Source organism: Plectropomus leopardus, chromosome 4 (assembly GCF_026936395.1).
Source record: "Plectropomus leopardus strain MGB_pleo_1.0 chromosome 4, ASM2693639v1, whole genome shotgun sequence".
In the NCBI taxonomy this organism is placed as follows: domain Eukaryota; kingdom Metazoa; phylum Chordata; class Actinopteri; order Perciformes; family Serranidae; genus Plectropomus; species Plectropomus leopardus.
The window spans coordinates 18,038,970-18,100,465 of record NC_142179.1 but is presented as its reverse complement, the minus strand read 5'-3'; the positions used below and the strand labels follow the sequence as shown (position 1 = coordinate 18,100,465).

The window sequence follows — 61,496 nt, the reverse complement described above, 5'->3', positions numbered from 1 at the left end:
AAGATACTCTGGGAGACTCACTGGGTAGACTGGTCGAGCTGTGTATAAAGTTCTCCAGGAACGGGTCCTAAAACCTGGAAATCAATTAGCATGTTAGCACCTCCAGTTCCCTCATCTTAAAGTCAAAGATTTTTTTGAATGGGTTTTTGGTTTGGACGCCTGAAATAAGGTCTGTGGTTGACAGACTTTCACATTTTATTCTATGACATAAAATATGTCAGCAAATACCCCACTTGCGAACTTTGAAGCTTTTATGTGTCTTAAAAAGGCGGTTGCTAACAAGTGGCTAAATTAGACTACCGTGTTATACTGACAATGTTGAATCATTGAGCGTATGCAGTGTAGTCTGTTTATAGCCTAACATTAGCTTTTCCAGTGATTGCATTCACGCTTTTTAAAGTGGTATTCATTTGTCAAGATTATCTTGCTGAACAAAATGTGTAAGTATCATAAACGTTTGATAGCCACAGGGCTTATTTTCTGTAATAATCCAAAATCAAGTGGGAAAATAGGCTTTTTAATGAGGAGAAAAATGTCATTACTTTGGCACTCCATGAATAATAAAAACCTACAAAGGTTCAATTAAAAACTACTTTCAAAAGCCTTTATGTTGCTCCACAATTTGTCTTCTGTTCTGTTAATGTTGTGCATTTACTGGACATCTCAGTTTTGTTTCCTGAGGTGAGATTAACTTGTATATCACTGTATTGTATTTTCTCTCTTTCCTCAGCACCATACTGCAATTGTGACCTTTTTATGTTTTGTTTCCTGCATCTAATGAGTCATTGTAATCCATCATCCACTAAATCAAAGTTTCATGAACTTCCCTCTAAACCTCTGTCTTTGCTCTTTTATCTGAAAAGGATATACAGCACTGTGCGAGCATGTTTGGCCCAAAAGATCATAAATCTGCTGAATATATCATGCAGGTTGACTTCAACTGACCATATAACATACACACAGATAAAAACACACAAATACAAACACATAAGTATTGCATCCTTATCATCCGACACACCACATCCGTGCTTTAAAGTCATGCCAAGTGGACACTACGAAAAAACTGCAGCATGCCAAAAACTGACATACCCATGTGTATACATAAATCTACAGCTCATCAGGGCTCTGTAATAATACAGGCTTCCCAACCACGTGAGCAAGCATTCCTCTGTGATAGCTGCAGCATTGCACAAGTGTTTCCTCATCTTTGTCCTTTTCATGAAAACAAAAAGAATGAGGATTGTTTTAAGTAAGAAAACGGATTTTCACCTCAATGAAATCTAAATATTTGAGTTTCACTGATTATGGCCATGTTCATATTGTTCTTGCTTAACTCTGTCGTATGCAGAGTAGAGAAACAGGAGAGATGAGAAGAAGAGGAGGTTTTCTCAGTGACATGTTCACAAAGAGCATGAGCCACATTCAGACTCGCAACATTACACATTCAGATCAGCCCACTGATCCACAAGCATGCTAGAAACTGGAAAGGAGACTGAAGAAATGCATAGATGTGACGGAAAAACACATCAGATATTCATGTAAAACAAGTTAACAGCTTAGCGGGACACAATGGAACAAGAATTTGGGGGGAAAACAAGATTGCCACCAAATGTTTTAGTTATTAGCTCCTGATCAAACCCAAACATAAGCATGTAAGATGCCCAAAATACCTACAAAAGTATTTACAAGCCTCTGATCCTCTAAAGACATCTGTTTCCCCCCTGAGGTGAATGGACCCTGAAATGGATCCTACTAAGTCAGAAAATGACTCACAGAGCAAAAACAGGGAGCAAACAGTTCAAACCTCTGAGTCACAGCCCCTTTATAACCCCGCTATAACCTCTCATCGTCTAAAATGACCTTCTTATGACCTGTCGTAGTGCCTTAATAACCCCCATCCAGGACTGAGTGAGCAGAGACAGAGCTGATGGAAATTTGATATCTCATGCTCAGTTGCCCTATAATTCACTCACACATCATCTCACTCTCACAAAAATCCAGAGCTAGTTAATTGCAAGCATACAGACACATAACACGGATAAAACATGCACGTATGAACACACACAGACACAGCGACTGATGTCAAACTGTGTAAAGGCTACTCTTTACTGTGATCTAACAAAAAAAAATGGAAAGCAGATAATAATAAGGCATGTTCATATGCCCCTGTAATTCAGGTAAATTATGCCATATGGTGGAAAGCACCCTATGCCACCGTGTAGTGGACATATTTCTAACAGAGATTACCACAACAGGAAATAAAACAATGACCTCTGTAATGTCTCTGTCATGCTCTAACCTGTGAGGTACACAGCACAACAGTAATGGCTTTAAAAAAACAACTCTTCCTCACTCTGGATGGAAAAACTAAAATCCTACCACGGGCTGGTTTAGGCCAGAGAAATAATAACTTAAATACATGCCCCCATTTTTTCATCCTGTTTTAATTTCTGTTGTTTAATTTCGTAGGACTTTTTTTTTGAGCAGCAAACTGACTCTACATTAACAATGAATAAGAGAGCTGAAGGCTTTAGAATAGATACTGATATGTTTTAGCATTTTATTATGTTTTATGGATCTTACGTTTAAGCCTGTGTGTATTGTATGTGACTCCCACACACTGTCTAACTTGCAAAGGTTTTCCTGATGAAGGCCTAGTACCGAAACGTCGCAAATAAAAGTGATAATGCGAGTTAGACAGTGTGCGGGAGTGTCTCATCTGATAGATGTGCGAGGTATTCTTTTGTTCATGTGTCACAGGGCTGCAAAATAAATTTCTATTAAGGGATAACAAAGTTGAAGAAGTTGAAGACACATGGCTCCGCAGTAATTTGTCGCTATTTTTTAAAATGAGCAGCATGATCAGGATAAACCACAGAATGTACTCTAACCCCTACAAGAGCACGATGTGTAATGTCCAAGTAGTTTTCCAGCTGTTTTTTTCTTCCTTTTTTTTTCTTTTTAATAGAGCTCTACGTGACTGCGGCACCATTACTTAACACACTTCCTGTCTTGTTTTCTGGCTAAATCTGAGTTGGATCTTCTATACTGTGGATTTTGTGGATATATTGTCCTGACACAAAAGAATAACATTTGACAATCTGTTATGTTTCATGCCTTAGCTGAATTATGAGCAAGCTGAAACGGAAAAACCCGCTGTGTGCAAAGCGGTCACTCACTGAATCTATTATTCAACAAAAGATACTCTGATTACAGCACTTCACACTGAGGCTGAACACACAGGAAACTGTCAACGTGCGCTGTAGTCACACAGGAGGCTGCCATAATGTCAACACAGCTCACTGTCATCAAAGGAATCAAAACAAGGAGGAACCACCGGCCTCACACATGCAGCAGTGGTGGAAGAGCCCACGCAAAACGCTGTCGCGCACATACGCGTGATGACAGAAGTAGACACTTTGCGTTACTTTATTCTGCAGCTGGACTTCAGTGACAGGCTGCCCACTCTGTGCGGTTGATTCGGGAGCTTTTATGTGACATTGGCACTGTTTTGTCAGTGTCATTCATTGAAATGACTTTTTGTTATTGCTGCAGAGCAAGCTGAGCTGTTTTAATACTATATTTTTCAAAGGGGTTCTCCAGCTATTAAGTATTACCCTTTAATTCATTTGGGAGACACATAAGACAGTTTAAAATAAACAATAATTAAAATTGAAGCCGCAGAGAGTAAGATGTCCTGACTTTAAGTAGGGGTCAACTTCCAAAAACACTGGATCCTAGAGTTCCCATAATGCATTCTGATTGATCAATCTTTTCATTACATCCAGATTGTCTATAAAAAAATACTTAGCCTCTAAGCCCAAACTGTGATAAACCTGATCACACAACTTTGACATCATCTGGGTCATGTTCTCAGATTTGACAAAGCTCCTCCAGAGAAACACAGGAACCATGCAATGTTTTCATGGGCTAAGTAGCACTGAGCAATAACATGATAAACTGACTGACTGCAACCAAGTCACCAGACCAAGACCAGACCAAACCACAAATATGTTACCTTTGTATGTCACTATGTAGCGTACTTGTTGAAACTTTGTTTCATTTCACCAATGCTGTGGTTAGCTTGTGGTTAAATTTAAGCTCAAAAATAACAAGTTTGAGCTTAAAAACTGGTTTTGGTGACACAATCCTGGCTGGAAACACCATGATGTCTTGTTTAAAAAAACAATTGTGGCATGTTTCATGGCATTACCCACAGTGGAAAAACAGCTAAAAAAAAAAAGGTTGGTGGCTAAAAAGACAAACACAAAATCAGCTCATAAGCCAAGTCATTTTAGAAAAATTGATATATGTATGAAATGTGCAAATGCCCACATTTCCCTGCGGTGACTGGGCTGGCTGATCTTCATGAAAAATCTGCGGAGTTTCCCTGCACTGGATGAATGAGCAGTTGTGTAGTCAGAACAGTTTGGATCTCAAAAGAGAGACTTTATTGCATCACCGCTTGTGGTTTGTTGGTAAGAAAGTCCTGAATTCAGTAGCATGTGGATGTGGGCAGACTGAAATCAGCTGGTTTTATAACAGCTCAGTGGGCCTGATTGTGTCAGAAGCTCAGCTACTGTATAGTCCAACAAGAAGAGCATGCCCATGTTAGAGAAAATGGGAAGCACTGAGTCTCACTGGCCCTCCAAATTTCATGTCCAGTCAATGCCAAAACAGTGAGCTAACCTTTAAAACTTTTAGACTTTTTACTCTTAATTTTAATTTATGAGAAAGACATGAGGATAACAAGCATATACAGCATACAACACAAAATAATCTGTGAAAAGCAAAAATTCTAACAAATTTTGTAATTGCCTTGGTGCACAGTCAAAGATTTCAAAAACTGGATTAGACTTGACATCAAGACCAGAGTGGAGAAACCAATTGTGGTGAAAAGGCTGCCTGTCAGCCAGCTGCAAGTCACTTCACAATACAATCATATGATTGGTATGTAAAAGAGAAACTATTTCCTTCAATATGCAGACACTCACATTCCACAAACACTGCGAGCCATCAAGATTTTGACAAAGTAAAGTTGCATATCTGATGTAGCTTGCATTACAGATTTGCATATCTTGCATAGAAAGCTGTCTAATCTACAACATTTCTATGTCTGTCTGTGGGAAATCATCTTTAATTCATGTAGACAAGCAGACGTTGCCTGTTCTCCAGCACACAAAGAATAAACTAACCTTAACCACGACTCTGCTGCTGGAAAACCTGCACAGAATATTCTTCAACATCAGCAACGCATTACACATCCGCTCAAACAAGCAATTTGCAAAAAAGCAAATGCTGAACTCAGTACACCATGGATTTGACAGCCACAATAGGATGCATGATTATTTCTGTAATGGTTTTGTTATTGTTATTAATGACTGCGCTGAAGTCGAGATGTCAACAATCGTCTGACAGTGACTTTTTTCAAATCTGAATCTTGTTGCAACAGCTGCGTCATTTCTGTGCGTGTTTGTGCCACAGTTATAGCAGAAGTTGATTTGTCTTCTAAATCTGGAGACAATTAGTTGCTGGAAGAGAAATCAAAATGCCAGAGCTAGTCATAATGTAGGTCTAAGGAAGACAGATTTCAGCTACACAATGGTGTTTTGACAGGGAGCTGCGAGACAGAAAATAGTAGAGAGCATAAAATTATAAGACAGAGCTCGTGCTTTCTCCTTATCTTCCCCTTTCTCTCTGCCCCCGTGTCCCACATCTGTAGAACAGATTATTGTGGTGGCGGATGGGTGAGATTAACCCCTAATAAAACTCTACATTAACACCTCGCCACTCTACTGTGTCTGGCTGTCTCTGATATGACAGATTAGCTGCTGAAAGCCTCGTGGTACACGGTAAAGGTACAACACACACCCTCTATAGGTCACAGAGCAGGGAGGAAGATAACCTTTGAATTTTTGCTTTGTTTTTACATCTTGAATCTCTGTCTCATGTGCACACCATCACATACCCTCCTCCTTACATCCTACTTCTATTAGAGGCCCCGTGAGATGTACACACACACTACCCTTGAAGAGCTTTTGCCCTCAGCTGGGTCATATTGACTTCCCCTGTGTGAGAGCAGGGACATATAGTGTTTAAAGAATTTGTGGCGCATGTCTTTGAATGCAATGATCCATGATAAAATAGGTTCACACAGGTTGAGGGCCAAAGGCAAAACAGGGCAACACACTTAAAACACACAACATGAAAAGAAGCAACAGGCAAGCAGGCAAAAACACAAATACAAACACAGGTCTACGCCGAAATAAGCACACAAATTCCTGCACGAAAAGTAGCACGCATACACATTCAGGCCGCCATGTACATGCCTCTGGGGGTCCAAAGATACACAAATCATGACATTCATTTTCCCACACATGCAAAGACACGTACACACACTCGTAAGTCTTGTAAAATGGCATTTATGGTCGCCACCTGTCCACATGGGATCTAATAAACACACGAAGACTGTCCTGTTTAGTTGATTAAAGTCTCTGTAGCTGTTAACACGCGGCACCAGCCTCTCTCCTTTTCCTTTGACTTCCTGCTCTCCCCCTCCTTTCCTCTCCGACGCCCCATCCAACACACACACACACACACACACACACACACACACACACACACACACACACACACACACACACACACACACACACACACACACACACACACACACACAGTGGTTGCCTCTGATAGTGGTGGAAGTTATCCATCACATCTTTCATTCGCTCTCTCCATGGAGCCTCTCACAATCACCTCATCTCTCCTCATCACATCTGCCAAAACATTTCTCTCACGCTCGCAGCACTGTCGCGTTTCAAACATTGTAAAAATGTCTTCTACTTTACTGTCTTGACACGAGGTGGAGTATAAGCAGTCGGGCCAACACCCCAAATCCCAGGATGACACAGAAAATACTCCATTGACAGATAACAAAAGTCTGTTCTGTTGAGTTATTTTGCAGAAAATATTTCAGGTTTGCTCATCATCATTAATATGCTGATTGTTTTTGAAAATAATTGAGGGGTCAAAGAATGTCAAAAAAATGTTTGCTACAGTTTCTCAGCACCCATGGTGAGATCTTGAAAACATCCAACCAACAGTCAAAAACACAAAGAATTTTAGTTTACGCTGAGTTTGAACAGAAAAAAGCAGTCAGTTCTCACTTTTGAAAGCTTGGACAAGTAAATGTTGTGGATTGATTATCATCAACAATTTTGTCAGCTGACTTATCAGTTAACTGACTTTTTTTTCAGCTCTAAACTGTTGTATTGTACTGTCACATTGTTTAAACACGCCATTTTTCTAATTAACTTGTTTCTAATTTGGGGAGTAATTTCTTGCCATATATCCATCAGTGCTTTTCAACAGGTGAATGAGCAGGTGGTGACAAAAACAAAAAATCACTAGCCAGGAAAAGCTAAAGTTGCAATTCAGCGAAACTCTTGGCTTTAAATTTAGATGTTTAGAACAGGCGAGAAGTTTGCTGAAGGTCTGACTTGAACATGCTGTTGCAATAAAACTATCTCTGCTTGCAATGTAGAAATTCATGCACACTCTTTCATTTTAAATAGGAACTAGAATAAACTGAAAACTGGAAAGTTTTATGGAGCCCCAAAAGTACTGAAAGGTGAAATTTGTTTTTTGGGACTTTAGGGGATTCTCCCTTTAAATGAGTATATTGGAGAGACACAACAATTTGGATCAGGGCCGATATTATAGGATACAAAACGGAAACATTTTCTTTGAAAACTTTAAGTAAAGCCAAATTGTGGTTTGAATTGTGAACAGATTGCCACAGGATATCTGGATTGAATCGCTGGACTGGATATAGATGTAAAAAAGTACTAATACTGCAGGCCAAGCACACAGCGTTCATTGGAAACAGGTACAGTGATGTTGACAGTGACATGGACGAAGCATTGTACAGAGATGTGGCCCAATCCCTGTTTGCGTCCTCACTGCCAACTTTGCCCTGGCCACAAATATTTGCAATAAATGTTCCTGCCAGAAGTACAGAAAACTCTTAAAATATTTTTCCTAATTTACTAATGAGCTAGTCAGTTTTATGGGTTTTGGCTGTTATGTGAAACTTGATAACTTCTCTAACGTGTTCAGTAAAAACAGGATGTGTGAGACTGGCACAAATGGAATTTATGTCGGCCATTTCATTGGTAACCATTGCCTGCCTGAACAAATATGCAACTGAAGTCGAATGTATAATTTCACAGATTCTGGGGTTTGTACAACACAAATACTACTAAATAAGAGCAGTCACAGTGTCTGAGACATTTTTCTTTGCATGTGTTATCCAGTCTGGATCAACAGTATTTAAGAATGGAGTTTCTGACAAAACTTAAGTCAATATCACTTAAATTCAAGCTCAAATTTACAGATTTGTAGTCATCTAAGTTTAAAGTTGGATTAAACATGGCCTGATGGATGGCAGTGCTGCAGAAATGAATTATTGATTCCAGATGCAGAGTTAGATAGTACTTGCTTTTCTTTTACTCATCACTAAAAAACAAATGGTTGTATTGGCTGCTGTAAACTCCCAATCAAGAGATTCAGCCTACAAAAACTAAACACTGCTGAATTTGGAGCTCTGAAGAGGGTTGTTACAAAGCTTTCGTTAATGTTGGACTACTTTAATAAACCAAGTAGCTTTGTACAAAACTGCAGCATTCAGATGTTTGGAAATAAGTCCCCAGAGGAAAATGTAAACAGATTAGCAACTCCAGGTGTTTTGCTGCCGTCCAGTGGCGTCAGTACAACACAGCTACTCGATAAGGTGCAGGAAGGCCAAAGTGAGGAGGGACTGATGCTGTTTCTTACAAAGCAACCACAAACAAGGAAGGGGTCGTAACTAAAACTTTAAACATGTTTTCTTTTTTTTTTTTGGTTAGTATAACAAAAAGCGTTCAGCTTTTCAATCTGCAACTTGATGGCGCATTTTTAACTGTTTTATAAAAACAGAAATTGGATGGCTTTCAAGTATTCTTTTTTGAACTTACATATGAACGTTTATTTAAGACATGGAAAAACACTGATATAGAATGACACAAAACAGACACATAAAGATCCAGAGTCTGTAAATACCAGATAACTAACAGAACAGGCATTAAGACTTCAAAACCTCCATCGCGATGCAAACACTTTGTATTTACAATTTATCTGTGACAGCAAAAACACACTTTTGTTGTAATCAAAACAAAAATAAGTTATCAAAAAGAAAATTGACAGTGACCAAGGATGTTTTTTTTTCTATTTTGTTGTTCTTAAGATACAAGTCATATGATACATTTCCAGAACTTGAAAGAAAGAATTAAATTGTTAAAGTTTCTTTTTTTCCTAGATGATAATCTAAAAACTCAAACGACTGGAAAATCCCCACACTTCCATAGTCGCTGAATTTATCTCACCCTGCTGACTTCAGGTCCTCTGTCCTCCCACTTCACAGGGACCGCACAAACATAGCTACATGAGCAGCTGGACATTTGCTAGCTGAGGAGCAATTTAAGGCTTCCTAACGAGATTCAGATTTAAACTAATATAGATACACCCCTGTTTAATGTTAAATTCTACTTTAATATTTTCAAAAGTCAGCTTGTTGTTTGTGCTCAATTATTTGACAAAAAAACATTGGGAAAAAAAAGAAAAACAAACAGCTAGTAAAGCGGTGTATGTATCTGTTTGTACTCCTGTATATGAATATGTGTGCAATAAAGAAAGTGGGAAAAAAAACCTGCTGCCTCACTTTACGAACTGTTTGCTTTGAACACGAAGCTCCTTAAAGTTTCCCTCAGCTTCTGTACAGCAGCTTCATCCTCTTCTACAGCCTTAGAGCAGACACGCTGCACTCTGCCGTGCAAATCCTCCAGGCACTTCTGTTATACAACAACACACACAATAATGTAAACACAGCTACAGGTAAAACATGAATAATACTACTACTAGGCAGCTTAGGGAATCAGCAAGAACAATATCTTTAATTTGTTTAAAATAAGGCAGTTATTCTAGTGCTGATTTTCCTCTTATTTTTACAACAGGGCTGTTTTGCCATCATTTTTAGTGTTTTTGATTCAGTCAGATATTTTCTGCATGGATTTTAACAAGTCGCATCTAAACTACAGTGAAATACTGACAATGTTCTTGTATGGTCATGTGGTGGAAAAAAGCCAGATCTACTTAATCTGATGAATTAGTTTGTTTGAGTGCTAAAACAAATTGGAGTATGCCTGATACAGACTCTTCTTTGCAGTATGGGGGACAGAAGTAGAGTTTTGAGAACGTTACCTCTGTGACTGCCAAGTGGTCGGTAGCTGTGGTAAATACAGACGCAAGGTTGTTGGCGACTGTTCGTCTCTCCTCATTGGTCTCCTGCAGCACCAGGTGGTACCTGAAATTAGAGACAACAGTGTTATTTTAGACTAACAAAAACAGAGACCTCGAGGATGTTAAAGTTCACACATTGAGGCTCATTTAGAAAAATAAGAATGAATGAAACATGTATCGAGATGAAACAGTATTTCCAGAGACATTTGGCAATGTTTAGTTTTGTAATTGCCTTAGCCTTCAGATGAAGTAACCCTTAAGCCATATATAATGTTGATTTAAGTAATATCACACAGTAGGGAGTATTGCACTGTTTCAAATGTGGCCTTGTGCCGAAGACACTGCGATTAGATAGTCACAGATACTGCTTTTATACAATGTTTCTACAAGCATTAGTTAGCAATAAAAAGCAGCAACAGATTATCATTTGTTTGTTTAATAATGATTAATTTCGCTCTGTCGGCACAAATAACTCTGTAAACTGATCTAGGAGTGTACTGTTGCCAAGCAACACACACATTTTGGCACACTAACTTGCTACTTTGCGTGGGTCTACACTTTATGTTACATGCGTTTATCTGTGTTTCCATTTATTTTGCGACCAGTGAAATAAGTTTGTTGACAGCAGCTTAATAGGTGTGTTGCAGCGTCTTCTGATGTCACATGAGCTTACCTGGAGGTCTGCAGTGAAGTATCCAGGCTTCTTCTTTTTTCTTCCTTCTTTTTCTGATCATCATTCATTATTTAACTCAAATGTTACTAATGGAAATAAGTTCCTTTTTGCGGTGAAAGTTTGTTAATGCAGCCTAATTAAAGGTTAACATAATTAACAGCTCAGAACATCCTAGAAAGTGGGGTGATGCGGCATAGTTAAAAGTCCCAGTGCTGTTACACTCTATATCAGCACTCTTGAAACGTCTCCTTTCCAGTCAAATTGTTGGATTGGATCTTACTTGTATGAAGTTTTAAGAATCACTCACTGTTGCTGCGCTGCCTTCAGTTGTTGTACAGCTTCGTCATAACCATAATTTATCTTCTTCTCAAGAAGTTTACGATGGTTCTCCACTGACTCCTTCTCTGCGGCCCATTCCTTTTCCTCCTGAGCCAGCTCCTATACAGACACAGACACACAGGAAACTGTCTTTAGTACATGTATGTTTTCTTTATGTCACCAACATGTTAAAATGTTCACTTTTTCTTGTCTTTTAGCTTAGAGGACAAATAGCTCTGTGATGAAGGCGCAATGACGAATGACAAATGCCATCCTGTCTTAATTTGTTAGGCCTGCTCGATTTGAGCTATTTGGTAGTGAATACAGTATGGCATTTCAGCCAACATAAAGCAGACTGAACTATGTAGACTTTACCTGCATGTCAGCGTCCAACCGCTCGTCCAGCTTGCAAATCTCCTCTCTCAGCTGCTTCAGGTCATTGGACTTGTCCAGAAGGTTAGAGTTCACCTTAAAGAAACACATTTAAAAATTAAAAATGTGATTTTTTTAAAGATGCACTTTGGTAATATTGTGTGCCATATCGGGAAAAAGTTAATAGTGCAAAATCAGGATTTTGATACCTGTTCACAAGACTCCTCCAGACTGAGCTTCATGTTGGCTAATCGAGTGTTCTCCTCCTCCACGTCACTGACCAGCTTTCTCAGGAGCATCTACAACACGCAGCATAAATCAGAACAAGTCCACAAAATACCAAAATCTACCTACATTTAAGTATAGTATTCTAGATTTAGGTATAGTAGAAAAGATATATGCAATGGTAAATAATCTAAGCATTGAGGTAGTAAGCTGGCCTTGTTTACAGTGAAATTAAATCTATGAAAAATATCGTCTGCTCTCATGGTGATTCTAATGTTTGTGTAGACAGGATCATTAGCTGGAAGTACCTGTCTCTGTGTTTTATGCTGAACCATGCTGCCGGGCCCATATTCAAACAGCCTGATCTCAAAATCATGACCACCGGAGTTCTCTGCAGACAGCGGCATCAGCTTCAGTTTACGTGCCAGCTTGTGGTACTCTGCTACCTTCAGCTCCACCTGGGATTAAGAGAAAGAACAAAATAAGACAGGCACACGAGGGACGAGGACACAAATTAAATCACTGGTCAAAACGTGTGCCACCTGACAGAAAACATCTGCTTCTTTTCTATACCGACTACAACCTGAACACAAAAAACACTGACATTAAATATCAAAGTTTAATACAAACTAATAAGATGAAACCGAGTCACAAACACCATCTCAATGAAAACTGGTTCTATTCCTGCTCCTCCAAACATACATACTGGATGCACATACATCACCTTCTCATTCACTTTGGCCAGTGCGATCTCCTCATTCCACTTGTGCTGTTCAGCATCTTCGAGAGACTTGCTGAGACTGGAGATGGTCTGTTGGAGTTCTCTCTTCTCCCTGTTGATCCTCTCGACATCAGCTGGAGTAAACTTCTGGTTCCGCAGCAGGTGTTGCAGTTCATTTTGCTCATGTTTTAGAGACTCCAGATGACTGCCTTCACAGCCACAGAGAAAAAACGCATTTGTTTTTTTTTTTGTAAGATTATTTTTTCAGGGCATTTTCCCTTTATTCATAGGCCAATTGAAGAGAGACAGGGAAGGTGGGAGAAAGGAGGGGGCACAACATGCAGCAAAGGGCCGCAGGCTGGACTCTAATCCAGGCAGCATCAGAAGCCTCAGGCATGTGGGACGCCCACTCTACCTGGTGAGCTAGAGGCCGCCCCGAATATTAAAATTTTTATAAAATTGGATCCAATCCTCAACTCTGATGTCATTGTAAAAAAACCCAAAACGCCCACTTACAACCATACAACAGATTATTGAAACACCCAAATAACTATGTGCTAAGTTAAACCTGAATTCTGTATAGTTGCAACAAAAGTGTGTTGCTCAGTAGTCAGTCAAAAGAACTGAAATGTTTGCTAAAGGCTAAATATTTGCATTCTACACTGTTAGCAGTTTTAAAAACACTGTAAATGATCTCCGGGGGCTAATTATTTAAAAGCAGGAATGTTATGTTTTTTAACAACATCTCAAACTGAGAAAGAATCTCAGCCAGGACATAAGTCCAATTTACCCATAAGTGGAATCCTTATATTATCTATAAAGAACTTGGAAAGTTTAAATTCCAACTTAATGCATAAAAATAATTAGCACAGACATCTTGTGATTCTTGGGATCATGAGATGTCCACAGGATCCCGTGCATCCTATCAGAGAACTGGTTAACTGACATGGTTATATTTACCAGTGGACTCCAGCTCATCACTCAGCTCTGAAGCTTTGTGCTCCAGGTTGGCTTTAAACGACTCCAGACTGCTTCGATAGCTCTGGAGCTTCTTGAGGTCTGCCTGCAGCTTCACCCTTTCCATCCTCTTGGTCATCAGACGGTCCTGTCAAGGTGAAGGAGAAAATTATATGTCTGATTTTTTTATTGCTCACACTAAATTTGTTTCATATTACCGATGGACCTGACTGGAAACTGATTATTTTGGCCACAGCTTTAAAAATTTCCTTTCCTTTTGTCTGTTCTTTGTTAACAATGCTCAAGTTTGCCATCTTTCTGCTTAGTATAAACCAGTACAACTGCCCTAACTATATATATGAAATGTTTATAGAAATATCATGATTATATCATAATATTAAAATTCTAATCTAATCTGTGCACATTGGGATTTGTCATAAGGGTTTTCTGACCGTTTGGCTCTCCTTCTCCAGTCGTTCCACCTCATCGCTGAGTATTCTGTGCTTCTCCTCCATCGTGGCCAGCAGGGCTTCGTCAACATTGTAAAGTTTCTCTATGAAGACACACACACTCCTTGTTGATTTTCTGATAACATTTTTAATGGGACTGAAAACTGAATGTAAGGACAAACATTCTTCATTCTTCAACTCATGTAACAGATGGACCGTGTGCTTACTTAGTTTATTGAGGTATGATTCATCCACATCCTCAAATGTGTCTTCACCCTGCATGAACTTAGAGTATGCCTCAGCTGTGTAGTCCAGAAGGAGCTGCACAGTAAAACAGAAGATAAAACAATAATGAAACTCACAAATGTTTTGGATTTAGACAGACAAAATAAAAGCAACTCTATAGAATACAGTTCTGTTGAGGATGTTGACTGTGCTTAAAAATACAGAGAAATAACATCTGAAATGCTTTATAAGATACTACATCTGAGAGAAAGCTCAAACTGTTATCAACAATTTAACAATGAGGTCTTGTGTTTGAATCTAGTAACAGATATAGAGTACATCCTCGTGTCTTTGTAGTAGTAGAGAGTTTGTGCCTTTTGGTGCAGCTTAAAGAGGACAGTACCTTGTTATACTCGGCTCCTTCCTCGATATCGTCACTGTCTTCACAGAAGTCACTGAGAAGCAGGTTCTGCTTACTCAAACTCCAGTTGATCTGAAACACAGAATAAGAATAACACTGGTTCTAACAGGTTTCACTGAACAACATTATATAAGTTTAGTTTACTCTGCATGCTGTGCAGATGAAACTGGTTTTAGATTAAGTATTAAGTTTTAGTGCGCTGTAATTGCTACTAAGAAGTGTTTTATTTCTCACCTTGACTTGATCAATTAGCCACATGAGAGCACCAAGGGCCTGAGGCCAGGTGTGGGGAGCTCCTACAGAATACATTGAAGACTTGGAGAGAACAAACGGATACCTTAAACCAGAGACAGGAAAAGGAGTAAAGACAGACGGTCAGTAATGTTTCTTAAATTACAAAGGAAGAGACAATTCAAGGCTCACAACAAATGGTAAGGGATTTGCATGTACATATTTTTGTAGAATGATTTTTGTTAAGTGCTGTAGCTTTTTTATTTTTAACAGATATTTCTCTCCATTATTCCTTTTTAAAAAAAAAAAAATCTAGCCATTTCAGTGGCAGGAATAGAAATAACAAGGCCACCAAGTTCTTCATATGATCAAAATTTTCACTCAAGACTGTAGGGGTACTATATAAACCAAAGAAATACTAAAACATACAATACCTATTAATGCAGAAAGACAGCATCTTACCTCAGCGCTTTTAGCATAGCTGGAACCTCCTCTTCAACTTTTACATTTGGCATCTCAAAGGTTGGGTCTAGCTGACGGTAGATGAATTCAAAGACCTTCACAAACTCCTTTGTGGAGGGGGACTGGAGTGTTTTGGCTGATAAGGTGCCAGGGTAACCCTGGTCTGTCAAGAACTAGAAAGGAAAAACAAAAGAAAACATCCAGTTAGAACTACAGTTTTACAGGATTTCCACTCATATTGACCAACACCTGTACTTTTTTTGTAGGTACAAAAAAAAGGTTAAGCTAAAATTAGATTCCACACTCAGAATCACAGAATTTGTCTGTCAGGCGTGTTGTGGTAACTCTTAGCAGTTCAGTGAAATGACATGAGGTGACTGTTGATGTCCTCTATAGTGAATTTTTGCATACAACCACTAAGGGGCACCAAAGTTTTTCATTTTCATATCCTACACACTGAATGTAGTGTATTAAGAGTAAGGCAATGTTAAACAAACCTATTTGTGTGTGTATACATTATATAGACTGAAAAATAGAGTTCTTTACCTCATGCAGCTGTCTGATACACTGCTGAACGAAGGATTTATCATGCAGAGGTCTGCTGTCTTTGATCTTCTCAGTTCCTCCAAACCCTGACATGGTGCTGTTGCGAGGCATACCAGCTCCACTGGTCCTGCAGACAAAATGTTAACATACATTTCACAGGTGAAAACAAGTTTCATTTAATTTGCATCTCAATAATGAGAAAGAAAAACACTGATGATAGATGATAGTTGTGTTTCCATTGCAGGAAGTGTAAAACCATATATATATACACACACACACACACACACACACACACACACACACACACACACACACACACACACACGTAATGTATATTCTCAGTTGTTTATATTTTTTACTGATTTATGAAGTATTCTCTAATGCAACTGTGTAAATTTCTGATATTACTCACATACCGGGAACTAAAGAAGCTGGTCCGTCTTTCAGAGTTCACAGACTGTGGTTTAGGTATGTTGAGCTTTCCAAAGGAAGGCTGTTTACTGTAAAGAAACAAAATTGTGAGAAAATGCACGTGTTCCCCTTTGCTGACTCACATTTGAACAAGCTGCTTCAAATATGTTCCTCGGCTTTCTGTCCCTAAGCCCCTAAAGTCCCTAAAGTCCCTAAACCTGCGGTCCCTGGGAGAAATCTGGCCCATGATAGGGTGCCAGGAGGCCCTCTATCCATTTTCCAATTCACATATAAAATAAATTAATTCACATTGGGATATTTTGTTGTCCTTTGAATGTAATAAGGTGCCTGAGTGCATAGAAAATATCATACTTGTGCTTTTTGTCATTAATAAAAAGGGCTGAGGGAGGTTCCCTGACAGAGGTCCAAATCCTCAAATCTTAGAAATGACTTCATATATGGGGCTGGTATGACTGTATTTGCCTCTGAGCAAAGATGACTGAACCCCAACATTTGACTGGCCTCCAGTCCCCTTTAATTTGCAAAAGCGCCCCCCTGGGTAAAGGAAGTTGAGTATGCCTGCTCTAATTAGATAATGCTCCAGCGTTTGTGTCCCAGTTTGTTATTACCCATATAAGAAGTAGCATGAAACTATACCCAACATCTTATCCTGCCTGAATGTAACATTAGTCCAAACTAAACTACCCAGGCTTCATACAGACATTAACAGATTATTGCATTCATGTATGTATATATGTATAATATAAAGATATGTCACATATTGCCAATGCATATTTTTTTCTGTTCTTTTTTTCATTTTATTTTATTGATATCATCTTGTTTTATTGTATATGTACCTCTCTATGAGCTAAGTCATAAATAAAGTTTTGAATTGAATTGAATAAAGTTGTTTAATGGTACCTATTCTATCAATTTAATAGTTTTGATAAACTCTTACTAGAATGTAAAGTGTATAGTTATGTGGGGGTCGCTAACATCAGGTTATATTTACCACATTTGCTCAGTATATGTGTGGACACAATTCATAGTATAGCAACAGCAGCATCTTTGCTGACTTTGAAACTATGCATTTCTCACATAACTTTTAAAAGACGTTACTTCCAACCAACCTCTTGGGCGTTGTGTACACCATGCTCATCCTGTTGCTGTCCTGCACCCGCATCGGCAGCTCCGACAGTCTGCTGCTTGCTGCTCGGCTCATCCTTCCGCTGGACACAAATTATTACAAAAAATAAACAGCTGCCGTTTTTTAAAGTTATTGCACTACTTCACAAACTCCCATAAAACACACAAACTGCATATGTGAGATAATATTAGTTACATTTTTAAATAAATATAGACAAAGCCACATCTAGCTAACGTAAAGCTTGTCAGTATCTGAATGTATGTCATCTGTTTAACGTCAGCTTAGCTAGCTAACTAGCTGGCTCAGTTAAAGCTACGTAGGTTAAAAGACACAACTCAACACGGAAAATAAATCCCCTGCAGCTTAATTATATTATAAACATATACTTATAATCGCTGTTCGGTAGTGCAGTTGGCGTATTTATTGATACGGTCGGTAACTTTGTTTAAATTAACGGCAGCTAGCAGTGATTAGCCGCAGTAACGGTCGCTAGCAGTGTCTCTGGTACGCCTTAAAACCGTCACACTCTGTCAAACTGCTGTTTGCCGGTTAATTTCTGTGATACAAGATGACTGGTGTGGTTTTCGAGCAAATTTAAGACGTACCGCTCCATATTTCGTAGGTGGAAAAGCTAATGTTTACTAAATGAACGGAGTATCCGAGCGGACGAAGTCCCAAACCCCGCCAAAACAATACAAAATAGAGGATGGCGGTGACGTCACTACAGTACGGAGAGCCGCTTGGTCCAAGACTGCTTCGTAATGCGCTCTACTAACAGTATGGCTTGAGCACAGTCACACGCCCACATTATTATTACAGTAGTTACCGCAGATCCTTAAAAAGTCTAAAAAGACATTGAATTCATTAATCTAAAAAAAGAAGAAAGCCTTAATTTGTATCACACTGAAACTCGTCATGATGGGAATCCAAGTTTTGGAGTCTCGTGTGCAGACTGAGAAACACAAAATCTTCGAGAAAAACGTCCATAAATACCAGATATTCCCCACTTTTGTTGGTAAATCAAATAAATACTTTCCTGACTATATAATATGTTTATTGTTTTCCATGTGTTCCCCTCTTAAAAGGATTGTTTTTTCAACACTTGATGAAGACAGTCTAACTTTATCACTGGAAAAAAAAGAAAAGTTATGTTTCGTACTACGATAATCATTAGGGCAAAATAAAATGTCCCTCTTCAATTTTGGTTATTAAAAAAATCGTTTTTATACTTAATTCCAAGTGGCATTAAAAAGTCTTGTAAATCTACCTTTCCTTAAGCTGCAGGTACCCTGTATTAGAAAAGTAAAGATTTTGCTCCTGTTTTTCTGTTTCTTGCAAAGTGTTGTCCAAACTTTTTTAATGTGAGCCAGAATAAATAATGTGAAAATATCTGGGGGCCATCTACTTCTCACATGATACAAGTTATTAAAAAAAGTCATACAAATGAGACAAACACAACCGCTTAATCTTTCAGTGAAAAAGTATTCTGCTTTCCTCTGCTCCAGAAAGTGGCGGTCCTCACTGTCGACATTACATGTCTTTGCTGTGGCCATGGCAGCTGTTAGTTAACTTAGCGTTTGCTGTTTATAAAAACATATTAGTTCTGCCTACGTAGTTACTATTTGGTACATGTCAACAGACTGTATGAGAGTCGTGCCATTGTGAGGTAAAAAAAAAAAAGCAACAAATGCTAAGTTATCATCAATTAATATTGTATTGGGGGCCATATAATGTACACTATCTGCAATCTGTGGGCTGTTAAAAATCAGTCTGCAGGCCAAAATAAGCCCCCCGACCAGACTTTGGGCATGCCTGGTCTAGTATGTTAAATAATTCTTTTTTTTCCTTTTTTTAAAATATATATATATATATATATATATATATATAACTTTGATCTTAAGAGCTATGAGAGAAAACTAGGTTAATTACATTTTGCTGCACGGCAGCAGAATATTATATATTATAATGATCTGTAAATCCTCAAGCAAATTTAGTCTTTTTGTTGTATTATCTGTGACGAATAATCTTGACAGTGTATGACAGATTTGTCACAGTTGATCACACTGTTTTATTTACTAAATGCACCTCGTATAAAAATATCCAATAAAACCACATAGTAACATAGGCATTTACTGATGTTAGGTCTTTCATTGTAGTGTAGCCTAATTCTCTGAAGGGCACCACTTGTAATAAAGAAAGAAAAAAAAACATAATTACATGATTGTATATTAAAACACTAGAAAAAATTAAAATCCACAAATTGTGCCAATATTTTGTTTAGTTTGTTTTGAAATCTATGTAGGAAAATACCAGTAGAAGGGTTGTCTGGCATAAGTTTGTACAATGTCTCCTTCAAATGTAAATGATCAGCCCTCTTAGTCCTTTCAGGCCTGTGTTTTTAGCAGTATCCAGCTCATAAACTATTCATTTATAAAATGAAAAAGATCAGATTAACACTTTGAGCAGACAAGTGACAAAGAGAAGTAGAAAATTTATTGCAGTATTTGTTCCACCAAAAGGGTATGAATCCCCTTTCCTCTTATTACTAGGGTGACCTAATACAACAAAATCTACATTTACAAAATATCCTCCTGCAATAGGCCACATATACTGCATGCGTAGTTCGAAATAGAATAAATTATGTTCAGAGGACTCTGCCATTGTACAGCATGGACAAATAAAAGTGAACAAAAATAAAAATTCTTATTTTTTTTGTCTTTTTTCTTCTTTTTCCTTCAAATATCTAAAAGCTAAAAGGAAAAACCATCAGGGTGCTAGTAGTATAATAAACTCCAAAAACACTTTAATAAGAACATCAAAAAGACTAATTTCCAACATTCACTTAAGGTTTTATTCTTTTTTTTACAGCTTTTTTTGTCTTCAGAGATATAAACATTTTAGTTTTTTGTCGTGTTAAACTATGATACAGTGGGAGTAGAAATGAGCGACTAGAATCTGCTGCACAACAGCGAAGGAGCTCCCACAACAATGTTGACAAAACATTTCCCTCCAGGTCTCTCTTCTGATAGCCTTTTTAAGGGATAATTTGGGTGAATTATTCCTTTAATGCCTTCTGGATTCTATCCTCTGCACTTGTACACAAACAAAACGTGAGAAGTCCCTCTAATATAATAAGTCTTATGTTTTGTGTCATTTTTCATTTTTGCAAGAATAACTCATGTAAAAGTATGTAGTGTCAAATATTCTTGCCCTCGTGTTTTCTTACAAAAATGAGGAAGGAGAGGCGGAGGGTAGGAATCCAGTGAAGTTTGGCTGTGTCGTTGGAGGTGGCAGGTTGAGGAGGAGGAGGAGGAGCAGGGAAGAGGAGGATTTGATAAAGTAGAAATGGAGAAGGGGGACCAAAAAAAAAAAAAAAAAAAAATTAAAGAAAAAAAAAAAAACACCACACGGGAGCCATTAGCTAGCCCCTCCTTCCCGCGCTGCATACAGTGAGCGTAAAGTCTGTACTACTTTGTTGCTCAGTTTGTGGTTGCTGGTCAAGGCAATCTTCTTGTAAATGATGTCCGACTCCTTAATAGTGTCCACCCAAGGCACCTGTTTGCGGCCATCGCGTTTCTTGGCCTCTGCCCAGGGCCCCGAGTAGGAGCCAGCCATCCAGTGGATGCTATATCCATTGGAGGTCTTCTGGATGACTCGAGCTATCTGCGGCCGGTCCTTGTATTTGGGGCAGCAAAGGGCAATCACATCCATGGCCTCCACGATCTCACTCATTCGGCCGGGGTCCGAGGAGTCACCTGCTCGCCTTGACCTTCGAGAAGACTGCAAAGAGAACAAAAGAAGAAAGGTTGCACTTTTTTACCGCACATTTTAAACTGTATTTCACAGATAAGTGTGCGTGCTTATTTCTCTCACCCCTGAGGTCCTTTCGTCGCCATCACTGTAGTCGTCATCGGTCTCTGGTCCCGCCTGATTGCGCGGACTGGGTCCTGACAAGGGGCCGGAGCCTCCCAGTAGGGCGTTTATGGCTTTGTTTCTGATGTTAGCGCTGGCAGACGCTTCTCCCTCCTCATCCTCCTCGTCTGGGTCCAGATGTTCCATTAGAACCTTGAACTGTGTGGAGAGAAAAGACTTTAGGACACAAGTTTCACACGCCACAGCAGTTACACATCGACCTCCAAGAACCAAACACTACAGAGGAGAGTAGGGGTTAACAATACAAACTAACGGGTATTGAGTAGGGATGCACAGTGTTGGATTTCTTGCCTATTGGATATGCTGATATATAACTACTCATTTGACTGATGACCAATACCGATGTCGATATATATATATACTCTATTTCCCCACCTAATTTTACAGATCATCAAGACTCTCTGTAGTGGAATTACAATGGAATTATAATAAAATACAAAGCTTTTCAGCGTATGTGTGCCTCGACAAACATCTTTTAAACCTGGAGTGCGGCACTTTTACAGATAAACAAATATTGTTTGCATTTAAGCCCTCGCCAAAGTCAAATCAAGTTAATTTTACTTATAAAGTCCAATATAACAAAACACAGTTTGCCTCAGAAAGCTTTATAGCATACGACGTCCCTCGTAAGGAGTTTACATAATGCTGATCAAGCCTGTGGCCGGGAGAGCACTGTGTTTTGCAGTATACTGGAATTGTAGCATCTGTGGCGACTTTGCTGAGCTGGTGCACCAGAAGCCACATACACCTGTCATAAAGGGGACAGGAGAGAAGGAAGAGATCCCTCCTAGGAATTTCTTCAAAAACTTTTCAAAAACAATGATGAGGACTGCTCATTTTTTAACTGGTTCCAGAATATTTATGACATTAACTCTGGTCTTGTCCCCACTCCTGTCTGTGCAGTTATTTCCCAATATACGGACTCAAAATTTGCCATATCTAATGAAAATGTATTGTTTTGTTTTTTTCTTACTTTTCTAGCAAAATAAATCAATACTATATCATAATTTGATTTTATTACTTGCAAAATCTTAAATTCATAAATCTAAATTTTCCAATAATAAAAACTGTTTGTTTTTGACAACAAAATCAAATAATACATTACATCAGTCCTTTATTCTATAAACAGGACAGCAGTTAAAACCTTAAACTGATGCAAGATGTCTCTCGGTGCCGAGAGCGCCTAGCATTATCTTTTCACGTATTTTGTTACATGCTTACCATGCTGTTTGTTAATAAAATGTAAAAAGGGGAGGGGGAGGAGATCATGACAACCAATAGCAGTTAGAAGTATGGCGGGAAAAAGTTTTTCAAGTAGATGCTTAAGATAAAATATAAACTCAGCGTTCAGAGGAGAAATAAAAATCAAAAGAGTGCTCCTGGCAGGCGAGGAAGCTGCAGCAAGCTCACCTGTAAGTGTAAATTATGCACGTCAACAGTGTTTGTGTAATAACTTTCACTGCCAGAAGGGGGCGACAAAAATTCCAGCTTTAATATAAATACTGTCCTTCATTGATTGCTATCCGAACTTTTATCACATTTTACTAGATGATAAGAAATAACTCTGTTAATTAGAAATAACTTTGTAATAAAGTGCTGATGTAAGTAACTGATGAGAAGACCCCAAAACAAATTAACTAGCAATTGGTGGAGTACTTAAAACACTGGCAATGAAAGTCTGATAGAGCTTCATCACTTACATCAAGGTACTGTCGGACAATCCGCCTCTTGACATCGTTTGTCAGTGAGGCGCGCGCCATGTTGTTGGAGATAAAGTCGATGGTTTGCCGCGGGTTGAAGTGAATGTTGCTTTTTCTGTTCACTGCCTTATCGTACACCTTGGCTGACTCATTCGGAGAGTACTTCTGGATTTTACTGTTGGATGACAAAAATGTTGAGTTACTGAGGATCATGTGTGGCTTAAGATCTGAACTGGTCAAACTAATCCACACTTAAAAACGTACACACAGTCACTTTCATGAAGACTGTTTAGAAGATTATGTAGATCTTACCCGTCAGAGAATCCATACTGGTTCTTCAGATGTTGTTTGAGCACCAGCAGCAACAGGATGCCCTGAACAGCATTAGCAAAGTCCAGGAGACCTGTGGGATTATCTGGGAGGAGCCTCATTACTTTTTCCACATCCTCCAAATCCAGATCTTCGAGATCAGAATCTGACTCTGAGCTCTCTGAGTCTGAGACAGGTTTTCTGGCCTTTTTAGGCCGCCGTACCACATCGTCATTGTCACTGTTTTCTACATCGTCACTCCTGGGAGAATCGCAGTTCATCTTTTCTTCTTCATCCTCCCCATCTGATGTGTTCTTCCACTCTTTTACCTTCTTCTCTTTGCGCCTCGGCTCTTTTAGCAGCAGCTGGATGAAAAAAACACAAATTTCCATATAAATATTTATAACTTTAAATAAAACATGCATCACAGGTTTTTTTTCAAGCAAGCTATATCACACATTAAGAACTGTAATTGGCTTTTTATATAGGTATAAAAATAGTTTCCCCTTTTTATACAGAAAAACAATAGTTGAATCTGTTTTTTTTAATACGTTTTAGATTATGAGAATGTAATTTATGGCAAAGCTGATTCCTCAACTTTAAAGTCACTTGGTGCTGTCTAGTACTCAGTTATAAGGTTTGTAACCGGTGATCCTTACAGCACTCACCTCTGCCATCTAGCTTAACTTTACATTCCCCAAATCAGAACTGAACTAAGAAAAAATTAATTCTCTTACAGTGCACCTTATACATGGAATAATCTGCAAAGGATCTTAAACTTAGAAACTCTTCCATTATTATGGCTGTTCAAACGCCTTATTTCAGATATTGTTGATTCTGTCTCTTTTAAACTGTTATTTGATTACTTGTTGAATGTTTTAAATGTCTTGTTCACGCTCCACATCATTGAAAAATGAGGGTCTTCCTCAATGATTTCCCGAGTCTTGAATAAAGATTTGAATGAATGAACGGATTATGAACAAATGAAGGAATGAATGAAGGAATGATTGAAAATGCAGTCCTACCTCCTTGAAGGTTTGCAACAAGTTGCTGCCAGAAACAGACAGGGTGATGTCTATGTGGTGCATAATGAAGAGAGGCTCCTCCTGGCTCTGGTACGGGAAACAGGCAAGGTTGTCTGCTACAAATAGCAGCATGTTTACTTCCGTCTTCTGCAGAAAGTGAGATAAGAGGGGAACAGCAGGATCGAGAGTTGAGTGCCCGGTACAAAGTCACATTGCAGGGTTCATTTATTAGAATTTTTACTTTTCACACATGACTAAAAATAAACAAACCTTATTAAATTGACACAACAGTAAAATAATGTAACATCTCTAAATTACATAGCATTTGTCATAACAGGTCTCTTTATAACAGGTATTGCTATTTAAAATCAGCAGTGCTGTCTGTACCCTTAAGAGCTGTATTTAACACATTTTATTACACTTCTTGCCAAGACAGCCTGCTGGCAAAAGTGTAAAAAAAAAACAAAAAAAAACACTTAGTGTAGATTCTCACTTGGCATGTTGTTAATGAGGAAATACTACTTCACACTGAGCATTGCCAAGATGTGTTAGGATGAGCGCAGGTTTACTCACAGCACTATCATCAAAGAGGTTCAGCAGCGAGATGAGAAAAGCCCTCCGGTGCTGCCGGTTCCCCCGGATCATAGTGAAGAGGTGTGAGCAGAGCGCCGAGTGCGTCTCGTCCTGTCTGAAACCTCTTATGATAGTCTTACGAGACGACTCGATGGCCTGCTGCAAGTTATAAGACATCTTCATCCCAGCAACTGCCTTCATCTGTGAGAGAATATGTTGTCAGAAAAGTGTGACAAAGTTGGATTTTCAGACAACTGTTGAGACAGCTGCTGCAATGAGAATGCGCCAAACAGCAATAATGAGACAAAAATGTGTGTTACGGTACTTCTCAAGCAACACTGGAGACAAAAAACAACTGTACATAGATTCTAGCGGTAATGTATTTAACCCTCCGGTGTTGGTCTTCAGGCCATTAATGTAATTCTACCACTAACCACTTCAAGCAGTCACACTGCTCTGGATTATAACTGAAGTGATCTGCAGCTACTTTGCCTTCATTATATGATACTGGCATGTATAAACTCTTGGATCTCAATTACTTTCATATATTTTAAAATCACATAAATACAAAGAACACGTTCTACTACAAGTGCCAAGATGTTGCTAAATCTCTGAGTGATGGTCTGTCGATCATACAGTACTGAAGGTTATTATGGGAGCACTGAAGGGCTAATACCTTGTCCAGGTACAAATGGCTTAATTAGATTAAAGGACCAGTGTGAAGGATTAAGTGGCATCTAGCAGTGAGGTTGCAGAGTTCATCCCACTGAATACCCCTCCTCATCCCCACCTTGTTAAAACGTTTTGTAGAACCCATGATTGCCTTCAGGTAATGTAAAAAAACACAAAAAAAACCCCACAAAAACCTTTATGGCCTACTGTAGAAACATGGCAGTGTAACATGGTGGGCTCTGTGGAAGAGGACCCACTCCCTATCTGGTTATGAAGGGCTTATGCTAAGCTAACGAAAATGCATTTATTCTTAGTTACAGGTGAATATACACTGATACAAAATGTAGTTATGAATATTATATACCATTTCTGCCAACAGATCCCCCTAAACACTACACACTGGACCTTTAAGTCATTGATTTAGGAAGACAAGCCAGTATTTCAAAGTTCTACAATGAACTACGTCTCACATGGATGAATCCTGTGTACTTCTTGTCAATCTCCACCAGCTGCTGGTCAGCTTTGTTCCTCATGCTGGGCTCTGGGTCTGTTCCCATCGCAATGAGGTAAGGTACACACTGCAAGGAGGGGACAAAAGAGATGAGACGTTTACATGCATATCTTAATATTGGTTTATCAAACAGTTTAAATCGAGGTTTAAGAGGGTATGATTATATTACAGCACATGAAGTATTACATCTTGGTTCTTATTTAGAATAGTTATTTTCAAGCTTTCAGATGTTTTCACAAATGAAATGGATCAAAACTATGTGGATATGATGACTAAGCAGAAAAATCAATAGTTTGATATCATATTGAAATGTTTCCTAAATCTAAGAGCTTAATTCTATGACATGGATGTATTATTAAAATGGGACTTTATTATTCATCCTTCACTAGAAGTGGGTTGGTTTGAGAGGTTCAGGCTCTCACATCTTACCTGTACAGGATGGATGAGACCCTGGTTGAGTGTGAGAGCTATGACGTTGAGAGCAAAGTGCCGTACACTGGACTGGGTGTGGAAGAATGCCTCCAACACCTGTTTTAGATAAAGCTGCATGATGGAGCTGCTCATCCCTGAAGAGATGTCTCCCATCTCCTTCAGATCCTCCTGTTTGGACAGTTTCTTCCCTGCAAAGACACAAAATATGATGTATTGCACACTATTTTACAGGCAACATGCCACAATTAACAACTTATTAATCACTGCACATTGTTGATGGTGCCTCCAATAAAATCTGTGTGACATCAGCGAATTGAAAAGCTGTTTAACTACAGCAACAACCACAGCTTCACTTACATTCTCTGTCTGCTTCCTGCATCCGCGTGTCCTCCTCCTGAAGGTATGTCTGGAGGTTTTTGAGGATCTGGATTTTGAGGTTGATGGAGGAGGCACTGTCAGCCAGGATGCCGTTGTACAAGGACTTCACCTCAGGCATAAACATCTGGCTGGGATGCATGATCACAAGGAAGCCTGAGGGGAGAGAATAAAAAAAAAAAGCAAAGACATGTAAGAACAAGTAAACAATGCATCTCCATCATTTCCACCTGTTAGAAAATCTGCTTATTGTCAGTGACTCAGAAACATGAATCTCGTGCTGTCAGTCTTCCTAAACACTAATTTCTGCATAAAATAAATATGGTGACCTTTATATTAGTGAAACCTAATAATAATTAAAAATGGTATTCTTGCCTAAGCCGATGATGGCTTTGGTCTTGACCTCCTCGTCCTCATGTTTGGTGAAGTATATCAGCAGCTCAAGAACTTTCTCCTTGATAACAACCTGCGCACAAAATACACAGACACATAGTAATGAATTAGCGTGCATTTAATCATTTGTGATAGGTGCAATAAAGGTGGTAAAGCAATGATTTTAGTTTCATATCTACACAAATTTCTGTAACTTTACTTTCAACATTTTTTGAGCAGAGGTTGTTTTCTTTTCATGCCCAAAACTAACAACTGGACTCACAGCTGCAATGTATGGCTCCGCACAGTTTTCTTTTCAATGTACATAAGAGACCATGTTGCCATGGAATCCCTCTAACCGCAATACTGCAATCTGCGACTTAAAGATAATGTCGACCAGAGGCAAAAAGTGGGGCAAGGGCAATGGCCTCTTACCTATCCCAGCCACCTTGCTCAGACCACACTCATCTTCAAACTTGGCTTTTATGTTGCACTCGACTATACATCAGTAAAGTTTTGTGACTGCATCTTGGACCCCAGAAAGACTAGCTTGTCACCTAGGCATCAGCTAATGGGGATCCTTATAATAAACAATAAACAATCTTGGTTGTGACGCAATCTGTCCACAGACAGACATTTAAACACCTGCCAAAGTACTCAAAACAGCTTCTGTGGTAATTCCTGCAACATTACGCGCCACCACGACTACATTTTGCCATGACGATACACACACAGACAGCAACTCAGACGGTGATTATAATATTAGTCATTGCAATGTTGTCGTGCCTGCCAAATAATATGAAACACTGACTGCAATCCTACCTTGTTGGTGCCCTTGAACTCCTCCAGATCAAAATCAAAGTGCCGGGCCAGGGCACCCACAGTGAAGAGCGATCGCAGCAGGAAAGGCTTGTTTGCTACCAACGTCGTGCTGTTGGGATCCTCACTATGCTGAACCTTCAACTTGTTAAGTGCACCTGAAATAAAAACGATAAAGGATTAAAAAGTTATTCATAAAAAGACCAATATTATTAGTGTGTCCTATTTTTATTCTTGCGCTGGTTTGGTCAAACTATAGTCTACTCTTTTCTAATTTGATACCTTGTTTAGAAACGTTAAACACAAGCAATTTCCTTGTCTTGGATTGTGGTACAGGTGTCACTCTAAGGCTTAAGGCTGCACTGCTGCACACTGTTATCCTTGCAAAAACTGCACATACAAAATCAAAGCTGCTAACTGTATATCTCACCATAGAATCTGTTGAAGCAAGCCCAGACAAACTTATAGTTGTGCGTGACTTTGTTGACAACAGCTCCAAGACAGCTCACACAATGCTGGACCACCTAAAGAAAAGAAAAGAAGATTACATGTCATCTCTATAACACTGATGACAGTTAACATTTCACACAGCAAACATGGCTCCACACCCAACATTTCTAAAAAGCCACAGCCACGCACCGTCATGCCGTATTTGATGATGAGCTTCATGAGGTCTTCTTCGATGGTGGCAAGGAACGTTTCACTGGGGTGCTCCATCAGAGGAACCACAAGCTCCAAGATCTTTGCCACATTACAGATGACCATGAAGTCATTGGCAGTCTGCAGGAGAAACAACACAACAGTAATTACTGGGGAAGTTCTGATAGATCAGGCTCCAATAATAACTCAACCGGTGGTCCTTAAATCCACCAATCAGAAAAACCCTTGCAAAATAGTTTCCGATGCACAGTTCAATCTGTGGAATAGGCAGTTCTTAGAGTTCTTAATGTTGATTTCCCCAGGCTAATGTGAAGGATCAATAAGATATATGTATTTTTTAATATCATTTATTATTATTATTTTGTTATTATGCAATAAAAAATAGATTCAGTATACACAACTTACGTTACACTTTGTGGTCAGGTAGGGTTGCATGGTCATGGCATGTTTGACCATGAGCTGGGCCCTGATCTTGCTGAACAAGTACAAGGTGGTGATACACGCCACTAGCCGTGTTGAGTTTACACCTTTGTTCTCTGTAGTGGAGGGAAAAGTATAGACAGTGATTAAAAATAAAATCAACTGTTGCATAATGGTACAATTTAAGTTGGTGTCAAATGATAGCTTGCATACCTGCAAGAGACTCCTCATATTTGAGGATGTGTTCTACCAGATTGTCAACGAGCTGAACACACGCTTTTTTGGCTGGCTTATATGATGCATCCTCTTCAGACTTGAGAAGCTAAAGCGAGAGGGACAATGTTTTTTTTTTTGAAAAGGGTTTCGACATTGATATATTTCCCATCAGGTGAAGCTCTGGGGAAAAAAATCAACTACTTACATTCTGGAGAAGCTGCTCAAACCAGTCATAGCCGGTGTCTCGACACGCTGCAACCTGAAGAAGAAATCAGACATGAGAATTAAAAGTACTTTGGCCAAACTTCACCATTAGACAGAAATGATACAGGGTGAAGGTTCAAGAGAATTATTGCTTTTATTACTGGATACAACAAACAAGCTAAATCAGTTGAACTTACCACATCTGTGATGTTGAGGATCTTTCTGGTCATGGTCTCTTTATCATGAGCTGGAGTTGGAGTAAACCACAACTTCTGGAATGTCTCGTTCACTAATTTCTATAAACAGCACAAGTTCATGTGTCATTACTTTGTACAAATCTTTCACTGGTTTTGTGATGGATATACTGCAATACATTGAGATCTATCCAAAAAGGGTCATGATAAATAAATAGAATAATATTTATGAAGAATGTAAGCCATATCTCAAAACAACTAAAATTGTGAAGAGACAAAGGTGCAGTAGATTCTTACCTTGATACCTTCCTCATCATTGACCCTGCGTATCATCCTCACACACATCTCCGTAACCTTACTGAAGGTTGGCTGCTCCAGACAGATGTCTCTGAGGATCTTGATCACCCGTTTTCTAACGCTAATACCAGTGTCCTGCGCACAAAAAGAAAAATTGAATTAATAAACAGCTTTGCAGTGTACCGCAAGCATTGCAACAAAAATCAGCACTCTTGTTTTCATCATATACGAAAGAAACATCTGCAAAGGATGCGATAACATTTTTCTGCCAATAGGTGGCAGCACAAGACTGTAATGAAGAGTGAACTTCTCATGAACCCTCCTGAGCATTTCCATGACAACAGGCACAACAATTTCGATGTTCACGTCTCAGATGCTGAGTACAAAGAATGAGTACAGAGCTTGTGCGTTGGACTGCATTTCAATATAGATAGATTATATTACTAAGGCCATCACAATGATCAGTGTTTAACCTGTACACTGCTCCTGTTAAAATTCTTTTCATCTTTTAAAAGCTGACTCAAAACATCCAAAATAAACTTTTTCAAGCTCAATCCCTGCAGTGCTTTCTCATGTAAACTCAGACACCAGAAATGCATAACTTTCTTTCCGCAGTAGACGCGCGCCTGCTCGCTGCATTTGCATATGTGCATTCAACAGCTGCCCCTCTTCCACACTAATTTCCACTAAGTTTTGAAGTGATGGTGCCAGAGAGAAAAGCTGTTTTTCCCCACACAAGACAATCTTAAAGATGTACAATAACTGGACCACAATTCAAAGACACCTCGTCAGAAGTTTGCTATCTAGGAGTAGCAGTCGACTGCCCGTGCACAGTAAGATGGTTAAGGTCACACTTCATTAGTGGCGTGCTGAGACAATTTCAACGCAACATCATGTTATTGCCCAAGTCAAGTTATCAATAGACTGGCAATGACTTAAACATGTTCTCTTCAAATAAATCATACTACCAAAGACATCATTTAATGTGGTTTGGTGTAGACAGCAAGAGACAATGGACCCAAAATGCACGGCTTGTCATGCAAACAACTGCGCAGGTTGATGGGGGGTGAGTGGTTGTTTGGGGATCACTGAACTAACACATCAATAACTATACATTAACATCTTGATGACACAGCTCAGTTCAGTTCATGTGGGCATCATGAGACCTCACAACACACAATATTGTGTCTACAGTGACTCAACTTACCAGTATCCTCTCTATGAGCATGTCATAGTACTGCTCAGTGAGTTGGGGTCTGCTGAGCACAAATCTGCCCAGCAGCTCTACAGCTGCCTCTCTCACACTGGTAGAGTTGTCCATTAAACGACCATGGACGCCACGCTGCATGTCAGACTGCAGAGGAGGAGAAGAGAGTGTCAGTAGACAGCATGGGGGGAAAAAAGACCACAAGATAACTTGCATACACAACAGGAAAGCATAGAAAAAACAGGACAGAACAATTTGACACAGCAAGAATGTGACAAGAACAGAAGTAACGACTCCCACAACATACACAGTGTGGGATATTAACGTGCAATTCAGGCATGAAAAATTGTCTTCATGAACACAGTTCACGGCATACCCTTGCCAATATGCTGGGGTCCACAGCTACAACCTCGGACAGACATTTCATGGCTTTAGTCCTTACAGCGATGGCACTTTCCCCAAGGACTCGCAATATCTATAAAAAATTAAACACAAAAGCCTATGGTTACACAAAATGACTTTATTTTCAGTTCAACAGTTTACAAAACAAACACCAGTGAGCCATAATAGTGAGCCTGTTGTATACCATGTCAACGGCTTAACAGATTATTTCATTTTGCTGCTGTGATTTATTAAAAAAAATAATGATACTTATGGTAGGAACTTTCAAATCTTACCTGTGTTAAATAAATATCAAAGCTCTGGGCGAACGGCCTCATGGAGGCCAAATAACGCACAATCAGACAGGAGTCCTCATAGTCAACAGTGTCAGAGTTCATTCTGCAGAGAAGGGCAAAAAGGACCAATGTTATTGGATAATACAGCCATAGAAGCGGGGGTGAGGCTGTAACTGGGTTTAGATGGGTCAAGTAAGTTTACATTATATGAAGAATATGGAGTATATTGCTTATACATTCATAGATCCTTACTTCAGTGTAGCAAAATGAGCCGGTGTGGTCTTGATGATGTTACGCAGGAATTTCTTGCGTTTCTCAGCACGCTGCATGATTTCACCAGTGGTCTCCATCTCCTTGGCATGTTGTGGTCCATCCGATGAGTCCTCATCCTTTGGGTTCTGGTTCCGCATGGACTTTTCAGCCTCTGTGGTGGCGTCCCGAAACCACTGGGCAATGTAGAACTTTCTCGCAAACTAGAAGACAAAGAATGTCTCAGTATCAGATTTAGTTGATTCATATAAGAAATCAATGAAACAATCCATTTAGCACACAGTAAGTGATACAATAAGCCAGTATTGTTATATGTGCCTTCAATGTAGCGATTTAATTCTGAAAGGAAAAGGTGGAGTTGAGTAATTTTAGCAGATAACAGCATGAATTTACGGCTAACAGTTACAACAGATGTTTTCCAGTGTTGTGCCAATGTGAGACACTGAACATGGACAAGGTTTTCAGTCTTTTGTAGACCTACCACTAGTGAGGCATCTGTCTCAGCATTCTCCTCCAAGTAGTCCAGTAGAGCCTTCTGCAGTTGCTGCGTCTCATCGCTACCTTGAGACTACATAACGAGAGAAACAGAGATAACAAACACATTATCTGCTTGTTCCGTTCAACTTGTTTTGCTCATTAAAATCATCAACTTATGTGCCAGGAGACAGTGTGGTCATCAGTGTGAGGTTGTTCTTCTACCTCTTGTAGGATTCGATCGATTGATCTCTGGTCCATTTTGCTGGTGACTGCGTCCTTCCTCAGACGGGCAGCCACTGTGCCCAAGTAGTCCAAAGAGGCTACTCTCAGAGCCATCTCTGTCTGCTTATTACTGAACTGGTGGACCTGAGCAGACAGTGAGAAAGCCAAAAAAACAAAACTTCAGAGTGCATTTAAGATTAATTACCTTCTTCATTAAAGCATCCTAAAATGTTGAAATACTTGACTGCTATTGTCCAAAACAACTTTTACAAACCTATTGTTAAAAATGTAAAGAATGCATACAACAAGAAGATGTACTTTCCAAATAATGACTTGCAACTTCTTAAGTTAAAAGGGTTCCTTTTTATCAAAGGATGGCAAAGCTATCCATGCTATTAAAGTGGGTTGTCTATTTTTGGAAACACTTAAGACAAATAGTTGCGTTCCCAGTTTAAGGAAAGAGCTCTGTCATACTAACCAGTAGTCTACCAAGCAGACTGAGCAGCAGCTCTGCAGCAGGCCACTCTGGTTTGTTTACTGTCGAGAGCAGGTCCTGGACAAAGTTCTCAAACAATGGCCGATAATCTTCTTCTCCCTGCTTACTGCCACACCTGAGGACGAGGAAAGACAAAGAAAGTGGCAGAAGAGGAAAAGGGGGAATAACAGGTACAAAAGGAAAGCATAATGAGAAAGAATGAATGATAGTAACCATAATCGGGGGTCAAGAACCATGACACCACCAGAAAATGAAGACACGTAAAATTCAGAAGAGCATTTGAATGCTTGACACACTTATGCAAGGTAAGGACAAGCAAGACCCCACATTGTTGCATCTGGTGCAGTTCAAAGCATGCAAATGGAGAAACATGCACACCACAAGAATGGGAGTGGTTTGATACATATTTCCACTGACTGCAGAGGGCTTAACAAACGGTGGTGGAAATGCATGTGACAGGTAGCAAAAGCATTATCATGCATTGTACACATGTTAATAAATGTTTAAGGTGACAGCTTTAGTGTCATGCAAAAAGTACATAGCATATTTCAAGGCCGTACAGAATGGAATGGCAATTACTTTTTGAGGAAGACTGAGAGGAAGTTTTGTGCTGTTCTCATCGCCGTCTCGTACGAGTTGGTTATCAACACGTCCTGATCGACCTAAAACAAGAAAAAGACTCAAATCATTTTTCTGAGTGTGTTTTTATTTGCATAAATTGTATATTTGCTTGCTTGTGTGGTGGTTTTGTGTGTCTGCTTGCTGTCCTACCTTGCTGTCGTACTCATCAAAAACGTCCTTGTCGTTGGGGAGATGGACCACACACTGGATCAGCTGCAGCACCAGAGCTGTCACCATTTGGATGTACAATGGTTCTCCATCCTGGTCTGAGCTGTTCAGCCTGAGGACACAGGGGGCAAGGATACATGATGAATAACACACATCACACTTTTCTACTTACATTTTCCTCTCTTGCTTTTTATTTTGCTGGGCAGAGAGTAATAAAGCCCCTGACTTGATGTCTTATCGACACCTAATGGACATACATCAATCTGAATTAATATAAAGCAAATTACCTGAAATTCCTGAGGGAGCGTTTGCTGGTGGGCAGTCTGGCCAAAGAGGTAAAGATCTCTTCCAAGATCAGCTGCCGATGCTTCTCATAACGTGAGAACACCTGGAGACAGAAAATAATAAAAGTGGTTAGTCTCAACCTTCGTAGTATTATAGAACAATAAAAACACGTGCAAGACACGGACACAAAATCACAAGGATCAGTTTAGCAGCAAAAAACTGCAATGTAGTTTTACACATAAAGTAACCCAAAAAGCTTGCTGCAGGCAGTCTTTTTAGATAAATACTTAGAAAGAAAAAATACTTACTGCTGTAACTAGTTTAATGGCACACAGCTGCAGCTCGCTGACATTTTCCACAAAGAAGGGAGTGATTCCCATGGAAGAAACCTGGAAAGAAAGAGGGAATGGTATTCATCTGGTTTGCAATTTTTGGCTTAATAAGCAGATAACTGCTGTCTAACAGTGTTTGTTTTCAGCTATTTTAGTTTTTACCTGGAGGATGGTGGTGTCTGTAAGTAGCTGGATCTCTAGGAGCTCAGAGATGTTGCTGACAATGTCGCACACTTTGTTGTACAACATGACAATCACACGTTGCTTGTGTGTGGAGCATTTCGCACGCTTTGCCTTGGAACTTAACAGGCCACCTGAATGGACAAGAGTAACTAATGTAAATCCTGTGTCTGATCATGAACCATTATTTTACATACTACAAACATGTCCCCTTCATGATAAAAGAAATGTCACATAATATTTTGGCTTTGGTTATAAATAAACCTAAACCTTTAATTGCAGGAACTCTGCTGCATATTGTAACACATTTGTCCACCAACAAACATGATGGAAGGTGCTCACACAATCAGCCCAGGCACATATAAAAATAAAAAAAATCCAATAAAATAAAGCCATTTTTCTTAATGCTCACCTCCGTGAGGGTCCACCCTGTAGACCGGGTCGTATTGTGGGTACAGTGTGTTCTGAAGGTGGAACTTGGTGTATTGTAGCACCCGCTCTATGACATCTTCAATGTAGACAGCCTTCGGCATGTGCGTTGAGGTCATGATGTTAAGAGCTGTCAGACAGGCGTCTGCTGACTTCGTGACTCTCTCCATTATCAGGTCTCGCCAAAGTTTCTCCTCATCTTCAGCATCCTGGTCCTGAGCTCAGAGAGGAAAATAAATTGAATGCTTTGTACAGAAATAAACTACTATCTGAAGGCCAAATTTTTTTTTGTTTGTTTGTTTAGTTCTAGCATAGGAATTATATGTAGGATTTTTTTTTTTTAAAAAAATCTACTTTTGCTGCCAGTGGGTATCTTTTCATTTTTCTAAAGGAATATTTTATGGATTTCTGTATTATAACACAAAATTCGCATGCTCACATGGTTCATCATGGTGGAGAGCTTGGATCCATCCTGGATATTCTTTTCCAGTATGTTCAGCAGCTTCACCAGCTTGTCTGATGGGATCTATAACAACAGAGACCATTAAGACCTACATTTTAAGCAGCACCACACATCCTCAACAGCCCAACTGAACACCTTTTTAATAATATACTATAGACAGTACCCTGCTGGAGATGCCCATGGCCTTAATCTTGGCGGACTCGCTGCCCAGCTCACTCAACTGGTGTTTACCGAGAAGCAATTCTTGAGGTATCTCGTCATCATCTGCTGCTGGAAAACGCAAAGCAAGCCCACAATAAAACAGAATGAGGTTTCTGCATTTGGATTTTCAAAGCTGACCACAATTTTTAAAGCCTGTCAGCACTGATATTTACCCATGGCGGTGAAATCCACATCCTCCAGATTCTCCAGGATGTTGTCGATGCTTGCTAAAAACCTCTTGAATGTGGATGAGTCCATCAACTCCTCTTGGGTCAGCTTGGGTTCATATGCTTTCCGTTTCTTCTGCTTCTCCTTCATCTTCATTTTTCTGGCAACTGAGATAGACAATTTCCATCTTAATATTTCTGCTGTTTGTTTTGTTTGAAATGTGTGTGCCAGATACCAAACACTCTCTCTAAAAGTTCATTCATCATTAATAAAACTATTCACTTCTAGGTTCCTTTCATGCTTTTCAAATCTGTGATATTATGTCATTCGTTTGGTTTTCATTATATGGACATAACAACATCACTGCCCAGTATCATGTAGAATTGGCTTCAGCTGTGGAGACCAAACAAAGTAGCTCTATCAATGTCACACACAAAAGAAAAATGTATAATTGGAAATGCTATGGCAGATGACTTGAATACGTACTTTCACTCATGCTAGGTGGTGGTGAGTGTTCGTCAGAGGAGTCTCGGTAGCGGCTCCCTGAGCCTCGTCGGCTGTCCCGGTGCCCGCTTCTCCGATGGTCCCCTGAACCCCTGCGCTCTCTTTCCTCCATATCCCAGGACCTGTCTTTGTCTCGGCGCTGCCGCTTCCTTGCAGCTGTAGAGATTAGGCATAAATAAATTAGGCCATATAATCTAAATAAAAAAAGTACAACAAACCATTCACAGTTAGTTGGTATTAAATTATAAAATATTTCTGAGAAGAAATCTTCACAAAAAGTAATTTCAATAGGCTAAAAACTGTCAGCTCATTAAGGTTTATTTCTGCAGTGCCAATTCAAAACAAGCCTGTTCGCATTGGCCAATTTTCCAACCTATTTCAGATGAAACTATGGCCACTTCTGTATGACAGAAGTTTCAACAGCTGCGTTATATTGAATTGCACTCATACTGGTCATATCTTTGTGACAACCACAGAAGCTTAGAAAATAGTGGAAAATAAGCTGTAGCAACTCAAATCCAGCCAGGGCAAGACCCAGCACCAGGAGTCTGATCCTGGACCGCAGAGATCCCTGCAGAGATCAGAAAACTTTCTGTTGCTGCTGTACACAAGTTAGATGTAGCACTACCACAGGAATGTGCTAGCTGATTTCAAGTTACTACAGCTGTTAAATGAAGGTCCGTCTCCTGGCAGTGGAGAGTTGTCTCATTTGTGGTCTGGTAAACAGTAAATGTAAATGTATTTTCCAAGCTACTGTAGCTGTCACATTTTGCAGGACCCATGTGAGCGTAGCTTTCAGTGACACATCCATCACAGCTTTCATCATATGGAAATGGGCGTGGCTTCATCTAAAGTGGGTTGGAAAAACAACAGATGTTGTTCGGAGTGGGCCAATTGCTCGGCCTCCTGTGTTGCTGCTTGCAGCTTTCTTTAGAACCACTCATCCAAAAAACCGCAGACTCCACATTGTGTCTCCGTTAGTCCACAGCAAAACACCCAAGTGTGAAGTCGATAGGATGACCAGATTTTCTCAAAAGAAAATCGATGCTCACATATACAGACAGAGTCCTTCCATCTCAGTTAGATTACATTTTAGAATAATGCTCGTGCTACAACCTTGTGCAAAGACTAGCAGCGAGAACAAACTGAATCAAATAATTTGACTCACACTCTCCATTTGGATCAAAGTCGTCATCCGAGCTGACCTCAGCATATTTGGGCTTCTCATTTACAGTGCTTCGTTTCCTCTTGTTCACTTTTACCCTTTCACACAGGGGCATGGTTGACTCGATCTCGGCCAGCAGCTCTGGGGGCAGCTCCTTTAAAACTGCTGGGTCCATACCTCCTGAGAATTTGACAATAACATTTTCAAGTTAATAATCAAAAAGTTTATTGTTTGTGAATGTCAGTGCTTAAAAAAATGTACCATGAGTGTGGAAAAAGTTCATTTAAAAGAAATGAGCAAAACAACTTCTTGTTATTACCTTTGCCAGACTTTGAGGAGAGCCTGTTCTTTCCAGACTTGCTGTGTCGGATGATCCTCTGGATCTGGTCGACAGAGAGCTTTTTCAGAACCACGACAGGCTTGGGTCTCTTCTGAAAGTCCTGCACCAAACCCAGCCTCTCCAGTTTAACCTTGGGCTGTCCCCACATTTGACTGTCATTTGACCCACTGCCATCCTTATCACGTTTGATCTAAAAAGACAAACAAACAAGAACAGTCAGGAAAGTCTTCTGAGTTTGTGAAGTTTCAAGTTCAAACATCAATTAATTCACACTTTAAATTATTGCACAAGAAAAACATGGTCTTTGTTTACAAAAAAAAACCCACAATCATGAAAGATTTTTAAAAAAGTAAACAATGGATCAAACTGATTGGCATGAGATTGGTGATTTTGATGTTAATTTCCAATAAAGTTCTGATAGCAAAGACTTAAAGGAATAATCCACAGTTTTCTCAAAACCATAATAGTAATGGTCAATTCATGGTTCTTTGTCAGTGTTGCAGTGTTCACCAATGATGAATGACAGGCCTAAATGAGAGATTTCAGTTTCATTCTTCCTTAACCAATGCCAGTGACCTCATAACTGATCAGTTTGAGTTACATTTCCATAAACCAGAGGCAGCACAGCCACTTTAATCCTTTCAACTTTTAATTGAGTTAATGGCAACTTCAATATAAAATTAGGCAAAAAGCCACATTTTCAGTAGGCATGCCAGTCACTGCTGGTATACTGTGTGGATAATTAGCTATTAGGGCTATACTGAATATCAGTTTTTGGGCATCGAAGCTTCAGTGAGAATTATCTGCTTTTAATGGAAGCTTCTCTCCATGCACTGTCAGTGTCTTTAAAATAACAGCAACATAGCATGCAGGTCGTAACATTTGCCATAATAGTGCAATAAATTAGACTGCGCAAGACAGCTATGCAGTTGTCAAATGGTTTGCCAAGCTTATTGCAGATTTGTGATATATGTATATGTATATATATTTCCTTCAGCATTTCGGGCAAACTTTGAAACTATTCCAGATGGCAGTGTAGTCTTGTGCTCGCACAGCTATAGTATTTCGCTACTTGTTTCCGCAGCTCCTGATTAAGAGCAAAAATAAGATATTGTATGTAATACATGTAAAACTGTGCCCTTTTTGTAAGCAAACACAAAAACTATGATGTTCAATTATTTGCTCAGCACAGTTTACTGTGGTGGGGGCATGCTGTCATGGTATGGGGCTGGGGGTTGCATGAAGGCTTTGAACACTACATTGACAAGAGATGTACGAAAGGATGAAACAAATGGAAGTTTGGCAACATAAAGAAAATTTGCTTTTTTCTGTCAAGGATTTTGGGCTGCATGATACTGACAGTGAGCGCTTAAGGAAACATTTACCCACATGAAACATCTGAGAAACAGCAGTGGAGCATTTCTTTAAGTTATTTGCTTTAGTTCATACACATGACTCACAACTAAAAAAAATCTACTTTTAGCAGATGGTTAGGTGTGGGTTAATGTGTTAACAGAAACTTTAGACCAATCTCAGGAATAAACAACAGGCTTAAAAATGGGAAAACATAAACATAAACAAGAGTGAGCAGTGGTGTGATTTGGTTTTGTGAGATTGCAGGCAGTGAAAGCTGAATGATTGGTAGGTGGGTAGATATTTGGTTTGCGTCAGCCCAGATCACCTTAGGGATCTGGAAGTTCTTCAGTGCGCCACTATGCCCTCCGAGGAGCTGAGCAGGGAAAGAATCTGGAAGTTTAGCACCAGAGGCAGATGAGGCCGGTTTGGAACCATCGTGCCTATTGCCGCTCCGACCAGGCTCTCCAGTGGAAGAAGCCCGGAACCTATCGCGATCACTTCGGCAGCGAGAGTCAGGGGAGCGTCTGTCTCGACCACCGGCCTCGCTCCGATGCCTCCTGTCTCTGTCAGATTCTCTGTCCCTGTCTCTTCCGTGCTCCCCTCTGTTTGATGACTTTGGCATGTCTCCCCGTCTGTCAGAGGACTTCTCATCGTGTCGGTGCTTTGATGACTCCCGACCATCTCTCCTGCTGTCATGTTTATCGACCCTGTTCTTGATGACTTCCGGTCGCCCATCTGGTTTCAACCGCAAAGCTGTGTCAGAACCTTCCACTGCCGCTGGACCACTAGCTGGTTCTTCAGGCCAGCGTTGGGCCTCAAGGGCTGGAATAGGGGCAGCCAGACAGGGGTCGAGCTGGCCATCAGCTCGGCCTGCCTGCTGGAGGTCGATGCTCACCATGAGGGGAGGGCGGCTGGCACCATTCCCAGCTGCGGTGGCCTCTTGCGGGGTCAGTTTGCCAGCATTGCCCCCTCCTGTTGATCCACTGCCCGGGGCACCCGTGGGGCCTCCTGGTCCCCCTGCACCTGGCTCCAGAGGAAAAGAATCCTGTTTCCTCTTCTTCAGTGGCTTGTCTGTAAAAAGGAAGACATGAAGATAAAACATATTTGTAAAACCTTAAGTCATAACTTGAGCTGTCAGCGGTTATGCATTCATCGCAATGCCATTAAAGTATGTACTTAACACTTTTGTTTTTAAAACACTTTAATCGCCAGCCCACATTTCTTTGTTTAAGAGGTTGTACTGCACTGAGTTTTCCAGCTACAGCAATGATACTGGTATCATATAAAACTAGAGAACATGGGGAACCAAGTGAACCCAGTGGTACCAACCATGTCATACTAGTTTCACAGAAAGGGGGTTGAATAATGTTCCAAAGTTAGGCTAAATATTGGCGATGGAAACACCATGGCCATTTCAAAGGGGTCCCTTGACTTCTGCCCTCAGGATATATGAATAATATGGGTTCTATGGGTACCCGTGACTCTCGCTTTAATTAATTAATTAATTAATTATTTTATAATAGTCCCATGCAGTTTGATTCATTTGATCCGTAATCAAGACACTCTGGTAGGAATTGCTTTACCTTTTAAATATGGACTTCGAAATTTTAAAATGCAATTAATCACAATTACCTAATAAAATTCTGCGATTAAAAAAATAATTGTTTTTGACAGCCCAAGTTATAAATTCACAACTGTTCAGATTTTATCCATTTAATCTTATTTAGAGATATTCTACACACCTTTATCTTGGACCTCCTTGGAGCACTTCTCACTAGCCGCCTCTCGTTCTATCCTTTCAATTTCAGCTAGGGCATCCAGCTCTGCCTCATCGTAAGGGGAACTGGGAGGTTGGAGACCACTGGCACCACCAACTTGCTGCTGCTGTTGAAGCCGAGCTCCTAGGTTTTGCTGGAGAACGGGCACCTGCTGAAAGCCCAGTTCTGCCTCCATGTTGTCAGAGTTCTGGTCCATTCCCGGCAGAATGTCACCTGAAATATTGAAAAAACTTTTTTACAAGGTTGTATTTAAAATGATTTCCAGTACTGACAGGATTTTTTTTGTTCTTTAAGACATGACCAGAGCATACCTCTTTTTAGTGCTGCTAAATGATTAAATAGCAGTGAATGTGGTTACACTTGAAACTAGAAATGTAAGAACCTGCATTAAAAACTGGGGATCCAGTTCAGATTGAGCCGATCCAAATCTTCCTTACCTTGGTTATCGGACTCATTGGACTTGACCCTGGAGAGCTTGAGGGTGAGTTTCGTAGAGTCCTTGTTTGGAGAGCTTACAATGTCGTACATATCTTTCTCCTCTTTCACTGCCGGGGCCTTCTTTCTCTGCTGGAGCTGCTGTTTCTGGTCAGGTCCTCCCTCTCTTGGTGAGGGCGCATAGGGAGGCGGTGACTGCAGAATCAGCGGAGGACGAGAACCCGCTGAGATGAAGCAACACAAAATAGAGAAGAAAGTTATCCTCCAAAGGCAGGTAAAAAGAAAGCACAGAAAACCAGACAGAGCACTGTGATGACAACTGATGTGCACGACGCTATATAAAGATAGCCACTAGCACTGAAATGAAAATCACTTTGGCCTTGTATCACAACTCATCCTGTTGCTGTGAGATTAAAATCATGAGTTTTACAGTGCCATAGGCGGCTTTTTCCTGAATGACACAAGGTAGGCGAGGTGTATAGGCTGTTCCTCTTTCTGTGTCCTTACGTTTGGGCGTTCCTTCACTCCCTGCTGGGGAGCAGCCAGACTGTGGAGACCTCAGGGAGAAAGAAGGATTCCTCATGGTGGAGTCCCCCTCCTGAACAACACACAGACAAGGCAGGATTAAGTTAAGCGCTTGGATTTTCAACCAAAAAACGGCCCCACAAACAATCTTAAAACAGATAGCAAGTCCAATTTTTATAGTCCAATTGTCACCAACAAAGCTGGCATCATGTTGGCAAAAAATTTAATGACATTCTTATGTAAACAAACACAAGGGCAATATTGTAACACATATGGACATGATCTTGATAACTTTTGCTGAGCTCAGTACGTCTATGATATAATTATTGTGACAGACCTAAATAAAGCTCCTCTAACGAGGGGGGACTGACTCAATTGTGCCGGTTCATTATATTTTTCACAACAAATTTTATGACAAAAATAATTTAAATTTTGCACCAATTATTTCTCACAATTCAGAACCACAATGTTTATTTAATTTAATGCCAAATACTGCACTATTGTCGGATCATTCACCGCATGTTATATGACTTTCCCTATATATATTAATAATTCTCTCGGACATCAATAAACAAGGACGATTTCACCTCGAAACCAGTGTAAATTTTTGAAAACGACTAATAGAAAATACCAAAAATATTACATTTTTTGAAGCTATTTAAGGTGAGGTTATTTTAAGCTAAACAAACCAAACACACAAATATAACCACACATACATATGTCGCTTGACAGGTTTATTCAGACACCCTTGTGCCTGGTTTGTTAGCATTACATGGCTGCCTATAAGAACTTAAGAACTGCGTGTCTACTCTTAAGCCTGAGGCAGTCTGTCAAATCTTGGGCCTGAATTCTTTCTAAATCTCCTCGTGCTGTGTATAGAACAAGTGAGCATGATTATATTAGCTGTGTTTTGCGTGTTTTTCTTCCATCGATAGCTCACTGTTTGCTCCCTGAGCAGAGACAGTGGGGACTTTCATGTACAGTGGCATCACACGCATGCGCTCTAAATGTTGCTTGGAGAAAATATGTTTTTGATTCACATATCAAATATTCTAAACCTCATGCATAGAAATTTCCTTTTTAAAGATAGTATTATCTAACTGCCAGACATTGTTATTCGTTTGCAAACTTCTGCCTTTGTCAGTAAACTTATAATGCATTCATGATAGACTTTGTCAGTCGTACCTCATTGCTCAGCCGGTGTACAATATTCATGTAGTCCTCAGTGCCGTGTCTGTCTGAGTGGTGGTTGGCAGCGTTGGCCATCTGCCCCGATACTTTGCCCTCATGGATATTTCGTATGCCACCTGGAACCATGGGGCTGGCCACAGACACTGAGATGATAAAAGAAGAAAGAGAAATATATATTTTTTTTAATCATCCATTAGTGAGGTAATTATGACATTGCTGGTCATGACAGGAAAAAAAATCATCTCTTAAAAATGTGTCTGAACGTTGTTTAAAAAATACAGTAAATATGCACATACTGGAACATGGATTTCATCAGAAAACTTTTTGGTTTAACTGTAAAAATGTAGCTTCAGTTCCAGGAGTCCCAGAGAGGCTTCATGAGACCCACAAGAAAGCTAAGTGAATCACTACAATTCTAACCACTATATATCGAAAACACAATAACACTGAATTTATTGTTTGCATACACAGTTAAAAAATATCTTTTTGTCAAAACTGCAATTTCATTTTGGCTATTATCTGCTACCTTGAGCAGCAAGTAGACCTCTGCAAATCACTACATGGTGGAAGCAAACCAGTTCCTCCTGTTATTGGTCTCACTGAAATGGGAGAATACAATTGACTGCACCAGAGCAGACACTCTAAATGCAAGGCTGTTTTTTCAGCCAGCTACGTTTACTTGTAGAAGCCACAATAATCACAGTTATTATCAAATTAATTGTGAGTTAGTCATATTTAGATGGCGTGTTTTTTTTACCAAAACTCGGCCCAAGCTTAGACCAGTAACAAAAGATCTTTACTATTATAGACAACAGTAATGGTTAACATAACAGTGAAGTTTGAACTGTGGAATTCACCGTTAAAATAATTGCTGCCAATAAAAAAAAATTACGAAATACAAAATTTGTACAGAACACAGAAACATCTGTACTAATACAAGTTCAAATACACAAAAACACAGAGAATAACAAACACTTGCTGCAATTATTTGCACCGCATTTTCTTTTGCTCTTCTGCCAACATGCACAACAATAACAACACGGTGATAAACCAAACTGACTAATAGTATTGGCCCTAAGGAATGTCTGGACTTAAGTTGTGAAATTGCCACACTGGCCTCCTTAATGTAATTATTTTGTATCGAACAATACTATTACTATTAAGCTATATTATCGATCATTGCTTGACTGTTTTAAAGTATGAAAAATTGTTCTATTTTATCGTTGAATTCAGATTTAACTTTTTTTATTTGTCCTCGTTAGTTTCCATTGTGTCATTTTCAATAACACTGAGAAAATCCCTTGTTATTCCCAGTTATATATCCTAATGAAACAGAACAAAATGCAGCTGCAAATTAAAAAAAAAATAAAGTAAAAAAGCAACATGGCAACAACTGTGAAGCAATGAAAGCAAGCATGAAGTTTTCACTAAAAGTGACTTAAAAAAAGAAGGAACAGGCTTCTGTCCACAAAATCACAGCTGCTTATCATATGCAACAAACACACCAGCCTGCATGCCTTTAGAAAACAAAAGTCAAGAATTTAGTTTTAGAATTTGACTACTTGACAGATATAACTGTTCTTTCTCTGAATGCAACAATTTATTATCTTAGCATCAGCATTGGCCCCATATTCATCTTTTTGCCTGCCATCGTCCTATCAGCAAATATGGTGATGTCAGTGGCATATATTTTTCTGTTGTGTCACATGAATTTTGGCGGAGGTTCAAAAGGACGGCTTGAGACTAACTATGTCCAATTGCCCCGGGGACTATAGAAAACGTGTGAGGGACAAACAGAGATTGCCCTTTGTACACCTACGAGATGAAAGGATGCTCACTATCTCACTATCAACGTGTCAAACACACCCTGTTTTTCCTGGATAATGCTACACGGTGAACAACAAATCATAAATTAAAAACAAACATCATAATCTGATCAAATCCTGATGCTGTCGCACCAGAAAGCAATACTTAAGTGCACCAGTTTAAAATGTGAATTTCTGAAATTATATCAAAGCACAGATCTCTTCAGATGTGGGTCATCACACAAAGCCTTCCTGAACGGGAACCTTTAGCCATATGTACACCTTTTAGAAGAAATTGTAAGTTTGCAAGTATACTTGCTTACACACACACATACACTCTTACCTTGTTGTATCTGTTGGTGTTGGTTATAGCTGGGTGGTTGTTGGTGGGAATACTGTTGTATATAACCAGGGGCAGGGCTCTGAGGAGTGTAGGGGCTGGGTACTGGACTGTTCTGGCCCATGTACCGACTACTGGAACCAGTCTGCGGTGCCACAAACCGACTGAACAGAGTGGAGGAATGAACAGGGACAAAGAAAGTGAGCAAGCAAGTAAAAGAACTGCATGTCTAATAGTAAAATAATAGCACTATATAACTTTTGTCTTAAGTTATATGGTGCTATTATTATTATTATTATGTCATTTTTGTATTAGTGTTTATGATAAATTGGAGCCTGCTAAACTGTGCAGCCTGACCCACCTTGATGGATTGGGAGAAATCGCAGCCGGCTGGAAGTTTGCAGGCTGGGCAGGGCTATGCATGGAATTTTGGGTGATCTTGTATGGTGGTACCATTGGCTGCTGCATAACATCTGTTTAGAAGTGAAGATACAGTGTATTGTTTGTAAATATTAACATGAAGCTGATCTTTATGATTGGTGCTTTCATTTCATTATGTGCAACTTGTATTAATCTATATACTTTTCTCCCTGAAGATGCCAGGGTTCCTGGCCAGCATGGTCTGCAGCAGCAGTGGTGCATCTCCCTCTGGCTCATCGCTACCCAGGTTGTCCTTCAGCTCTCTGAAAACACACGCAGAAATAAGTTCAGTCAAATTCCAAAATGGTCAAAGAGAGAAAAGAGGCTGGTATTATTAATAGTAATACGAAATTAAAATACACTGAACACGGTTTCAAATCATGTATGAATGCAACTAGTCACTGCATTAAAGAAAAAGAAAAAAATTATGTGTATATGTTTTATTAGATGGTAGCAAACTCATTACTGCTGTATTGTAAATGTAGGAGCAAAGTTGAAAATCAATGATAGAGCTCCTTCATGGCAAAATTGTGTTTACAGAATCTCTGCATCAATGTAATGACTTACATAGATTTTCCAGGTGTATATATTCTAGGGGATTTATATTAAGAAACATATATCAATCTCTTGATATAAAACGTGTGGCTCCTTGCACAAGCACTACACTAGATTTTATCTAGTGTGCAACCTCAAACAAATGTGACACCTTTCAAAATAAATTGCTTTTTTAAACTATATTTTTAAGACAACTTTCTTGACTTTTTAATATGTAGTATTTGTACCCAAAAAATACACCCTCCGGTGTAGAATTAAAACAACATTATGCAACTTTTTACCTTAAAATAACAGCGTCAAAATCATGTTGATGGTACACTGTGATAGAGAGAATGGCGCCTCTTTCGTTCCCACTCTGTGCCCCAAACATCTGTTCTTGTTTTATGTAACGCTGGTGAGCTGATTGATCTCCACGAGAAGTATGCAACACTTTACAGCACTAGCTAGATGGCTATCTTCAGTATTCTGTTCACTGAAACACTGGGGGCGTGTCTCCTGAAGGCTCTGACACTAGGCGGCACTGACTGAGCGCCGCTACACAGCGACAGACTCCCATTCAGCAGCTAACCCAACTGCACACAGCCAGCAGTGAGCAGTAACTGTCAGGACAGGTAGCTAATTTGGACAAAAGACTGAAAGTGATGGTTGTGGTGGCTAATTTGAAACAGGCCGGGTTACTTAATAGAGCAGTTTATCTCAACAAGTCAATACTGTGTGGTTCACAGTCCTTTCAAGTGTTTTCAGCAACTATTTTCTAGCATGTATAATGTGTTAAGAAAAAAGTCCCAGATTTTATTTTACCCGCACTTCAACATTTATTGTAGCATATTGTAGCAAACTTTCACTTAAACACTCACATGTGCTCTGTGGAGACCTGGTTGAGGCCATGGGCTAGCTGGGAGGCCAGATTCTCATCCCGACAGCCCAGTAGACAGGTAACTTCCTCTGCGATCCTCCCATTGTATAGGAGGCTCTTAGTGGTGGTGGCCGGGAGAGGGGAGGGGAGGGGCAGCTGGTTCAACACTGAGCGAGAAGAGAGAGATGATGTATAGGACAGAGGTGGAGAGGTAAAGAAATAGAGAGGCGAAAAAGAGGCAGAGTGAGAAACAAGCATGAGCAATACAGGAAACGTGGTAGTAGAAAAGTAGACAGAAGGCGAAAGACAAGGCAAGAGACAGAACATGCAATCACATTTGATCATTTTCATCAGTTCAATAATTCAGCTTCGTTTTACACTGGAAGACGAGACTTAACAAAAACTGTGAGAGTGTGTTTGGAGCACTGCTGCGTGTCACTCACAGTCTGTGAGGCTAGCGATCCCAGCAAGAGTGGTGATGGGAACATGAGGCATATCCCCATTCATGCTGAAGGTGAGGGTGGGGGAGTGTGTTGATACACAGGTAGATCAGGGGGTCGATGGACGACACCCGTCCTCACATCTCCTGACTCCTAGGAAAGAGGATGGTTAGTGAGGGAGAGAGAAAGACAAAAAACAGCATGAGTAATGGACAGGAGAAGGAGCAGAAAGGGCACAAGTAAGTGAAGGGGGAAAGCATAGATTTGCAAAATGTATAAAATAAATATAAAATGTATGTGTTATAAGAGGCAGAGAAAAAATGAACAAAACTGAAAATAATAAAATAATCAATATTATTCAGACACATCAAAAACATAGAATCAAATGCAGTGAATAAAGAAAAAAAATGCTGAATATACTGCCATGTCTGCCCTGACTCTGATGTTATGTTTTGTGAGGGAGAAATAGTGCCCGTTACATCATCTGTAAGATGGAAATAAATGTGTCTTCATAGATCTTATCAGTCAAGATAAACTGCCATGGATCTCACCATTTTCATTCATACATGTAGGATATTATTATTTAAATATGTAACTTATGCAAAAGAGGAGAATCTATAGTACTCTCTGCCTGAATTGCAAGGACACAAAATCAAGGATATCATGCCACTACCGTAAATTCAAAAAAGGTGTCTTACTCAAGAAATGCTCAACATATACAATTGCACAGAGGATTGAATCCAGGTCTTACTCTTACATAACAAGGTCACTAATTACTAGACCAGCCTGCTGCTCAACAACACCACGTTATAACACTGGTATATACCATAAGACGTTTCAGATAAACAAAATATTACGAGTCCAATGTACTGATAAATAAAATCATTACATGCTTACTATTTTTTACACTTTAAAGAGCAAGTCATAGTTCAGCCTCAGTACACTGACTGATGCTTATTATGAGTCATTTAAATGTCACATCAGATTACTTAGATCTCCCTTAATAGCTGATATGCAATACACAAACATCTTGGTGGAAGTGGAAACCAACACATATCTGCATGGAAAATATACTGTAAGCAGTTGTAAATACAACCGCACATGATCAACATCACTCTTTGGCTTATTAGGTTAAATGAAAGAAAGGAGCTTTGTAAGAAAAAAAGCAAGATGGTCATTTATCATATTAACTACTTAAAATACTTTATGAATAATATACTGCCCCAGTGATAATGTACTCCAGTGAATAAGCTTTGGCATTATATTTTACCATCTGTGTTGGTACAGATAGCATTCCTCTATTGTTACACTTAATACAGCTAGTGCTGTGAAACTGAATAAGTAGTCCACAGATGTCAGTCTTTGTGTTTATGCCATAGGAGTCAATTTCCCTTCACAAATTTCAAACCACTGGGCTCTTCACTCCTATCTTATTATGATGGATCTGCACAAATTAGGACCCTGTGTCCCATTTAATTTGTCTTAAATCCCTTTGCTTGTTAGGTGTCCTTGACCTTTCCAGTAACACTGCGCAGGAGGTCAAGAAAAAGCAGAGGGAAAAGCCAGCTGCAATTTTCTCAAAAATCATCCCACGCTTGATGTGTAAACCTAGTTGCTACGAGCCGATAAATGCCAGTACAGCACTCTGTTGTTATCCACATTCAGTCTCCATAACGCAAAATTATGATAAAGGGTTTACATATTATAGACACTGAAATTACAGACATTAATTGCATGAGTCTTAAACACTCACTGAATGAGTTACCAGCATTCTCTGTTGCTTCAATTAAGAGTAAACAAATAGTACTATTGATATTAATGACAAGTTAATAAAATTATGAATAGCTCAAACCATTATAATACCTTTTTGAAGAATTCTGTGCAGTCTCGGGTGGACTCACTGACATTTCAGATAAAAAGTCCTACTCCTTCAATCTGTTGAAAGAGAACATGGCAGGTAACTGCATTTGATTCTTCTTTGGTGACACATAGATGAAAAGACATCTCTAAAGCAGTTAAATTAAAAAAAAAAAAAAAAACTAACCCTTAACAATCGAGGAATGCCAGACGCAGAATCACAATACTGAGTGTCAAACATGCATTTCACATTTACAATGACCAAGGTTCTCACACATATTTAGCACTTTGATTTAAAAACTTTTACATAACTTATCCATAATATTTCATTCCATTTCCATAACTTTATTGAAGTAGTTTTAAAAAATGGCCTGTACAGCAACAATACCATATACTATTAAACAGGCACTTCACAGGTATTTGTGTTAGTGATAACTTACTTTGCTCCCTCATTAGACATTTGTGCCACCAGGCTGTATGTGCCAACAAACCACAGCTGAATATCCACCAGTGTAATTGTGTGGTGGATATTCAGCACATTGTGTAAGTGTGCATGCATTTAATGCCTATAATTCAAATGTTTTATGTCTGATCATTTTTCAGGTATGCTAAATAGCATTAGATTTTAAATGAATAATACAAGGAACATATTTTGCACAGACAAGTTTTGAGTTTTTTGAGAATATAATTTGAACAGCCAAAATAATATATATTCGCAACTTTTCCAAAACATTACGTTAAACCATTTAAAATTATTTCCATGCCTGGAAAACATTTTTTTTCTAATTTCATAACTTTTCGGAGAATTTCATGACTATGGGAACCCTGCATGACATTACTGCTGCACAATCTGCAAACTTAAAATGACACAGTATGCAGCGCTGCTGACCTAATGAAAATTTTCTTGAATAACTTCTGGGGAAATGCAACATTTTTGAAAGCAACTTCTGCGGAATCCCGATGCCACAGAAAATCTGTAAACATAATGTTTCAACCTGACCGGAGTACAAGCCGAGCTTTGAGGTCAGGTTGTAAATACATGCAACAGCTTCCGCACGACGTAACTGTTACAGAGAATCAACAGATGGATATTGTAAACATTATATCAGCTAACTGTAAGATTAGCATGCTTAGTCTGTGTGCTCTTCCTCAGTACGCAGGGGCTTGGCTGACAGCTGTGAGACTGACAGGCAGGAGGCAGCACAAAGGAACAGATGCACTGTGATGGTGGCGGCAGTAGTGGGGGGCTGCATCCTCCAGTAGCCGACAGCCACCGTACGCACTCTGCAAACTGGCTAACTGCAGAGAGCGATCAAACTGCATTCGTTGTGACCAAGAGGGAAAAATATAAACGATTCCACTAACAACAACAAATCTAGCAAACTCCGATAGTTAAGTAAGTAGATCTGAGGCAACGAAAGTGCTCAGTCTGTAATGTAAGTCACTCAAAACATTTCAAAACAGAATAGCAACCAAAACCAACATTAGCCCTGCCAAAAGCTCCAGCAACCAGCAGACAACGTTAGGAGTAAAATTACAAATAAAAGTGTCAACATAACAATTTGCTAACGAGTAGTTGACGTTAGCGTTCATTTAACTGTTTACCTTAGTTAGCTCATTTGCCAGCTGCAGCCCGCTACTTGCGAACAAAACCATTACACTGCCAAGAAGTTGACTGCCTGGATGTTTCGAGCTAACCGCCAAGCTACTGTTACCTCTCACGATAGCAGCTAAGATCACTAGCTGCCTAACATTCGCTAACAACAATAGTCGTGTTTTAATAGCTAGCTAGTTATGCTAACTAGCTCTAACTGTTGTTGGTTAGCCTCGGATGCTGTTCCCCGTTCAAATAAAGGGACGCCAATTCAAATAATACAAGGAAGCGCTTGTCGGGGTTGATGAATGTTGGTCAATTTTCCCCTGAGCTCGGGAAAATGCGATGTGATAGTGTGGGTAGATGTAAAAGCAGCGGCTCTGAATCCAATTCCGTGGCAACGGCCCAATCCTCGGGCTCGACAAATGACATCCAGTTGAGGCCGTGCGCCTTGGCGGAGCAAAAACACACCTAGCTAGCTTGGCTGGCTAGTTCGCTAGCTTCCGTTACCTCCCGGTCAACGATTAACGACGCCGTAGGTGGTCTTGCAGCAGAACATTTGTTAATGTTCTTTTTCATAATCGCAATTTAAAAAGTTTGTTGCATAAAGATAGATAGGTGATTATATTTACCTTCGGATGTTGCGTTCAAAGGGAGGGGAATGTTTTAGCTTGGTTTGTGTCCGTGTCCGTATCTCTAGCTCCCCCTTTCTTCTCTCGCAGCTCCTCCAGAAGGAACTCGATTGGCTTGCCAGCTAGCTGGTTAGCTAGCAAGCTAGCTATCAACAATAATCCGGGTCGGACTGATTCGTTCTTTTCCCGTCACTCAAGGGTGAATGTTTCAACGTACATTCATGGGGAAACATTCGTTCTTCGGAGTTTCAGTCGGTCTGCGCCGACATAAACAATGAGTGCAGCCAATTTCGACAGTAAATGAGAAATATGACGATTGTTGCGATCATCAAGAGGCTCTCCTCTCGTAGAACAAAATGCCGACCGGAAGTTCTGCCGTCTGACTGACCAAAGATCTCAGGAGTGACTCCCTCCATCGGCGCCAAACAAAATGCCATGCAACATTTAACCTCTGAGCCGCTGGACGGCGCTGTAGGACAACTTTACCTTTTCTGGTAAACAATATTTAGACTTAGACTTAGACGACTTTATTGATCCCCGGAGGGAAATTTAGTTGTCACAGCAGCTTGGCACGTAAGACATACAGAGACATACATAGAAAAATAAGAAGAATAATAGAAGATAGAAATAAACATAAATATATAAAAATAGAATAAATTGAATGCTGAGGTAGTGCAAATGCAGTGGTAAGGTGCAATCTGATGATGGTAAGGATACACATGAGCATGGTAATGATGACAGCAGAATAAGGGGAATATGTAGAGGTGTACATATAATACTAATAATGGTAATAACATTAGTTTGAAGACATCGCACACATAATGGTAGTGATAGTATTAATAATAGTAGTAATAATAGTAATAATAGTAGTAATAATATCCATAATATTTATATTAATAATAGTATCAGCATCATGACATTAGCACCTGACATTTTTATGTCTGATGACCAATGTTATGTATAATATAATATAATAATAATGATAGAATAATAATAATTATATATATATATATAGTGATTTACCCTCAACCATAGCCTGTGTATAAAGATCTTTATATAAAAAAGCAAGTGGCAGTGTTTTTCCATGTAATTTCCTTTTTTATTTTTTCTTTATTATTATTAATATTATGGTTGTTTGCTAATTTTCTGGTAACTATGTTGGGCTTTCTACTAATCTCTTGCTAATATTAGGTCATTTCTTCTTTTGTTGCATTGCCGTCTTCCCATGTTTTTAAAGAAAGCAAGCCAATTTAGTCATGTTTCAAAGGGTTAATTTTAAATTTTTTAAAAGAAATCCAAAGAAACTGATAAATATTTTAACAATATAATGTCAAGCAATGCCATTTTATATGCATATATGTAATTTCCACTTATAGTACCTTTAAATTAATATATAATATTTTCTAATTTTAGTGTAAAGACATCTTTTAAACTGTCTGCCCTTGTTGTTTTGCTTTGTTGTATTGTAGGAAGCCTGTGTAACACTTTGGCCAAGGGAATTAAAAATGAAAAATAGCCTTCTGGCTGGGGCAACAACTACAAAAGTCCGTTGCATTCACTAATTATTCTCCAAAAACAGCAATAAGAATCATTCACAATGTCAGATATCAGGATCACACAAACACAATATTTTTTAAAGTCAAAATTCTTAAAATTCATGGATCTTGTGGAACCGCAAACTGCACAAATAATGTTTAAGGCTAAAAATAATTCACTGCCAACAAATATTTAAAGAGGTCTTTTTTTTTTTAACAAGATGAGGGTTATAAATTAAGGGGAATGTTTAATTTTGAAATTCACAGGGCATGGACAACTGAAAATATTTTGTATTTCAATCTGTGGTGTAAAATTATGGAATAGTTTTAAGAATAAGTCAAAGCAATGTTCAAACATGAACCAATTTAAAAAGATGTATAAGGATCTGATTTTCATGAAGCACATAGGCGAAGATGAAGTTTGACAGTCAAGTTTTCACAGGGATTATTGTGTCATTATTTTTTACGTTTTTGTATTATTTCCTTTTTCTATCTCCTCTTTTTCTGTAAACAACAATGTAAATATGTTTACATATAGTTATTTATGGTCTGTATATAGTTTGTATATGTTTACATATAACAATGTGAATGTGTTTGCCAATTGTTAAATATGGTCTGTATATAGTTTATATATAATTATATATAGTTTAAGAGAATTAAATTTATTTAAAAAATGGAAACAAGTCAATTAATTTTCATTAACTGCATTTCTTCCCACTCCTTTTGGGACATCTCTGTATGTTTAAGTATGTTTACATGGTCATTCTTTCATCCTTTCCTTTTTTTACATGTCAAAATAAATTTAAATAATGTATTCATTCTGGTATATTTATACCTTGCTTACCTAAATTAAACCGAGACCTAAATAAATCATCTTTTCTGGTGATTATAGAAGCCGTGAAATTGCCACAGATATCTGGTGAATCACATTAAGGTAAAAGGTAGATTTATTAGTGATTTTCTTTAAATACAGTTTTAAAAATGAAATAAAATTTTGCAGTCTTTCAGTATCCTTTCGGCTCTGAGACACCTCACTTCACCGAGGCCACTGAGGCTCTGTAGATGTGAACCAGTGATGTCCTGGGCAGTTTTAATCACCCGCTGTAGAGCCTTCCTGTCCTGGGCTGTGCTGCATGAACCATGCCAGTTTGTGATGTTTCCAGTCAGCATGCTGTGTGTTGCTCCACTGTAGAAGTTAACCAGGATCTTGCTCTGGAATTTAGCCTAAGTTTTTGCAGGAAGTAGAGCCTTTTTTGTGCCTTTTTACCCTGGGTGGTGATGTGCGATGACCAAGATAGGTTCTCAGTAATAGTAATTCCAAGGAACCTAAAGCTGTTCACCTGTTAAATATCTGGTACTTTTTTTTTTCTTGCAGATACAGTAACACACAATACAAATAAATATGATATGATTTGTATGATAAATCATATTTTTTATTATACACCCTTATAAAACACTATTTTCTGTCATGTGTGATGTAGTGGAATTACTCAGATCTTTTACTTAAGTACTGCTATTAAAAAAATAACAGTTGCCAGTAAAAGACATTTATTACTATCAACATAATAAAAGCATCAAAGAAGTGAAGCTATATAGCAGAATTTCAGGAGCAGGACCACACCTCAACTGCACTTCTTCCGGCATAAATATCCTCCTAACCTGATCTTCCCCTTTCGTTCTCGTTATTCTGCACCTCCTTCTCTCCGTAGGGTCCTAGGGGTCTGTCGTGCCTGGGAGCCACGGCAGATTCCCACCGAAGCTTCCCCACACCACACTCAACCATCCATCCCACAATAATTCAACATCAATGTTATACCAAATTTACATTCACATCAATAAATTGTCAAAATGATTTCCTATTGAGGTGTGGTCCTTGCTAGTGAAATAAGCACTCGTGAAAAATGACCCCACTTAAAATGTTATTTTACTATGGGTCTTCTATTGATGCATGCACATACCAAACAGCATTTTAATATTGTGAAGTTTGAGGTTATTGTTACTATTTACTGTCACTGCAATTTTAAAGGCTGTTCTGCAAAGCAACTAGTAAGTCAAGTCAAGTCAAGTCAATTTTATTTATAGAGCCCATTATCAAAAAACATGGTTTGCCTCAGAGGGCTGTTTTACAGTGTACGACATCCCTCTGCCCTTAGACCCTCACATCACCCAAGGAAAAACTCCCCAAAAAGAACCCCTGTAACGGGGAAAAAAAGGAAGAAACCTCAGGAAGAGCGGTAGAGGATGATGAGGGATCCCTCTTCCAGGACGGACAGACGAGCAATAGATGTCGTAAATAACAAATGAAATACAATCATGGCAAAAAAGGAAAGCCAAAGAGAAAGGGGGAGAGAGGTGGAGAGAAGGGGGAGAGAGGGGGAGGAGGCATGGCAATCGTAGAAACAGATGCATGTCATATTACAATAACGGTAGCTGTGAAATTATTAATTGCACTCTATGATGATGTTGAGGGTGATGATAACAGTTTCATGCATATGCTGATAGGGAGGTGTCCAAAGGCAAGATCACAGCATCGGCGCAACCAGGACCAGACCACAATCAGGGTGAGCGGGGGGCACAGAATCAGTACAGCCACAGCACGAGCACAACCAAAGGCAGGGTCGCAGCATCAGCACAGCTATCACCACGGTCAGACACAGTCAAGGTTACAGCCAGGATCCAGGAAAACTAGGAAACAAGGGAGCAGGAATGCTCCCGAGAGGCAACAGGATTAGCGTAGTGCAGTTCAACAGACCCAGGCTCTGTAATCGCGAGCCCCAGGTAGTGAGAGTACCACATGGCTATCACAGATGTAAGGCTAAGCTAAACTGCTGAGGCTAAGCTAAGCTTGCAAATGGCAATACAGTTAACAGACATGCATGATTTTCCGATGGCGGCATTGAGAGAAGGAAAGGAGCTCAGCGTATCAGAGGAAGTCCCCCCCCAGCAGGTTAAACCTATGTCAGCCTAACTATGGGCTGGTCCAGGCAACCTGAGCCAGCCCTAATTATAAGCTTTATCAAAGAGGAAGGTCTTAAGTCTACCAACCAAACCAAACCAAATAATATGGCAACCAAATAATAGGGAGTTACAGTAAGTGACAAATGCATGTACTAATTTTTCAGCGTCTGTTTGGGAGATGATATGTCAGATTTTTGCAATGTTACGCAAGTGAAAGAAAGCCACCCTTGAAATTTGTTTTATATGAGAGGCAAAAGATAAATCTTGATCAAATAAAACTCTGAGGTTCCATACAGTTGTGCTAGAGGCCAAGGTAATACCATCTAGAGAAATTACATTGTTGGAAGAGGAGCTTCTGAGGTGTTTGGGGCCAAGAACAATAACTTCAGTTTTGTCAGAATTTAACATCAGGAAATTACGGCTCATCCAGGCTTTTACATCCTTAAGACATGTTTGAAGTCTAGATAGCTGATAAGTTTCATCTGGTTTCATGGATAGATATAATTGCGTATCGTCAGCATAACAATGGAAATTTATAGAGTGTTTTTCTAATTATGTTGCCTAGAGGAAGCATATATAAAGTAAAAAGGATTGGTCCAAGCACCGAACCTTGTGGCACTCCAAAGCAGACCTTAGTATGTGCGGAGGGTTGATCATTGATGTGAACAAACTGGGAACGATCTGATAAGTATGACTTAAACCAGGCTAGTGACATTCCTTTAAGGCCAATTAAGTTTTCAAGTCTGTGCAGTAAAATTTGATGGTCAATGGTGTCAAATGCGGCACTGAGATCTAATAGGATTAAAACAGAGACCAGACCTGTGTGAGAAGCGATAAATAAGTTATTAATTTTTGCAAGTGCCGTCTCTGTACTATGATGAACTCTGAAGCCTGACTGAAAGTCCTCGAATAAACTGATATCTTGGAGAAAGTCACAGAGTTGATGGCCAACCACTCTCTCAAGGATTTTAGAAATAAAGGGGAGATTAGATATCGGTCTATAGTTAGCTAAAATCTCAGGATCGAGAGTGGGCTTCTTTAGAAGAGGTTTAATGACAGCTACTTTAAAAGACTGAGGTACATAGCCTGTTAATAAAGACACATTGATTATATCTAATAAAAAGTTGTCTAATAAGGGCAAAACTTCCTTTAGGAGCTTAGTTGGGATGGGGTCTAGCAGGCATGTTGAAGGCTTAGATGCAGAAATCAAAGTATAGAGTCGATGAAGGTCAATGGGGGAGAAATGGTCCAAATAAATTTCAGGCCTTGCTGCCATATCCAGGCTATCTGAGTCTGGGGTCAGGTCAGTTAAGGGCAAGAGGTGATGGATTTTTATCTCGAATAGTTATAATTTTATCATTAAAGAATAATTTTATCATGAAAGAGTAACAATCTGTCATATAAAGTTTGGAGTACTCTATGAACTGTAATGGAGAAGAAATATAAAGCAGAAATTAGTGCAACTATCTCAATATTGTCCAACTTGAATTCCAAAAAAGCTGGTACGCTGTGTGGAAATGCAAATAAAAACAGAAGGCAATGCTTCGAAAATATGTTTCAGCATATATTCAAACAATTTAAGGACAACCTTTGTCAATGCACAACTGTAGGAATTCAACTTTTATAAGCAATTTAACTTTAAAAAGACATTTAATAAATGCCTATTACATTTATATTTGTTTTTAGACATTTAGATTTATTTGTCTTTAGACCTTTAAATTTCAGTTATTCAAGGTTGAGAAGTGAAGGTTTAGTGGAAGTCAATAATCTTAACCTAGATGAAAAAGTAAACAGAATCTGTGTATATGACAAAAAATGAACATTGAATGTAGGAATTTGGGGGTATGCAATACTTTTGTAAATTATTTGCAGATTTTTAGGTATTTTAAATATATTTAATAATTATTTTAAAATTTGACCTAAAATTGGGGCATATGTAGCTGATAGCTTGGAGATGATGTTTAAATGACATCTATTGCTCAGTGGGCTCCAACAAAAATGTTGGAGCAAGTAAGTAAAAAGTAAGCAAGTAAAGTAAAAAAATCACAACTGAAACCTTAAAATAATATATATATAAAACTTAGTGGGAGCATTGAGGTGATGAAATTAATACAGGGTAGTATATTCATTTGAATAACTGATATACGTGCTGGGATAGATGCAGGCAGACGTCTCCATCTGTTGATATCCTCTTCTATTTTTTTTAAATTAAAGAGAAATTGGTTTTTAGCAATAGACAATAGGGAACTACTAACTCTAATGCCCAAGTAACATTAATCTGGAGAGGAGGAGTCACCTCACTTCTGTCCGTGTTATTGAGCATCAGTGCAGAGCATAACCTTGTACCCTGAAAAGATATCCAAACTATTTCAGTGTTTCTAGGACACAGGTAAGAGTTTGCTGAACGTCTGTCATATACACTAAAGTGTCATCTGCATAGAGTGATATTGATTGTGGTGATTGGGAAATCCGAGGACACTTTCTGATTAATTGTGCAATTAATTGCACAATAAATCAGGTATTAATCAGGGTTTAGGTATACACTTATGGATTCTAAATAGAGAATAAAACAAGGAGAACTTACTTAATTAACTTATCTATTATTATTTATTTATTTTATTTTATAAATTATTATGTAATCAGCCAATTGACCTAAACTGTGCATATTTGAGTATGGGAGGAAACCAGAGTACCTGGAGGAAACCCATGCATACACGGAGAGAATATGCAAACTCTACACAGAGCAAGAACCTGAGTGAGAACCAGTCCTTTCTCTGTGCAGCTTCAGCGCTAACCACTGTGCCACCGTGCAGCCCTCAGACCCTCTGTGAATTAGTAGAGGGTGTTGTGTTGTGAATTTGGAGTGACAGAAAATACGAGCAAATGGCGAGGTCCCCCTCACAGTGCTGGCAGAGTGTAACCTCCACGGTACACCACACTTCTCCCCAACACTAGCCCACCCTGCCACCCCTGCACAGGTGTGAATATCCATTCATATGGACATCCAATATCCCATATGTTAGGGGTCACAGGAGGGCACACACAGTACACACTGGACAGATCATCAGACTATCACAGAGCTGACACACAAAGACAGACAACCATTCACCCATTCACTCCTTCGGCTAATTTAGTCACAAATTAACCTAATCTGCATGTCTTTGGACTGTGAGAGGAAGCCAAAGAAAATCCTGTTGATACAGGAAGAACATGCAGACACCAAATAGAGGGGCCCTGCCAGCTTGTGAATCTGAACCCTGCATCCTTTTACACAGAGGCAACAGTGCTCACCAATGCACCACCGTGCTGACTCAGTATGCTAACATTTGCTCATATTTTTATCACTGCAAATTACACAACACTTTGTTAAATTAAGCCCTATTTATTCACACATGGTGTGATTTAAGTTTACTTAGAGCTGTGCAAAAGTCTAAGGCCACTGTAGATTTGTGCATATATATATCCATTTTCTTCGCCTAATCAGGGCCGAGATGCAGGGGCAGGCGGAGCAGAGCACTCCTTTTGGACGTACCTGGAACACTTCTAATGGGAGGCGCCCAGGAGGCATCCTTATCAGATGCTTGCACCACCTCAACTGGCCCCTTTTGACGCGAAGTAGCAGCAGCTACATTCCGAGCTCCTCCCGGATGTCTGAGCTCCTCACCCTGTCTCTAAGGCTGAACCCAGCACCCCTGCGGAGGAAACTCATTTCTGCAGCTTGTATCCCCGATCATATTCTTTCGGTCACTACCCAGAGCTCATGACCATAGGTGAGGGTGGGAACATAGATGACTGGTAAATCGAGAGCCTCGCCTTCCAGTTCAGCTCCTTCTTCACCACAACGGTCCGGTGGAGACTCCGCATCACTGCAGACGCCATGCCAAACCGCCTGTCCATCTCATGCTCTATTCTACCCTCACTCGTGAACAAGATCCCTAGATACTTAGACTACTTCGCTTTGAGCAGTAACTTACTCCCCAACCAGAGGGGACAATCCACCGTTTTCCAGCAGAGAGCCATGGCCTCAGATTTGGAAGTGCTGACTCTCATCCCGACCGCCTCACACACTGCTGCGCCTTGAGATCCTCTCCATGAATATCACAAACAGGATTGGAAACAAGGGGCAACCCTGGCGGAGGCCAACACCCACCGGCAACATGTTTGACTTCACGCCAAGTATGAGATATATATACAGTACATATATATATATATATATATATATATATATATATATATATATATATACTTATTAAGACACAAAGAATACAGGGAACGTGTACAATGCATTAAAACACCAAAAAAGTCAAAACAAATGGCTTCTTCAGACTGAAGTCAATATTGAGTTTGAGCCCCTCTACGCATAGCACCTATTGAACTCTCTTGGCCAGACTACCTTAAAGTGTATCAATTATTTTCTTATCACCAAACAAGTAACTTAAGGCATTTTTTTTACCATGACATTACTAGTCTGTTGATAAAAAAATAATTGTTACGTTTCAGTGGCGCCTAAATGAGCCATCTCTGGGCTATCATGAAGTTTTCTTAAATAACCACTTGATATACCAGAAAACTATTGTTATAAATCATCTACCCGAGAGAGTTCAAGACATGCTAGGTCACACAACATTTGCAACTTCAGCCTGTTAAAGGTGTTTTTTTTTAAATACTTTGTACACATTCCCTGTATTTCTTGGCTGCATCTTAGTTGAGAGGCTACTAAAAAATGGATATATATGATAATGATCACCTTGCTACAAATACCACAGTTTAAGTTGGCCTTAGACTTTTGCACAGTAGTGTAGAAAAGAA

The 61,496-nt window shown here is 39.4% G+C and overlaps 2 protein-coding genes and 1 pseudogene across 5 annotated transcripts in view; all 3 read right to left on the bottom strand.

Annotated features, from left to right (window-relative positions):
- Window positions 1–9,139: 9,139 nt before the first annotated feature.
- Window positions 9,140–18,256, bottom strand: ndc80 (NDC80 kinetochore complex component). Its single transcript, XM_042488399.2, has 17 exons — window positions 18,099–18,256; window positions 17,477–17,575; window positions 16,352–16,435; window positions 15,936–16,062; window positions 15,390–15,562; window positions 14,931–15,033; window positions 14,679–14,768; window positions 14,278–14,371; window positions 14,054–14,154; window positions 13,605–13,749; window positions 12,648–12,853; window positions 12,232–12,381; window positions 11,908–11,997; window positions 11,702–11,794; window positions 11,316–11,446; window positions 10,297–10,399; window positions 9,140–9,887 (listed from the first exon to the last, which is right to left on the bottom strand). The coding sequence occupies exons 1-17, from the start codon at window positions 18,104–18,106 to the stop codon at window positions 9,759–9,761; spliced, it is 1,926 nt and encodes a 641-aa protein (XP_042344333.1). The 5' UTR covers window positions 18,107–18,256; the 3' UTR covers window positions 9,140–9,758.
- Window positions 18,257–19,964: 1,708 nt separating this feature from the next.
- nipbla (NIPBL cohesin loading factor a) lies at window positions 19,965–52,584 on the bottom strand. Of its 3 annotated transcripts, none has more exons than XM_042487573.2 (49): window positions 52,195–52,584; window positions 49,975–50,046; window positions 48,115–48,264; window positions 47,673–47,838; window positions 46,423–46,523; window positions 46,202–46,313; window positions 45,844–46,004; window positions 43,690–43,838; window positions 42,487–42,577; window positions 41,982–42,203; window positions 41,509–41,757; window positions 40,092–40,837; window positions 38,390–38,600; window positions 38,074–38,250; window positions 36,888–37,061; window positions 36,407–36,568; window positions 36,196–36,302; window positions 36,009–36,095; window positions 35,553–35,784; window positions 35,123–35,274; window positions 34,937–35,017; window positions 34,631–34,731; window positions 34,326–34,455; window positions 34,134–34,216; window positions 33,537–33,669; window positions 33,059–33,202; window positions 32,841–32,927; window positions 32,342–32,562; window positions 32,090–32,192; window positions 31,789–31,887; window positions 31,413–31,559; window positions 30,206–30,340; window positions 29,912–30,010; window positions 29,716–29,769; window positions 29,508–29,616; window positions 29,280–29,410; window positions 28,854–28,994; window positions 28,645–28,738; window positions 28,218–28,372; window positions 27,399–27,489; window positions 27,006–27,179; window positions 26,646–26,836; window positions 26,176–26,283; window positions 25,034–25,234; window positions 24,461–24,607; window positions 23,439–23,800; window positions 23,127–23,301; window positions 21,367–21,564; window positions 19,965–21,273 (listed from the first exon to the last, which is right to left on the bottom strand). In XM_042487573.2, the coding sequence occupies exons 3-49, from the start codon at window positions 48,176–48,178 to the stop codon at window positions 20,911–20,913; spliced, it is 7,620 nt and encodes a 2,539-aa protein (XP_042343507.1). In that variant the 5' UTR covers window positions 48,179–48,264; window positions 49,975–50,046; window positions 52,195–52,584; the 3' UTR covers window positions 19,965–20,910. The 3 variants fall into 3 exon arrangements, with proteins under 3 accessions (XP_042343507.1, XP_042343508.1, XP_042343509.1); XM_042487574.2 differs by having other exon boundaries at window positions 36,196–36,299; XM_042487575.2 differs by having other exon boundaries at window positions 40,662–40,837.
- Window positions 52,585–61,287: 8,703 nt separating this feature from the next.
- LOC148189758 (SUN domain-containing protein 5-like) overlaps window positions 61,288–61,496 on the bottom strand; it is a 2,344-nt pseudogene continuing 2,135 nt past the window's right edge. The window contains exon 7 of the transcript XR_015776305.1: window positions 61,288–61,496. This exon is cut by the window's right edge and continues 175 nt beyond it. The product of XR_015776305.1 is annotated as an SUN domain-containing protein 5-like (transcript).

Excerpts from the sequence above, each read along its gene's own strand:
- ndc80 (XM_042488399.2), bottom strand. Across the intron at positions 14,769-14,930 it reads GGCTAATTGATCAAGTCAAG|ATCAACTGGAGTTTGAGTAA; the intron begins GTGAGAAATAAA and ends TCTGTGTTTCAG. Across the intron at positions 11,998-12,231 it reads AGCATAAAACACAGAGACAG|ATGCTCCTGAGAAAGCTGGT; the intron begins GTACTTCCAGCT and ends TGCGTGTTGTAG.
- nipbla (XM_042487573.2), bottom strand. The coding sequence starts at position 48,178 with ATGAATGGGGATATGCCTCATGTTCCCATCACCACTCTTGCTGGGATC. Across the intron at positions 37,062-38,073 it reads CTTTGATCCAAATGGAGAGT|CTGCAAGGAAGCGGCAGCGC; the intron begins GTGAGTCAAATT and ends TAATCTCTACAG. Across the intron at positions 36,569-36,887 it reads ACCACCTAGCATGAGTGAAA|TTGCCAGAAAAATGAAGATG; the intron begins GTACGTATTCAA and ends TGTCTATCTCAG.